The sequence below is a fragment of the Pleurodeles waltl genome, chromosome 4_2, assembly GCF_031143425.1.
Source record: "Pleurodeles waltl isolate 20211129_DDA chromosome 4_2, aPleWal1.hap1.20221129, whole genome shotgun sequence".
Taxonomy (NCBI): Eukaryota; Metazoa; Chordata; class Amphibia; order Caudata; family Salamandridae; genus Pleurodeles; species Pleurodeles waltl.
In genome coordinates, this window is record NC_090443.1 from 407,189,387 (window position 1) to 407,260,702 (window position 71,316).

At 47.2% G+C, this 71,316-nt stretch overlaps 5 non-coding genes and 1 pseudogene across 5 annotated transcripts; all 6 read right to left on the reverse strand.

The window, feature by feature from the left end:
* Nucleotides 1-20,531: 20,531 nt before the first annotated feature.
* On the reverse strand, nt 20,532-20,615 carry LOC138294391 (small nucleolar RNA snR60/Z15/Z230/Z193/J17). Its single transcript, XR_011203405.1, has one exon. It is a non-coding gene; the product is annotated as a small nucleolar RNA snR60/Z15/Z230/Z193/J17 (small nucleolar RNA).
* Nucleotides 20,616-21,150: 535 nt separating this feature from the next.
* On the reverse strand, nt 21,151-21,228 carry LOC138294352 (small nucleolar RNA SNORD79). The gene has a single exon (XR_011203368.1). It is a non-coding gene; the product is annotated as a small nucleolar RNA SNORD79 (small nucleolar RNA).
* Nucleotides 21,229-39,213: 17,985 nt separating this feature from the next.
* On the reverse strand, nt 39,214-39,286 carry LOC138294379 (small nucleolar RNA SNORD47). Its single transcript, XR_011203394.1, has one exon. It is a non-coding gene; the product is annotated as a small nucleolar RNA SNORD47 (small nucleolar RNA).
* Nucleotides 39,287-40,000: 714 nt separating this feature from the next.
* LOC138294403 (small nucleolar RNA snR60/Z15/Z230/Z193/J17) lies at nt 40,001-40,076 on the reverse strand (annotated as a pseudogene).
* A 563-nt stretch (nt 40,077-40,639) lies between these two features.
* On the reverse strand, nt 40,640-40,707 carry LOC138294424 (small nucleolar RNA SNORD75). Its single transcript, XR_011203432.1, has one exon. It is a non-coding gene; the product is annotated as a small nucleolar RNA SNORD75 (small nucleolar RNA).
* Nucleotides 40,708-42,003: 1,296 nt separating this feature from the next.
* On the reverse strand, nt 42,004-42,085 carry LOC138294384 (small nucleolar RNA SNORD74). Its single transcript, XR_011203400.1, has one exon. It is a non-coding gene; the product is annotated as a small nucleolar RNA SNORD74 (small nucleolar RNA).
* Between the last annotated feature and the right edge of the window lie 29,231 nt (nt 42,086-71,316).

The following is a 71,316-nucleotide window of genomic DNA, read 5'->3' on the forward strand; positions in this document are numbered from 1 at the left end:
TGATTCTAATTATCACATACAAATCCCATGATAACACAGCATTATGAAGTACAAATGAAGCTATCAAGCTTGGCATTACACTGTACCAATCAATCCCTCTCGAAGCACTGAACAGCCAAGCCATTGGCAGAGCAGGACTGCAGGTGTCTAGTGGCATTGGAAATACCATACCATGTTGCCCGATAAAGTGATTACGTCATTGCATTAGTGTAGGAAGCTGGCTCTGTATGCACTATTTCAAAGTAAGGAATAGTATGCACAGAGTCCAAGGGTTCCCCTTAGAGGTAAGATAGTGGCAAAAAGAGATAATACTAATGCTCTATTTTGTGGTAGTGTGGTCGAGCAGTAGGCTTATCCAAGGAGTAGTGTTAAGCATTTGCTGTACATACACACAGGCAATAAATGAGGAACACACACTCAGACAAACCCAGCCAATAGGTTTTGTTATAGAAAAGGAAAATGTCACTTACCCAGTGTACATCTGTTCGTGGCATTAGTCGCTGCAGATTCACATGTTGTGCATAGTCCGCAGTATGGTGTTGGGTCGGAGTGTTACAAGTGGTTTTTCTTCGAAGAAGTCTTTGAGTCACGAGACCGAGGGACTCCTCCTTTGTTCCATTGCGCATGGGCGTCGACTCCATCTTAGATTGTTTTCCCCGCAGAGGGTGAGGTAGGAGTTGTGTATGTTAGTAATAGTGCCCATGCAATGGATTGAATAAGTATGTACCAAATAAGGTTTAAGTAATATATTTACAAATGTACAAATGTTGAAGATAACTTCCAAACGGCTTCAGGCTCCCGGGGAGGCGGGTGGCACATGTGAATCTTCAACGACTAATGCCACGAACAGATGTACACTGGGTAAGTGACATTTTCAGTTCGATGGCATCTGTCGCTGTAGATACACATGTTGTGCATAGACTAGTAAGCAGTTATCTCCCCAAAAGCGGTGGCTCAGCCTGTAGGAGTGGAAGTAGTCTGAAATAAAGTTCTTAGTACGGCTTGACCTACTGTGGCTTGTTGTGCGGATAGCACGTCTACACAGTAGTGCTTAGTAAATGTGTGAGGCGTAGACCATGTGGCTGCCTTACATATTTTGTGCATTGGAATATTCCCTAGGAAGGCCATGGTAGCGCCTTTCTTTCTGGTTGAGTGTGCCCTTGGTGTAATGGGCAGTTGTCTTTTTGCTTTAAGGTAGCAGATTTGGATGCACTTAACTATCCATCTGGCTATACCCTGTTTCAATATTGGGTTTCCTGCGTGAGGGTTTTGAAATGCAATACACAGTTTGGTTTTTCTGATGTTTTTAGCTCTGTCGATGTAGTACATTAGTACTCTTTTGACGTCTAAGGTATGTAGTGCCCTTTCAGCTATGGAATCTGGCTGTGGGAAGAACACTGGTAGTTCTACCGTTTGATTTAAGTGGAACGGTGAAATAACTTTTGGTAAAAATTTAGGATTGGTCCTTAGGACTACTTTATTTTTGTGTAGTTGGATAAAATGTTCTTGTATTGTAAACGCCTGAATTTCACTTACTCTTCTTAGAGATGTGATGGCAATGAGAAATGCAACCTTCCACGTTAAGAATTGTATTTCGCAAGAGTGCATGGGTTCAAAAGGTGGACCCATGAGTTGTTAAGACGATGTTGAGGTTCCATGAAGGAACGGGTGGTGTCCTTGGTGGTATAATTCTTTTGAGGCCTTCCATAAATGCTTTAATGACAGGTATCCTAAATAGTGAAGTTGAATGGGTAATCTGCAGGTATGCAGATATTGCTGCTAGGTGTATCTTAAATGGAAGAGAAGGCCAGGTTCGATTTTTGTAAGTGTAGTAAGTAACCCACTACATCTTTTGGAGATGCGTGTAATGGTTGAATTTGATTATGATGGCAATAGCAAACAAATCTTTTCCATTTGCTTGCATAGCAGTGTCTAGTGGATGGTCTTCTGGCTTGCTTTATGACTTCCATACATTCTTGTGTGAGGTCTAAGTGTCTGAATTCTAGGATTTCAGGAGCCAGATTGCTAGATTCAGCGATGCTGGGTTTGGATGCCTGATTTGTTGATTGTGTTGCGTTAACAAATCTGGCCTGTTGGGCAACTTGACGTGGGGTACTACTGATAGGTCTAGCAGTGTTGTGTACCATGGTTGTCTTGCCCACGTTGGTGCTATCAGTATGAGTTTGAGTTTGTTTTGACTCAATTTGTTTACTAGATATGGAAGGAGAGGGAGAGGGGGAAAAGCGTACGCAAATATCCCTGACCAGTTCATCCATAGGGCATTGCCTTGAGACTGCATGTGTGGGTATCTGGATGCGAAGTTGTGGCATTTTGCGTTCTCCTTCGTTGCAAATAAGTCTATTTGAGGTGTTCCCCAACGTTTGAAGTAAGTGTTTAGAATGTGGGGGTGAATTTCCCACTCGTGGACCTGTTGGTGATCGAGAGAGATTGTCTGCAAGTTGATTCTGGATCCCTGGAATAAACTGTGCTATTAGGCGAATGTGGTTGTGCATTGCCCATTGCCATATTTTTTGTGCCAGCAGGCACAGCTGTGTCGAGTGTGTCCCTCCCTGTTTGTTTAGATAATACATTGTTGTCTGTTTTGACAAGAATGTATTTGTGAGTTATGATTGGTTGAAATGCTTTTAATGCTTGGAAAACTGCTAGTAGTTCGAGGTGATTTATATGCAGCTTTCTTTGATGTACGTCCCATTGTCCTTGTATGCTGTGGTGATTGAGGTGTGCTCCCCACCCTGTCATGGAAGCATCTGTTATTACGTATTGTGGCACTGGGTCTTGGAAAGGCCGCCCTTTGTTTAAATTTATGTTGTTCCACCATAGAAGCGAGAGGTATGTTAGGCGGTCTATCAACACCAGATCTAGAAGCTGACCATGTGCTTGAGACCATTGTGATGCTAGGCACTGTTGTAAGGGCCGCATGTGCAACCTTGCGTGTGGGACAATGGCTATGCATGAGGACATCATGCCTAGTAGTTGTAATATCATCTTCGCCTGTATTTTTTGTGTTGGATACATGCGTTGTATAATCTTTTGGAAATTTTGAACCCTTTGTGGACTTGGAGTGGCTATTCCCTTTGTTGTATCTATTGTGGCTCCTAGGTATTGTTGTACCTTGCACGGCAGAATGTGTGATTTTGCATAGTTGATGGTGAAACCAAGTTTGTAGAGGGTTTGCATGACCTGATCTGTGTGGTGCTTGCACTTTGTCAGTGAGTCGGTCTTGATTAGCCAGTCGTCTAGATACGGGAATACGTGTATTTGCTGCCGTCTACTGCTAGGCACTTTGTGAAGACTTGGTGCAGTTGTTAAACCGAAGGGCAATACCTTGAATTGGTAATGTATACCTTTGAATACGAACCTTAGGTATTTCCTGTGCGACGGATGTATTGGTATGTGGAAATACGCGTCTTTGAGATCTAAGGTGGTCATGTAGTCCTGTTGCTTTAGCAATGGTAACACTTCTTGTAGCGTGACCATGTGAAAGTGTTCTGATTTGATGTAGGTGTTTAGTGTTCTGAGGTCTAGGATTGGTCTCAGTGTTTTGTCCTTTTTTGGTATTAGGAAGTACAGTGAATAAACTCCTGTGTTTATTTGTGTCTTTGGTACTAGTTCTATTGCGTTCTTTTGCAATAATGCTTGAACTTCTATTTCCAGAAGGTCTGAATGTTGTTTTGATAAATTCTGTGCTTTTGGTGGTATGTTTGGAGGGATTTGTAGAAATTCTATGCAATAACCATGTTGGATAATTGCTAAGACCCAAGTGTCTGTAGTTATTTCCTCCCATGCTTGGTAATACGGACCTATTCTTCCCCCCACTGGTGTTGTGTGGAGGGGATGAGTGACATGTGAGTCACTGCTTGGTTGTAGGGGTTTTGGGGCTTTGAAATTTTCCCCTATTCCTAGGGAATTGTCCTCTGTATTGGCCCCGAAAGCCTCCCCTTTGGTACTGTCCCTGGTAGCTGGACGGTGTTGCCTGTGAGGTGCTGGCTTGTGTGGCTTGACCCCGAAACCCCCCTCTAAAAGTTGTTTTGCGGAAGGTGCTGTAAGTGCCTCTGCTCTGCGGGGAGTAGAGTGCGCCCATGGCTTTAGCAGTGTCAGTGTCTTTTTTGAGTTTCTTAATCGCCGTGTCCACTTCTGGTCCGAAAAGTTGTTTCTCATTGAATGGCATATTGAGCACTGCCTGCTGTATCTCTGGTTTAAAACCAGACGTTCTTAGCCATGCGTGCCTTCTTATAGTGACAGATGTGTTAATTGTCCTTGCAGCTGTGTCCGCTGCATCCATAGAGGAGCGTATCCGATTATTAGATATGTTCTGTCCTTCCTCAACCACCTGTTTCGCCCTTTTTTGTAGCTCTTTGGGTAGATGCTCAATGAGGTGTTGCATCTCGTCCCAATGGGCTCTGTCATAGCGCGCAAGTAGTGCTTGAGAGTTAGCGATGCGCCACTGGTTTGCAGCTTGTACTGCGACTCTTTCCGGCTGCATCGAACTTGCGGCTTTCTTTATCTGGGGGCGGTGCATCCCCAGATGTGTGGGAGTTGGCTCTCTTGCGAGCTGCTCCTACTACGACAGAATCTGGTGGCAGCTGTGAGGTGATGAAAACAGGATCTGTGGAGGTGCTTTATACTTCTTTTCCACTCTTGGTGTTATAGCTCTACTCTTGACCGGCTCCTTGAAGATTTCCTTTGCGTGCCGAAGCATTCCTGGGAGCATAGGCAGGCTTTGGTAGGAGCTATGGGTGGAGGAGAGGGTGTTGAATAAGAAGTCATCCTCGACTGGTTCAGAGTGTAGGGACACGTTGTGCAACTCTGCTGCTCTAGCCACCACTTGTGAGTATGCTGTGCTGTCTTCTGGTGGTGAGGGCTTTGTAGGATACGCCTCTGGACTGTTGTTCGACACTGGGGCGTCGTATAAGTCCCAAGCGTCTTGGTCCTGATCACCTTGGCTCATGGTGGTGTGAGCCGGGGAATGTGATGGAGTCTGTGCCGGTGAAACGTTAGTTACAGGTGGAGGAGAGGGTGGCGGAGTTACCTTCTGAGAGGGTGGCGGAGTTACCTTCTGAGAGGGTGGCGGAGTTACCTTCTGAGAGGGTGGCGGAGTTACCTTCTGAGAGGGTGGCGGAGTTACCTTCTGAGAGGGTGGCGGAGTTACCTTCTGAGAGGGTGGCGGAGTTACCTTCTGAGAGGGTGGCGGAGTTACCTTCTGAGAGGGTGGCGGAGTTACCTTCTGAGAGGGTGGCGGAGTTACCTTCTGAGAGGGTGGCGGAGTTACCTTCTGAGAGGGTGGCGGAGTTACCTTCTGAGAGGGTGGCGGAGTTACCTTCTGAGAGGGTGGCGGAGTTACCTTCTGAGAGGGTGGCGGAGTTACCTTCTGAGAGGGTGGCGGAGTTACCTTCTGAGAGGGTGGCGGAGTTACCTTCTGAGAGGGTGGCGGAGTTACCTTTTTCACCATTTTTGTTTTTGGTGCTTGGTCTGATTGAAACTCCAGTCTCCTCTTTCTCCTAATAGGGGGAAGGGTGCTTATTTTCCCTGTTCCTTCCTGTATAAAAATATGTTTGAGTGTGGTCCACTTCGGTGGATTGCAACTCTTCCTCAAATCTATGCTTTCGCATCTGAGAGGACAGTGATTGCTCCTCTGAATAGGAGCCGGTAGTTGGGTCGGTTGCGGGTTGTTTCGGCACCGAAACCCTGTGTACTCTTTTTCGGCTCCGAGGTGACCTTCCTCTTTTTCGGAGTCGAACCCTCTCGACGTTGATCTTCCTTGGTGCCGCTGTCTCTGCATCGAGCAGTTTCGGCTCCGCTATCTCGGCGTCAATGTTTTTCGGCAGCACTTTCTCGGTCCAGAGAAGGCTGCGTGCCGGTGTCTCGACCGGAGTCGGACGATCTCGGCACCATTTCGGCCTTTTTCGGTGCCGACGGTCGGTCACCGAATTTATGGGTCGAGCCATGCCCTGGTGGCAGTGGCGTCCCCTGGGCCTTGTCACTTTTCTTGTGTGCTGGCTTCGACGTCTTACTCACAGTTTGTTGATCGTCGAATTCCTCGGAGTCCGAATCATTGATCGAGAAGGGTTCTTCCTCGTGTTCCTCGAACTCTGTGAGCTGTCGGCATGGACGCCATCTGCAGTCTTCTGGCTCGACGGTCACGGAGTGTTTTTCAGGACCGGAACGCACGACAGGCCTCGCAAGTCTCTTCACTGTGCTCAGGCGACAGGCACAGGTTACGGACCAAATGTTGGTCTGTATACGGGTATTTGTTGTGGCATTTAGGACAGAAACGGAACGGGGTCCATTCCATCAGCGTTGTTTTACACGCAGTCGGGCCGACCAGGCCCCGAAGGGGGATCGAAAACTACCCCGAAGGGTACCAGAGCTCTTCACTCTCCGATTCGGTGTCGATTCTAACTAGCCGATCCCGAACGCAACAATACCGACGTAATTTTCCCCATATTTAGCTAACTTTCCGTTCCGAAACCCGGAGCGAAAGGAACACGTCCGAACCCGATGACGGAAAGAAAACAATCGAAGATGGAGTCGACGCCCATGCGCAATGATGGAGACAGAGGAGGAGTCCCTCGGTCCCGTGACTCGAAAGACTTCTTCGAAGAAAAACAACTTGTAACACTCCGACCCAACACCAGATGGCGGGCTATGCACAACATGTGTATCTACAGCGACAGATGCCATCGAACTGTCACTTACCCAGTGTACATCTGTTCGTGGCATTAGTCGCTGCAGATTCACATGCTGTGCATAGTCCACCGTCTGGTGTTGGGTCGGAGTGTTACAAGTTGTTTTTCTTCGAAGAAGTCTTTTCGAGTCACGAGACCGAGGGACTCCTCCTACTTTGGTTCCATTGCGCATGGGCGTCGACTCCATCTTAGATTGTTTTCCCCGCAGAGGGTGAGGTAGGAGCTGTGTATGCTAATAATAGTGCCCATGCAATGGAACAAATACGTTCGTACAAAATTAAGGTTTAATGTAATATATTTACAAATGTAAAGAAATGGCTCCCTGTTGCAGTTACCCCCCACTTTTTGCCTGATACTGATGCTGACTTGACTGAGAAGTGTGCTGGGACCCTGCTAACCAGGCCCCAGCACCAGTGTTCTTTCACCTAAAATGTACCATTGTTTCCACAATTGGCACAACCCTGGCACCTAGGTAAGTCCCTTGTAACTGGTACCCCTGGTACCAAGGGCCCTGATGCCAGGGAAGGTCTCTAAGGGCTGCAGCATGTCTTATGCCACCCTAGGGACCCCTCACTCAGCACAGACACTGCTTGCCAGCTTGTGTGTGCTGATGGGGAGAAAATGACTAAGTCGACATGGCACTCCCCTCAGGGTGCCATGCCAACCTCCCACCGCCTGTGGCATAGGTAAGTCACCCCTCTAGTAGGCCTTACAGCCCTAAGGCAGGGTGCACTATACCACAGGTGAGGGCATATGTGCATGAGCACTATGCCCCTACAGTGTCTAAGCAAAACCTTAGACATTGTAAGTGCAGGGTAGCCATAAGAGTATATGGGCTGGGAGTCTGTCAAAAACGAACTCCACAGCTCCATAATGGCTACACTGAATACTGGGAAGTTTAGTATCAAACTTCTCAGAATAATAAACCCACACTGATGCCAGTGTTGGATTTATTAAAAAATGCACACAGAGGGCATCTTAGAGATACCCCCTGTATTTTACCCAATTGTTCAGTGCAGGACTGACTGGTCTGTGCCAGCCTGCTGCTGAGAGACGAGTGTCTGACCTCATGCGGGGAGAGCCTTTGTGCTCTGAGGACAGAAACAAAGCCTGCTCTGGGTGGAGGTGCTTCACACCTCCCCCCTGCAGGAACTGTAACACCTAGCAGTGAGCTTCAAAGGCTCAAGCTTCGTGTTACAATGCCCCAGGGCACTCCAGCTAGTGGAGTTGCCCGCCTCCTGGACCCAGCCCCCACTTTTGGCGGCAAGTCCAGGAGAGATAATGAGAAAAACAAGGAGGAGTCACTGGCCAGTCAGGACAGCCCCTAAGGTGTCCTGAGCTGAGGTGAGGTGACTGACTTTTAGAAATCCTCCATCTTGCAGATGGAGGATTCCCCCAATAGGATTAGGGATGTGACCCCCTCCCCTTGGGAGGAGGCACAAAGAGGGTGTACCCACCCTCAGGGCTAGTAGCCATTGGCTACTAGCCCCCCAGACCTAAACACGCCCTTAAATTTAGTATTTAAGGGCTACCCTGAACCCTAGAAAATTAGATTCCTGCAACAAGAAGAAGGACTGCCCAGCTGCAAACCCCTGCAGAGGAAGACCAGAAGACAACAACTGCCTTGGCTCCAGAAACTCACCGGCCTGTCTCCTGCCTTCCAAAGAACTCTGCTCCAGCGACGCCTTCCAAAGGGACCAGCGACCTCTGAATCCTCTGAGGACTGCCCTGCTTCGACGACGACAAGAAACTCCCGAGGACAGCGGACCTGCTCCAAAAAGACTGCAACTTTGTTTCCAGAAGCAGCTTTAAAGAACCCTGCAACTCCCCGCAAGAAGCGTGAGACTTGCAACACTGCACCCGGCAACCCCGACTCGGCTGGTGGAGAACCAACACCTCAGGGAGGACCCCCGGACTACTCTAAGACTGAGTACCAAAACCTGTCCCCCCTGAGCCCCCACAGCGCCGCCTGCAGAGGGAATCCCGAGGCTTCCCCTGACCGCGACTCTCTGAAACCTAAGTCCCGACGCCTGGAAAAGACCCTGCACCCGCAGCCCCCAGGACCCGAAGGACCGGACTTTCACTGCAGAAGTGACCCCCAGGAGTCCCTCTCCCTTGCCCAAGTGGAGGTTTCCCCGAGGAAGCCCCCCCTTGCCTGCAGCGCTAAAGAGATCCCTTGATCTCTCAGACTAACATTGAAAACCCGACGCTTGTTTCTACACTGCACCCGGCCGCCCCCGCGCCGCTGAGGGTGAAATTTCTGTGTGGGCTTGTGTCCCCCCCGGTGCCCTACAAAACCCCCCTGGTCTGCCCTCCGAAGACGCGGGTACTTACCTGCAAGCAGACCAGAACCGGGGCACCCCCTTCTCTCCATTATAGCCTATGCGTTTTGGGCACCACTTTGAACTCTGCACCTGACCGGCCCGGAGCTGCTGGTGTGGTAACTTTGGGGTTGCTCTGAACCCCCAACGGTGGGCTACCTTGGACCAAGAACTGAACCCTGTAAGTGTCTTACTTACCTGGTAAAACTAACAAAAACTTACCTCCCCCAGGAACTGTGAAAATTGCACTAAGTGTCCACTTTTGAAACAGCTATTTGTGAATAACTTGAAAAGTATACATGCAATTGAAATGATTCAAAGTTCCTAATGTACTTACCTGCAATACCTTTCAAACAAGATATTACATGTTAAATTTGAACCTGTGGTTCTTAAAATAAACTAAGAAAAGATATTTTTCTATAACAACCTTTTGGCTGGATTTGTCTGAGTGTGTGTACCTCATTTATTGTCTATGTGTATGTACAACAAATGCTTAACACTACTCCTTGGATAAGCCTACTGCTCGACCACACTACCACAAAATAGAGCATTAGTATTATCTCTTTTTACCACTATTTTACCTCTAAGGGGAACCCTTGGACTCTGTGCCTGCTATTCCTTACTTTGAAATAGCACATACAGAGCCAACTTCCTACAACAAATGTTCAAGATCTACTTCTAAACGGCTACAGGCTCCCGGGGAGGAGGGTGGGCACATGTGAATCTGCAGCGACTAATGCCACGAACAGATGTACACTGGGTAAGTGACATTTTCAGTTCGGTGGCATGTGTGCTGCAGATACACATGCTGTGCATAGACTAGTAAGCAGTTATCTCCCCAAAAGCGGTGGTTCAGCCTGTAGGAGTGGAAGTAGTTTGAAATAAAGTTCTTAGTACAGCTTGACCTACTGTGGCTTGTTGTGCAGATAGCACGTCTACACAGTAGTGCTTAGTAAATGTGTGAGGCGTAGACCATGTTGCTGCCTTACATATTTCGTTCATTGGAATATTTCCTAGAAAGGCAATGGTAGCACCTTTCTTTCTGGTTGAGTGTGCCTTTGGTGTAATAGGCAGCTGTCTCTTTGCTTTAAGATAGCAGGTTTGGATGCACCTAACTATCCATCTAGCTATACCTTGTTTTGATATTGGATTTCCTGTATGAGGTTTTTGAAATGCAATAAATAGTTGTTTTGTTTTGTCAATGTAGTACATTAGTGCTCTTTTGATGTCTAATGTATGTAGTGCTCTTTTAGCTATTGAGTCTGGCTGTGGAAAGAACACTGGCAATTCTACTGTTTGATTTAAGTGGAACGGTGAGATGACCTTTGGTAAGAATTTTGGGTTGGTTCTTAGAACTACCTTATTTTTGTGTATTTGAATAAATGGTTCTTGTATAGTAAATGCCTGAATTTCACTTACTCTTCTTAGAGATGTAATGGCAATGAGAAATGCAACTTTCCACGTTAGATATTGCATTTCGCAAGAATGCATGGGTTCGAAAGGCGGACCCATGAGTCTTGTTAAGACAATATTGAGGTTCCATGAAGGAACAGGTGGTGTCCTTGGTGGTATAATTCTTTTTAGGCCTTCCATAAATGCTTTAATGACAGGTATTCTAAATAGGGACGTTGAATGAGTAATTTGCAGGTATGCAGATATTGCTGCGAGATGTATCTTTATGGAAGAGAAAGCTAGATTTGACTTTTGCAAATCTAGTAAATACCCTACAACATCTTTTGGAGATGCATGCAATGGTTGAACTTGATTATTATGGCAGTAGCAAACAAATCTTTTCCATTTACTTGCATAGCAGTGTCTAGTGGATGGTCTTCTAGCTTGTCTTATGACCTCCATACATTCCCGTGAGGTTTAATTGTCCAAATTCTAGGATTTCAGGAGCCAAATTGCTAGATTCAGCGATGCTGGGTTTGGATGCCTGATTTGTTGCTTGTGTTGTGTTAACAGATCTGGCCTGTTGGGTAGTTTGACATGAGGTACTACTGACAGGTCTAGTAGTGTTGTATACCAAGGTTGTCTTGCCCATGTTGGTGCTATTCAAATGAGTTTGTTTTGACTCAATCTGTTTACTAGATATGGAAGGAGAGGGAGAGGGGGAAAAGCGTATGCAAATATCCCTGACCAATTCATCCATAGAGCATTGCCTTGAGATTGCTGGTGTGGGTACCTGGATGCGAAGTTTTGGCATTTTGCGTTTTCTTTTGTTGCAAATAGATCTATTTGAGGTGTTCCCCACATTTGGAAGTAAGTGTTCAGGATTTGGGGGTGAATTTCCCATTCGTGGACCGGTTGGTGATCCCGAGAGAGATTGTCTGCTAGCTGGTTCTGGATCCCTGGAATAAACTGTGCTATTAGGCGAACGTGGTTGTGAATTGCCCAATGCCATATTTTTTGTGTGAGGAGACAACTGTGTCGAGTGTGTTCCCCCGTTTGTTTAAATAATACATTGTCGTCATGTTGTCTGTTTTGACAAGAATGTATTTGTGGGTTATCATTGGTTGGAATGCTTTCAACGCTAGAAATACTGCTAACAATTCTAGGTGATTTATATGAAACTTTCTTTGATGTACGTCCCATTGTCCTTGGATGCTGTGTTGATTGAGGTGTGCTCCCCACCCTGTCATGGAAGCATCTGTTGTTATCACGTATTGTGGCACTGGGTCTTGGAAAGGCCGCCCTTTGTTTAAATTTGTACTGTTCCACCATAGAAGCGATATGTATGTTTGGCGGTCTATCAACACCAGATCTAGAAGGTGACCCTGTGCATGTGACCATTGTGATGCTAGGCACTGTTGTAAGGGCCGCATGTGCAATCTTGCGTTTGGGACAATGGCTATGCATGAGGACATCATGCCCAGGAGTTTTAAGACCATCTTTGCGTGTATCTTTTGTGTTGGATACATAGCTTGTATCACCTTGTGAAAATTTTGAACCCTTTGTGGACTTGGAGTGGCTATCCCTTTTGTTGTGTTGATTGTCGCTCCTAAGTATTGCTGTGTTTGACACGGCAAAAGGTGTGACTTTGCATAGTTGATGGACAAACCCAGTTTGTAAAGGGTTTGTATAACATAATCTGTGTGGTGTAAACACTTTGTTAGCGAGTTGGTTTTGATTAACCAATCGTCTAGGTACGGGAACACGTGTATTTGCTGCCTCCTGATATGTGCAGCTACTACTGCTAGACATTTGGTAAAGACTCTTGGTGGTGTCGTTATTCCGAATGGCAACACTTTGAATTGGTAATGTATTCCTTCGAATACGAACCGTAGGTATTTCCTGTGCGAGGGATGTATCGGTATATGGAAATATGCGTCTTTTAGATCTAACGTTGTCATGTAGTCTTGCTGTTTCAGTAGTGGTATTACGTCTTGTAACGTGACCATGTGAAAGTGGTCTGATTTGATGTAGGTGTTTAGTGTCCTGAGATCCAATATTGGTCTCGGACTTTTGTCCTTTTTCGGTATTAGAAAGTACAGTGAGTAAACTCCTGTGTTCTTTTGTGTTTTCGGTACTAATTCTATTGCGTCTTTTTGCAGTAATGCTTGAACTTCTAGTCCTAGAAGGTCTATATGCTGTTTGGACATCTTGTGTGTTTTCGGTGGGACGTTTGGAGGGAGTTGGAGAAATTGTATGCAATAACCATGTTGGATAATTGCTAAGACCCAAGTGTCTGTTGTTATCTCCTCCCAAGAATTGTAGAACTGGCTTAGTCTTCCCCCCCACTGGTGTTGTGTGAAGGGGTTGAGTGACTTGTGAGTCACTGCTTGTTTTGAGGGGTTTTGGGCCCTTGAAATTTTCCCCGGTTTCTTGGGAATTGGCCCCCTCTGTATTGGCCCCGAAAGCCTCCCCTTTGATACTGTCCCTGGTAGGTAGACGGTGTTTGTGAGGTGGTGGCTTGTGTGGCTTGACCTCGAAACCCTCCTCTGAAAGTAGTTTTGCAAAATGTGCCAAATGTGCCTCTGCCCTGCGGGGAATAGAGTGCGCCCATGGCTTTAGCTGCGTCAGTGTCTTTCTTCAATTTTTCAATTGCAGTGTCCACTTCTGGTCCAAACCATTGTTGTTCATTGAACGGCATATTGAGCACTGCCTGTTGTATCTCAGGTTTGAAGCCGGATGTGCGCAGCCATGCGTGCCTCCTTATCGTTACAGCAGTAGTTATAGTTCTTCCCGCTGTATCTGCTGCATCCATAGAACGGATTTGGTTGTTGGATATGTTTTGTCCCTCTTCAAACACTTGTTTTGCCCGTTGTTGGAATTCAGTGGGGAGGTGCTCGATGAGATGCTGCATCTCGTCCCAATGGGCTCTGTTATATCGCGCTATGAGTGCCTGCGAGTTGACGATGCGCCCCTGATTTGCAGCTTGTACTGCAACCCTTTTCGCGGCTGCATCAAACTTTCGGCTCTCCTTGTCAGGAGGTGGTGCGTCGCCTGATGTGTGCGAGTTGCCTCTTTTACGAGCTGCTCCTACGACAACTGAATCTGGTGTCAGTTGTGATGTAATAAAAGCAGGGTCTGTGGGTGGTGCCTTGTATTTCTTCTCCACCCTTGGGGTTATTGCTCTGCTTTTAACTGGCTCCTTAAAGATTTGTTTAGCATGCCTGTAAGGAAATGCCTCCTTGGCATGGTTGCCCCCTTACTTTTTGCCTTTGCTGATGCTATGTTTACAATTGAAAGTGTGCTGAGGCCTGCTAACCAGGCCCCAGCACCAGTGTTCTTTCCCTAACCTGTACTTTTGTATCCACAATTGGCAGACCCTGGCATCCAGATAAGTCCCTTGTAACTGGTACTTCTAGTACCAAGGGCCCTGATGCCAAGGAAGGTCTCTAAGGGCTGCAGCATGTCTTATGCCACCCTGGAGACCTCTCACTCAGCACAGACACACTGCTTGCCAGCTTGTGTGTGCTAGTGAGGACAAAACGAGTAAGTCGACATGGCACTCCCCTCAGGGTGCCATGCCAGCCTCTCACTGCCTATGCAGTATAGGTAAGACACCCCTCTAGCAGGCCTTACAGCCCTAAGGCAGGGTGCACTATACCATAGGTGAGGGTACCAGTGCATGAGCACTGTACCCCTACAGTGTCTAAGCAAAACCTTAGACATTGTAAGTGCAGGGTAGCCATAAGAGTATATGGTCTGGGAGTCTGTCAAACACGAACTCCACAGCACCATAATGGCTACACTGAAAACTGGGAAGTTTGGTATCAAACTTCTCAGCACAATAAATGCACACTGATGCCAGTGTACATTTTATTGCAAAATACACCCCAGAGGGCACCTAAGAGGTGCCCCCTGAAACTTAACCGACTGTCTGTGTAGGCTGACTAGTTCCAGCAGCCTGCCACACTAAAGACATGTTGCTGGCCCCATGGGGAGAGTGCCTTTGTCACTCTGAGGCCAGTAACAAAGCCTGCACTGGGTGGAGATGCTAACACCTCCCCCAGGCAGGAGCGGTGACACCTGGCGGTGAGCCTCAAAGGCTCACCCCTTTGTCACAGCCCAGCAGGGCACTCCAGCTTGCTGGAGTTGCCCGCCCCCTCCGGCCACGGCCCCCACTTTTGGCGGCAAGGCTGGAGGGAACAAAGAAAGCAACAGGACAGCCCCTAAGGTGTCCTGAGTTGAGGTGACTAACTTTTAGAAATCCTCCATCTTGCAGATGGAGGATTCCCCCAATAGGGTTAGGATTGTGAACCCCTCCCCTTGGGAGGAGGCACAAAGAGGGTGTACCCACCCTCAGGGCTAGTAGCCATTGGCTACTAACCCCCCAGACCTAAACACGCCCTTAAATTTAGTATTTAAGGGCTACCCTGAACCCTAGAAAATTAGATTCCTGCAACTACAAGAAGAAGGACTGCCTAGCTGAAAACCCCTGCAGAGGAAGACCAGAAGACAACAACTGCCTTGGCTCCAGAAACTCACCGGCCTGTCTCCTGCCTTCCAAAGAACTCTGCTCCAGCGACGCCTTCCAAAGGGACCAGCGACCTCTGAATCCTCTGAGGACTGCCCTGCTTCGACGACGACAAGAAACTCCCGAGGACAGCGGACCTGCTCCAAAAAGACTGCAACTTTGTTTCCAGAAGCAGCTTTAAAGAACCCTGCAACTCCCCGCAAGAAGCGTGAGACTTGCAACACTGCACCCGGCAACCCCGACTCGGCTGGTGGAGAACCAACACCTCAGGGAGGACCCCCGGACTACTCTACGACTGAGTACCAAAACCTGTCCCCCCTGAGCCCTCACAGCGCCGCCTGCAGAGGGAATCCCGAGGCTTCCCCTGACCGCGACTCTCTGAAACCTAAGTCCCGACGCCTGGAAAAGACCCTGCACCCGCAGCCCCCAGGACCCGAAGGACCGGACTTTCACTGCAGAAGTGACCCCCAGGAGTCCCTCTCCCTTGCCCAAGTGGAGGTTTCCCCGAGGAAGCCCCCCCTTGCCTGCCTGCAGCGCTAAAGAGATCCCTTGATCTCTCATAGACTAACATTGAAAACCCGACGCTTGTTTCTACACTGCACCCGGCCGCCCCCGCGCCGCTGAGGGTGAAATTTCTGTGTGGGCTTGTGTCCCCCCCGGTGCCCTACAAAACCCCCCTGGTCTGCCCTCCGAAGACGCGGGTACTTACCTGCAAGCAGACCGGAACCGGGGCACCCCCTTCTCTCCATTATAGCCTATGCGTTTTGGGCACCACTTTGAACTCTGCACCTGACCGGCCCTGAGCTGCTGGTGTGGTAACTTTGGGGTTGCTCTGAACCCCCAACGGTGGGCTACCTTGGACCAGGAACTGAACCCTGTAAGTGTCTTACTTACCTGGTAAAACTAACAAAAACGTACCTCCCCCAGGAACTGTGAAAATTGCACTGTGTCCACTTTTGAAACAGCTATTTGTGAATAACTTGAAAAGTATACATGCAATTGAAATGATTCAAAGTTCCTAATGTACTTACCTGTAATACCTTTCAAACAAGATATTACATGTTAAATTTGAACCTGTGGTTCTTAAAATAAACTAAGAAAAGATATTTTTCTATAACAAAACCTATTGGCTGGATTTGTCTCTGAGTGTGTGTACCTCATTTATTGTCTGTGTATGTACAACAAATGCTTAACACTACTCCTTGGATAAGCCTACTGCTCGACCACACTACCACAAAATAGAGCATTAGTATTATCTCTTTTTACCACTATTTTACCTCTAAGGGGAACCCTTGGACTCTGCATGCTATTCCTTACTTTGAAATAGCACATACAGAGCCAACTTCCTACAATGCCTTAGCATTCCCGGGAGCATAGGAAGGCTTTGATAATTGCTGTGGGTGGAGGACAGGGTGTTAAAAAGGAAGTCATCCTCGATAGGCTCTGAATGTAGCGATACGCTATGAAACTCTGCTGCCCTAGCTACCACCTGAGCATACGCTGTACTGTCCTCAGGTGGTGAGGGCTTAGTGGGGTACGACTCAGGGCTATTGTCCGATACTGGGGCGTCAGAGATCCCATGCGTCCTGGTCATCTTGGCTCATGGTGGTATGAGCTGGTGATTGTGACGGAGTCTGTGCCGGTGATATATGAGTTGCCGGTGGTGGAGAGGGTGGTGGAGTTACCTTCTTCACCACTTTTGCTTGTGGTGTTTTTTCTTGTTGTTGGAAATCTAGTTTCCTTTTTCTTCTGATTGGGGGAAGGGTGCGGATCTTCCCTGTACCACTTTGTATAAAGATCCGCTTTTGCGTGTGATCTACAGCTGTTGTTTGTAATTCCTCCTCAAATCTGTGTTTTTGAAGTTGGGAGGACAGTGATTGTTCCTCGGAGTAGGAACTGGCTTTCGGTTGCTGGGCGTTTTGGCACCGAAACCGTGTCTTTTGATGTTTTCGGCTCCGAGATTTTCCTCTTTTTCGGTGTCGAACCTTCTTGGCGTCGACCATCTTCAGTGCCGCTATCTCTGTGCCGAGCAGCTTCGGTGCCGCTGCCTCGGTGTCGACCCTTTTCTGCGGAAGATTCTCGGTCCCGAGATTGCTGCGTGCCTGTGTCTCGACCTGAGTCGGACGATCTCGGCACCAGCTCGCCCTTTTTCGGTGCCGACGGACCGTCACCTACTTTATGGGTTGAGCCATGGCCTGTCGGCAGTGGCGTCCCCTGGGCCTGGTCTGTTTTTCTGTGTGATGCTTGTTTCGACGTCTTACTCGCGGTTTCTTCGACGTCTAATTCTTCGGAATCCGATTCGTGGATGGAGAATGTTTCTTCTTCTCCCTCTTCCTCGAACCGTTGTTGTCCTGTCGGCGTGGACGCCATCTGTAACCTTCTGGCTCTTTGGTCTCGGAGCGTTTTTCTTGACAGAAACGCTCGACAGGCCTCACACGTTTCTTCTTTGTGCTCGGGTGACAGGCACAAGTTACAGACCAAATGTTGGTCTGTATAGGGATATTTACTGTGGCATTTAGGACAGAATCGGAACGGGGTCCGTTCCATCAGTCTCGATCTTGCACGCGGTCGGGCCGACCAGGCCCCGACGGGGGATCGAAAGTATCCCGAGGGGCTACCGGAGCTCTTCAAGATTCGGTGTTGATTCTAATCTAACCCGATACCGAACGAAACAATACCGACGAATTTTCCGTTGATTCTGACTAACTTTCCGACCCAAAACACGGAGCGAAAAGGAACACGTCCGAACCCGATGGCAAAAAAAAAAAAACAATCTAAGATGGAGTCATGCCACCGAACCATATGGTTACACTGCATTACTTTGACAATTTTTGTTCAAGTGGCTAGGCTCTCGAGGGGCTAACTATATGGTAATATGACCAGGTTTCTTAAAAAACGCTATTGTCATTGTGGTGTCTTCTAGGTACTGGTCTGTGCATTACACAGTAGAATGCCAAACATGTATTTGTGATAGAGGTTTTTACTGGGGTTATATGATAATAGTATATGTTTTATTAATCTCTCCTTGTAATTATGACCATGATTCAGGCCAATTTAAAATTCTTATTACACTATGGACGGATTCAACACTCTTAGATGTTTGGTTGACCCTTCTAGTTTATTTCTCTTGTTACTCCTCCGTGGCTGTCTTGTTTTGAAAACTGTTAGCCAGTAACTGATGGTGGGCTGATGAAAGTAGTTATTCTATTGGAATTAGCTTGACAGATTTAAATTAGGATGCTAAATGACAACATTTTAATTTTTGGCTGCAGATGGAGGAAGAAGGTAAATGCAAGTGATTTAGTTATATGCGGGACCACTGGATTTATGTGGCAGGAAAGGTTCAAAGTATGAGGCAGGGTTGACCAATTTATGTGGCAAGAATAGTCTACTTATGAATTTACAACATCGCTAGCTCCAACTCACGCAAATACGAGGCACACTGCAAATGCTTGTTTAAATTGTCAGATCGTTGTCAATTTTTGTCCTTCCTGTGACAGTCTCTTTATCTGCCAATATAGGAGGTTGTTGAGACAATGAAGGTTTGAACCAAGCCAGATGTCGGTCACTGTAAAGTTTTGAGTCCAACCATCAAAACAAGCCCTGGTGTGGCTTCTGTCTGCCACAAACTATTTAACTCCATGTGCCAAGAACTAAATACAAAGCATTAGCTTTCTACTAAAGGGAGGGAAAGAATCTAGTGACTGTATTCCACAATGTGAAACCAAAGACCAGATATTAATCGCAGCTTCACCACTTGACCAAGTTAAGGGATCCTAGTAAATTGCTTTATTTCACCTTACCTCCTATTTCTATGAGGGAACCAATAAAAAAACATGTGTGCTGCACAAACAATTGAATTAGACGACCATATTGCTGTTACAGGAATAAAAAAAATAAAAAGACCACACAACTATTCTACTTTTACATGTTTGTCTACAATGTCGGCAACATGAAGCTGTTCCTCAGAGCTAAGTAATACAGGACACCTTCTCGATTCTTTTCCTTTATTTCTGTAAGCATGTAACTAGCGCTTTTAACATTTCCGCAAGTTTGTGCTCAGTCAGGCTACCAGCAGCCCACTCCTGATGTTGATCAGGGGCCCGCATGTAAATGTCATGTAGGCACGCAAGAGGACCCTGAGGAATACATTGAGTATTCCAAAGTTAGATCCTTTAACCCACCGCTACATCAAAAGGGACCCTCAAGGCCTTTTGCTAACACTCCCTTTGTACAATTGTTCATGAGGCGACAGATATCCAGTGCTGCGGAGTATGCTATCCATGCAGCAAAACACCCTTTTTCTTATACCCAATGGTGACAAATACAAAAAGCAAGCTGCAAGTGCCAGACATGCTCACATTGAAGACATGTCATAAGCAATTGTTACATCATTATACAGTTAATTCAAGAGCACCTCTAGGTGTATCAGTCTGCTCGTTATCCACATGGGTTTTCAGCTCAGACATTTGCCAACATCACTTAAACCATGAAGTGCTCAATTTACTTCATCAGGATTCAAAGAAGTAGAAACTGACCGTTAATGATGGCTGTGGTGTCTTAAATCTGGAAAAAAGAAAAAAAAGCATTCTTTGAGTGGATAAAAAACGTGAATACTCAGGGGAGGGATTTACAAAGCTGTATCAAAGAAATAATACAGACTTCCACAAGCACGTCAAGTCTGATGGCCTCATCACTCAAGGCAAAGCAAGAAGTGCCAGCAACCACCAGAAGTTGGCATGTAACATTCATCTACTCACTGTACTACACAAACTAATAAAGAGCATTACTGTTGACTTCTCTAAATAGGATGACATATCACTGTTACTTACCTCTGGTTTTCTAGTACTCCCAGCTCCTCTACAGATTACACTTACCTAGGAGGGGGGGTCCTGTGTTTGCAGTCCATTTCTTTAGTTAATGGTTTGTGCTCCCTAAAGGGTTGCTATTGGTAACTGCCATTTGCACGGTTTTCTAAACTTTTCTCTGCCTATTTCTGATTACTAGTGTATATATTTAGTGTATTATTTACCTCCTATTGGAGGGCTGCACTTCAAGTGATTTGTGGTATTGTTTTCCAAAATAAAGTACCTCTATTTTTGTTCAACCGAGTTTTCTTTCATGTGTGTAAATGCTGTGTGACTACAGTGGTAATGCATTAAGTTTGCACGTCTCCTAGATAAGCCTTGGCTGCTCATCCATAGCTACCTCTGGAGAGCCTGGCTTCTAGACACTGCCTACACTTCACTAAGAGGGGATACCTGGACCTAGTATAAGGCATAAGTACCATAGGTACCCACCAAACACCAGGCCAGTTTTGTACATTGTCTTATAACAAGCCAAATTCAAATTTCAGATCATGAGCACCTTGACCTGCGAGACGAGTCAAATAAAGCAGAATAGGAATGACAATAGGAAAATCTAACTGACTACAAGTACTAAACTAGAAAGAACAGAAAAAAAAAAAAAAAGACAACCTTACCTTCAATCATCCATCGCTTGAGGCTTAAAAGAAAAATAGGATCTGCATTAGCTTCCCTTCATACATTACATACCAACTGCTGATGTGGCCATAAACGATCAATACATCAGATAGGAGCGAAAGACAAAAGCTCTTATTCACCACTGTTCATCTGCTGAACTATGTGCTCATCATTGTATCAATCTTGGCGCAGACTTGCTGTGTATTGCATTAGTGCAGCGCTGTAAAACTATTACATGCAATTTACCCCTTAATCCCCAAAGAATCAGTTGAAGCAGCTGCTTAACTTGGGCAAAAAAAAAAAAAAAATGTGCACGCAGCACATACGTCTAGAGCATTTTTATAAACTTTGGAACATTTACTTTCCAATACGAGAGAGAATCCGTATAACTCAAACAGCTAAAGTAAATTAGAAAACCTTTCATCAACAAACGTAGCCAAATCAAACCCTTGAACAAAACAAATTAACCCAAGGCATAGTACTAACACCCCAACACACAGAATTACCAGTTTCATCCCAAAGCGTCCCATTTCTCCGGCACCACACCCAGGGCAGTCTGGCAGGCCGCTAGTATTTGAACCAACTCGCTCTGTCGCCTCCTTTCTGGTGCACCGTTCACCAAGTGTGGTCCTGCAAATTTGTAAGTGGCAAAATTAAGAGGCATTTGAAGTCTGTACGTTATTCCCACAAGCACATTTCCACACAATTCAGCCCCGTGCAATTTCAGGTACAAGTGCATCCCTCATTCTTTTTCAGAGAGATTCCCATTTGTTTAATAGTCATCATAAACAGCACATGGAGCCAGACTGGCCTGTAGATTGCAAGAATTATATGCCTCTGCTAGCTACACTATACGTCCATGCCCCCAAGGGTGCAAAAGCTTCAGCGTTCATGCTAAAGTGCTAAGGTGCAATCTGAACTTACCTCACACCATCGAAAATCATGGAAAACTGAGTGTAAACAATAAATGTCAGCATTCCACACGTACATATGAATATTATGGGCATCCAACAATGGTCCCCCCCACGCATCCAGTTGGGCCGTAACAGACGAAAGGTTACATTAAACCTGCCTAAATTGTTATTTTTATCCATCAGTGCACAGAAGTTAATGGGAATGTCAAAACATTGTGATGGAAGGAGGACATCGGCATGAAATAAAGCACTACTACACCTGTCTACGTCACATTCCAAAGTTGCACCAGTACTTCGCGCTAAGCTCAATTTATAACTTTAAAAAAAGCAATGTGTGACTAGTTAAATGCAAACACTGAAACCAGCCTTTGCAAGGACCATTATCCTTTGCCTAATTTCTACACTTGATCATCGTGGAGGTTAACACTCTAAAACATCATTCAAAATATTTTCGGAAAAAAACTTCGTACTTTAAGTAAACATCCAAATACAGCAATTAGCAATAGAAAGGTGACCGGTCAAACGCGTTAAGGGCCTTCCACTGTAGAGCAACACATGGTGCGGCGTGTTTAGTTACTTTTCATCCCATTGAGATAGAAACAACATTGTTAAATCTAAAGATTATACATCAGACGATTGTGGCAAATAAATTAGTTGGAACACCACAACTGTAAATCAATAAAACTAGAACACAAACGTATTATATTTGTAGTCACCCAGATCAATCTCGATAAAGACTGCCTCACCATACTTCTAGGTCCTCTCCAGGACTGAAACGTCAAACCCACTACTTCAGCCATAGTCTACAACTTTGAAAGGCATCAAAAAGGTCAAATCTCTGTACAGAGAATACTTTCTGAGAGGACCAGAATTTGAGGGAAAGCTGTGTTTTGGGAGGTCAATCAAATCAGACATACCATTTCATACATTAAACACTGAAAAAAAAAATGAAAAAAAGTTAATGTACTACTTTAATGATATTATATTTACAATTATAGCAGTCTACCTTTGTTAACTCCAACCGACAGGAATCAGACATCCTCGAACATTTACAGGAAGATCGATTTCCTGAAATGGAAAGAGCGGGTTCTTTAATGCTTGAGCTTTCGACCACAATCCTCTCTAGTGAATAGTCTTGGATGAATCAGTTCTTGGAAGTTTCATCAGGCGCTCAGTGAGAGAGTTCAAGTTACTATCATCATACATCCCAATTCTGAAAGTGAACACTACCAACTGACAATTATCTCACCTGACGAAGGATCTGCACAGGCAAGCTTCAGAAATCCTTTGCTCCAGACTACCAAGAGCTGACATTTTCACCTAAAAACGAAGAAACGCATACGTTTTCTATTTTCCAGGCAGTTAAGTATTTTCATTGTTATGGCCACATTACTCCCTGTAGGAAGTTGGCTCTGTATGTGCTATTTCAAAGTAAGGAATAGCATGCACAGAGTCCAAGGGTTCCCCTTAGAGGTAAAATAGTGGTAAAGAGATAATACTAATGCTCTATTTTGTGGTAGTGTGGTCGAGCAGTAGGCTTATCCAAGGAGTAGTGTTAAGCATTTGTTGTACATACACAGACAATAAATGAGGTACACACACTCAGAGACAAATCCAGCCAATAGGTTTTGTTATAGAAAAATATCTTTTCTTAGTTTATTTTAAGAACCACAGGTTCAAATTTAACATGTAATATCTTGTTTGAAAGGTATTGCAGGTACGTACATTAGGAACTTTGAATCATTTCAATTGCATGTATACTTTTCAAGTTATTGACAAATAGCTACTTTAAAAGTGGACACTTAGTGCAATTTTCACAGTTCCTGGGGGAGGTAAGTTTTTGTTAGTTTTACCAGGTAAGTAAGACACTTACAGGGTTCAGTTCTTGGTCCAAGGTAGCCCACCGTTGGGGGTTCAGAGCAACCCCAAAGTCACCACACCAGCAGCTCAGGGCCGGTCAGGTGCAGAGTTCAAAGTGGTGCCCAAAACGCATAGGCTAGAATGGAGAGAAGGGGGTGCCCCGGTTCCGGTCTGCTTGCAGGTAAGTACCCGCGTCTTCGGAGGGCAGACCAGGGGGGTTTTGTAGGGCACCGGGGGGGGACACAAGCCCACACAGAAATTTCACCCTCAGCGGCGCGGGGGCGGCCGGGTGCAGTGTAGAAACAAGCGTCGGGTTTTCAATGTTAGTCTATGAGAGATCAAGGGATCTCTTCAGCGCTGCAGGCAGGCAAGGGGGGGGCTTCCTCGGGGAAACCTCCACTTGGGCAAGGGAGAGGGACTCCTGGGGGTCACTTCTCCAGTGAAATTCCGGTCCTACAGGTCCTGGGGGCTGCGGGTGCAGGGCCTTTTCCAGGCGTCGGGACTTAGGTTTCAGAGAGTTGCGGTCAGGGGAAGCCTCGGGATTCCCTCTGCAGGCGGCGCTGTGGGGGCTCAGGTTTTGGTACTCACAGTTGTAGAGTAGTCCGGGGGTCCTCCCTGAGGTGTTGGTTCTCCACCAGCCGAGTCGGGGTCGCCAGGTGCAGTGTTGCAAGTCTCACGCTTCTTGCGGGGAGTTGCAGGGTTCTTTAAAGCTGCTTCTGGAAACAAAGTTGCAGTCTTTTTGGAGCAGGTCCGCTGTCCTCAGGAGTTTCTTGTTGTCGTCGAAGCAGGGCAGTCCTCAGAGGATTCAGAGGTCGCTGGTCCCTTTGGAAGGCGTCGCTGGAGCAGAGTTCTTTGGAAGGCAGGAGACAGGCCGGTGAGTTTCTGGAGCCAAGGCAGTTGTTGTCTTCTGGTCTTCCTCTGCAGGGGTTTTTCAGCTGGGCAGTCCTTGTTGTTGCAGGAATCTAATTTTCTAGGGTTCAGGGTAGCCCTTAAATACTAAATTTAAGGGCGTGTTTAGGTCTGGGGGGTTAGTAGCCAATGGCTACTAGCCCTGAGGGTGGGTACACCATCTTTGTGCCTCCTCCCAAGGGGAGGGGGGCACAATCCTAACCCTATTGGGGGAATCCTCCATCTGCAAGATGGAGGATTTCTAAAAGTTAGAGTCACTTCAGCTCAGGACACCTTAGGGGCTGTCCTGACTGGCCAGTGACTCCTCCTTGTTGCTTTCTTTGTTCCCTCCAGCCTTGCCGCCAAAAGTGGGGGCCGTGGCCGGAGGGGGCGGGCAACTCCACTAAGCTGGAGTGCCCTGCTGGGCTGTGACAAAGGGGTGAGCCTTTGAGGCTCACCGCCAGGTGTTACAGCTCCTGCCTGGGGGAGGTGTTTGTCACTCTGAGGCCAGTAACAAAGCCTGCACTGGGTGGAGATGCTAAGGCACTCTCCCCATGGGGCCAGCAACATGTCTCTAGTGTGACAGGCTGCTGGAACTAGTCAGCCTACACAGACAGTCGGTTAAGTTTCAGGGGGCACCTCTAAGTTGCCCTCTGGGGTGTATTTTGCAATAAAATGTACACTGGCATCAGTGTGCATTTATTGTGCTGAGAAGTTTGATACCAAACTTCCCAGTTTTCAGTGTAGCCATTATGGTGCTGTGGAGTTCGTGTTTGACAAACTCCCAGACCATATATTCTTATGGCTACCCTGCACTTACAATGTCTGAGGTTTTGTTTAGACACTGTAGGGGTACCATGCTCATGCACTGGTACCCTCACCTATGGTATAGTGCACCCTGCCTTAGGGCTGTAAGGCCTGCTAGAGGGGTGGCTGACCTATACTTGCATAGGCAGTGAGAGGCTGGCATGGCACCCTGAGGGGAGTGCCATGTCGACTTACTCGTTTTGTTCTCACTAGCACACACAAGCTGGCAAGCAGTGTGTCTGTGCTGAGTGAGAGGTCTCCAGGGTGGCATAAGACATGCTGCAGCCCTTAGAGACCTTCCTTGGCATCAGGGCCCTTGGTACTAGAAGTACCAGTTACAAGGGACTTATCTGGATGCCAGGGTCTGCCAATTGTGGATACAAAAGTACAGGTTAGGGAAAGAACACTGGTGCTGGGGCCTGGTTAGCAGGCCTCAGCACACTTTCAATTGTAAACATAGCATCAGCAAAGGCAAAAAGTCAGGGGGCAACCATGCCAAGGAGGCATTTCCTTACACAACCCCCCCCCCAAACGAAAGAGGATGAGACTAACCTTTCCCAAGAGAGTCTTCATTGTCTAAGTGGAAGAACCTGGAAAGGCCATCTGCATTGGCATGGGCAGTCCCAGGTCTGTGTTCCACTATAAAGTCCATTCCCTGTAGGGAGATGGACCACCTCAACAGTTTTGGATTTTCACCTTTCATTTGCATCAGACATTTGAGAGGTCTGTGGTCAGTTTGAACTAGGAAGTGAGTCCCAAAGAGGTATGGTCTCAGCTTCTTCAGGGACCAAACCACAGCAAAGGCCTCCCTCTCAATGGCACTCCAACGCTGCTCCCTGGGGAGTAACCTCCTGCTAATGAAAGCAACAGGCTGGTCAAGGCCATCATCATTTGTTTGGGACAAAACTGCCCCTATCCCATGTTCAGAGGCATCTGTCTGCACAATGATCTGCTTAGAATAATCTGGAGCTTTTAGAACTGGTGCTGAGCACATTGCTTGTTTCAGGGTGTCAAAGGCCTGTTGGCATTCCACAGTCCAGTTCACTTTCTTGGGCATTTTCTTGGAGGTGAGTTCAGTGAGGGCTGTCACAATGGATCCATATCCCTTCACAAACCTCCTGTAATACCCAGTCAAGCCAAGGAATGCCCTGACTTGAGTCTGGGTTTTTGGAGCTACCCAGTCCAAAATAGTCTGGATCTTGGGTTGGAGTGGCTGAACTTGGCCTCCACCTACAAGGTGGCCCAAGTAAACCACAGTTCCCTGCCCTATCTGGCATTTGGATGCCTTGATAGAGAGGCCTGCAGATTGCAGAGCCTTCAAAACCTTCAGGTGGACCAGGTGATCCTGCCAGGTGGAGCTAAAGACAGCAATATCATCAAGATAAGCTGTGCTAAAGGACTCCAAGCCGGCAAGGACTTGATTCACCAACCTTTGGAAGGTGGCAGGGGCATTCTTTAAACCAAAGGGCATAACAGTAAACTGATAATGCCCATCAGGTGTGGAGAATGCTGTCTTTTCTTTTGCTCCAGGGGCCATTTTTATTTGCCAGTACCCTGCTGTCAAGTCAAAGGTACTTAAGAATTTGGCAGCACCTAATTTATCTATGAGCTCATCAGCTCTAGGAATTGGATGAGCATCTGTCTTGGTGACAGAATTGAGCCCTCTGTAGTCCACACAAAACCTCATCTCTTTCTTTCCATCTTTGGTGTGAGGTTTGGGGACTAAGACCACTGGGCTAGCCCAGGGGCTGTCAGAGCGCTCAATTACTCCCAATTCCAGCATCTTGTGGACTTCCACCTTAATGCTTTCCTTAACATGGTCAGACTGTCTGAAATGAAAATGTCACTTACCCAGTGTACATCTGTTCGTGGCATCAGTCGCAGTAGATTCGCATGTTCTGCAATAGCTCGCCATCTGGTGTTGGGCCGGAGTGTTACAAGTTGTTTTTCTTCGAAGAAGTCTTTCGAGTCACGGGACCGAGTGACTCCTCCTTTTGTCTCCATTGCGCATGGGCGTCGACTCCATCCTCGATTGTTTTTCCCCGCAGAGGGTGAGGTAGGAGTTGAATTGTAGTAATAGTGCCCATGCAATGGAGTGACTAAGTATGCACCTATTTAAGGTTGAGATGATACATATATAAATAATTGAAGGTAACTTCCAAACTGCTACAGGCTCCCGGGGAGGCGGGTGGGCACATGCGAATCTACTGCGACTGATGCCACGAACAGATGTACACTGGGTAAGTGACATTTTCTGTTCGATGGCATCTGTCGCTGTAGATACGCATGTTCTGCATAGACTAGTAAGCAGTTATTTCCCCAAAAGCGGTGGATAAGCCTGTAGGAGTGGAAGTAGTTTGAAATAATGTCCTTAATACGGCTTGACCTACTGTGGCTTGTTGTGCGGATAACACGTCTACACAGTAGTGCTTGGTGAATGTGTGAGGCGTAGACCATGTGGCTGCCTTACATATTTCTTGCATTGGGATGTTTCCTAGAAAGGCCATGGTAGCACCTTTCTTTCTGGTTGAGTGTGCCCTTGGTGTAATGGGCAGCTGTCGTTTAGCTTTAAGGTAGCAGATTTGGATGCATTTAACTATCCATCTGGCTATACCTTGTTTTGAAATTGGGTTTCCTGCATGAGGTTTTTGAAATGCAATAAAGAGTTGTTTAGTCTTTCTGATGTTCTTTGTTCTGTCAATGTAATACATCAATGCTCTTTTGACATCTAATGTATGTAGTGCCCTTTCAGCTGCGGTATCTGGCTGTGGAAAGAACACTGGAAGTTCCACTGTTTGATTTAGATGGAACGGTGAAATAACCTTTGGCAAAAATTTAGGATTGGTCCTTAGGACGACTTTATTTTTGTGTAGTTGTATAAAAGGTTCCTGTATAGTGAACGCCTGAATCTCGCTTACTCTTCTCAGGGAAGTAATGGCGATGAGAAATGCCACCTTCCAGGTTAGGAACTGTATGTCGCAGGAGTGCATGGGTTCAAAAGGTGGACCCATAAGTCTAGTTAGGACAACATTTAGGTTCCATGAAGGAACAGGTAGTGTTCTTGGTGGTATAATTCTCCTAAGGCCCTCCATGAATGCTTTAATGACTGGTATTCTATATAGGGAAGTTGAATAGGTAGTCTGCAGGTATGCAGATATTGCTGCAAGGTGAATCTTAATGGAAGAGAAAGCTAGGTTAGATTTTTGTAAGTGAAGCAAGTAACCCACTACATGTTCTGGAGTTGTGTGTAATGGTTGTATTTGATTAGTATGGCAGTAGCAAACAAACCTCTTCCATTTACTTGCATAGCAGTGCCTGGTGGATGGCCTTCTTGCTTGTTTTATGACTTCCATACATTCTTGGGTAAGTTGTAAGTGCCCGAATTCTAGGATTTCAGGAGCCAGATTGCTAGATTCAGCGATGCTGGATCTGGGTGTCTGATCTTTTGGTTGTGCTGTGTCAACAGATCTGGCCTGTTGGGCAATTTGATGCAGGGTACCACTGAGAGGTCTAGCAGCGTTGTGTACCAGGGTTGCCTTGCCCAAGTTGGTGCTATCAATATGAGTTTGAGTTTGCTTGGACTGAGTTTGTTTACCAGGTAAGGAAGGAGAGGGAGAGGAGGAAAAGCGTAAGCAAATATCCCTGACCAGTTCATCCATAGGGCATTGCCTTGGGATTGTTTGTGTGGGTACCTGGATGCGAAGTTTTGGCATTTTGCGTTCTCCCTTGTCGCAAACAAGTCTATCTGAGGTGTTCCCCAGAGTTTGAAATAAGTGTTCAGAATTTGGGGGTGAATTTCCCATTCGTGGACCTGTTGGTGATCTCGAGAGAGATTGTCTGCGAGTTGATTTTGTATCCCTGGTATAAACTGTGCAATTAGGCGAATTTGGTTGTGAATTGCCCAATGCCAAATTTTTTGTGCTAGCAGGCTTAACTGCGTGGAGTGCGTCCCTCCCTGCTTGTTTAGATAATACATTGTTGTCATGTTGTCTGTTTTGACGAGAATGTATTTGTGAACTATTATTGGTTGGAAAGCTTTTAGTGCTTGAAAAACTGCAAGAAGTTCTAGGTGATTGATATGCAGTTTTGTTTGATGTACGTTCCATTGTCCTTGTATGCTGTGTTGATCGAGGTGTGCTCCCCACCCTGTCATGGAAGCATCTGTTATTACGTATTGTGGCACTGGGTCTTGGAAAGGCCGCCCCTTGTTTAAATTTATGTTGTTCCACCACAGAAGCGAGAGGTAAGTTTGGCGGTCTATTAACACCAGATCTAGAAGGTGACCCTGTGCTTGAGACCACTGTGATGCTAGGCATTGTTGTAAGGGCCTCATGTGCAGTCTTGCGTTTGGGACAATGGCTATGCATGATGACATCATGCCTAGGAGTTGTAATACCATCTTTGCCTGTATCTTTTGTGTTGGATACATGCGTTGTATGATGGTGTTGAAATTTTGAATTCTTTGTGGACTTGGAGTGGCTACTCCCTTTGATGTGTCTATTATGGCTCCCAGGTATTGTTGTACCTTGCGTGGCAGAATTTTGGATTTTGTGAAATTGACGGTGAACCCGAGTTTGAAGAGGGTTTGTATGATCTGATTTGTGTGATTTGAGCACTGTATGAACGAATGGGCCTTGATTAGCCAGTCGTCCAAATATGGGAACACATGTATTTGCTGCCTTCTTATGTGTGCAGCGACTACCGCTAGACATTTGGTAAAGACTCTTGGTGCGGTTGTTAATCCGAAAGGCAGTACATTGAATTGGTAATGTATTCCTTTGAATACAAACCTTAGGTATTTCCTGTGCGATGGGTGTATTGGTATATGGAAATAAGCATCCTTGAGGTCTAAAGTTGCCATGTAGTCGTGTAGTTTTAGCAATGGCAATACTTCTTGTAGTGTGACCACGTGGAAGTGGTCTGATTTGATGAAAGTGTTCACTACTCTGAGGTCTAGGATTGGTCTCAGCGTTTTGTCCTTCTTTGGTATCAGAAAGTACAGTGAGTAAACTCCTGTGTTTATTTGTGTGTTTGGCACTAATTCGATTGCATTCTTTTGCAATAGTGCCTGCACTTCTATCTCCAGGAGATTGGAATGGTGTGTTGTTAAATTTTGTGCTTTTGGTGGTATGTTTGGAGGGAATTGTAGAAATTCTATGCAATAACCATGTTGGATAATTGCTAGAACCCAAGTGTCTGTAGTGATTTCCTCCCATGCTTTGTAATAATGACCTATTCTTCCCCCCACTGGTGTTGTGTGGAGGGGGTGAGTGACATGTGAGTCATTGTTTAGTAGTAGGGGTTTTGGGGCTTTGAAATCTCCCTCTATTTCTAGGGAATTGCCCTCCTCTATATTGTCCCCGAAAACCTCCTCTATACTGTCCCTGGTAAGTGGACGGTGTTGCTTGTGAGGTGCTGGCTTGTGTGCTTTGACCCCGAAACCCCCCTCGAAAGGGCGTTTTACGGAATGTGCTGTAATTCCCTCTGCTCTGCGGGGAGTAGAGTGCGCCCATGGCTTTGGCAGTGTCCGTATCTTTTTTGAGTTTCTCAATCGCTGTGTCCACTTGTGGACCGAACAGTTCTTTTTCATTAAAAGGCATATTGAGAACTGCTTGTTGAATCTCTGGTTTAAATCCAGACGTTCGGAGCCATGCATGCCGTCTGATAGTTACAGATGTATTAATTGTCCGTGCAGCTGTATCTGCAGCGTCCATGGAGGAACGTATCTGGTTGTTGGAGATGGTCTGTCCCTCCTCAACCACTTGTTTCGCCCTATTTTGGAAGTCCTTGGGCAGATGTTCAATGAGATGTTGCATCTCGTCCCAGTGGGCTCTGTCATAGCGCGCAAGTAGTGCCTGGGAGTTCGCGATGCGCCACTGGTTTGCAGCTTGTGCTGCGACTCTTACCAGCTGCATCGAACTTGCGGCTTTCTTTATCTGGGGGTGGTGCATCTCCAGATGTGTGAGAGTTGGCCCTTTTCCTAGCTGCTCCTACAACAACAGAGTCTGGTGGCAGCTGTGTAGTGATGAAAACCGGGTCCGTAGGAGGCGGCTTATACTTCTTTTCCACCCTTGGTGTGATTGCCCTACTTTTGACCGGCTCCTTAAATATGTCTTTTGCGTGCCGGAGCATACCAGGGAGCATAGGCAGGCTTTGGTAGGAGCTGTGGGTGGAGGAGAGTGTGTTGAACAAGAAATCATCCTCGACTTGTTCTGAGTGGAGGCTTACGTTATGAAATTGTGCTGCTCTAGCCACCACCTGAGAGTACGCGGTGCTGTCTTCTGGTGGAGATGGCTTTGTAGGGTAGGCCTCCGGGCTGTTATCTGACACTGGGGCGTCGTATAGGTCCCATGCGTCCTGATCTTGGTCACCCTGGCTCATGGTGGTGTGAGCTGGGGAGTGTGATGGGGTTTGTGCTGGTGAAACGGTAATCACGGGCGGAGGAGAGGGTGGTGGTGTAACTCTTTTAACCACTTTTGGTTGTGGTGCTTGTTCCGTCTGGAACTCCAACCTTCTCTTTCTCCTAATGGGGGGAAGGGTGCTTATTTTTCCTGTCCCCTGCTGAATGAAGATACGCTTTTGCGTATGGTCCACATCAGTTGCTTGTAGCTCTTCCTCAAACCTATGCTTTTGCATTTGGGAGGTTAGCGAGTGCTCTTCTGTATAAGAGCCTGAAGCTGGGTCGCTTGCAGTTTGTTTCGGCATCGAAACTTTGTCTGCGTGTTTTTTCGGCTCCGAGGTGACTTTTTTCCTTTTCGGGGCCGAAACCTCTCGGCGTCGATCTGTTTCGGTGCCGCTGTCTCGGCGTCGAGCCGTGTCCACACCGGCATCTCGGTGTCGAGGCTTGTCTCCAGCACTTTCTCGGTCCCGAGAAGGCTGCGTGCCGGTGTCTCGACCGGAGTCGGACGATCTCGGCACTGTTTGGGCCTTTTTCGGTGCCGACGGTCGGTCACCGAATTTATGGGTGGAGCCATGGCCTGGTGGCAGTGGCGTCCCCTGGGCCTTGTAAATGTTTCTTTGTGTGGTTTTCGACGTCTTACTCACGGTTTGTGTGTCGTCGAATCCTTCGGAGTCTGAGTCTTGGATCGAGAAGGTACCTTCTTCTTCCTGTTCCTCGAACTCCCGTTGGGCTGTCGGTGCGGACGCCATTTGAAGTCTTCTGGCTCGACGGTCTCGGAGTGTTTTTCGGGACCGGAACGCACGACAGGCCTCGCAGGTGTCTTCGCTGTGCTCAGGTGACAGGCACAGGTTGCAGACCAAGTGTTGGTCTGTGTAAGGGTACTTATTGTGGCATTTGGGGCAGAAACGGAACGGGGTCCGTTCCATCGGCGTTCTTCAGCACGCGGTCGGGCCGACCAGGCCCCGACGGGGGATCGAAAAACTACCCCGAAGGGCACCGGAGCTCTTCGATGCGGTGTGGAATCTAAGTACGCCGATCCCGAACGCAACAATACCGACGAAAATCTTCCGAAATTAGCTAATTTTCCGTTCCGAAACTCGGAGCGACAGGAACACGTCCGAACCCGATGGCGGAAAAAAAACAATCGAGGATGGAGTCGACGCCCATGCGCAATGGAGACAAAAGGAGGAGTCACTCGGTCCCGTGACTCGAAAGACTTCTTCGAAGAAAAACAACTTGTAACACTCCGGCCCAACACCAGATGGCGAGCTATTGCAGAACATGCGTATCTACAGCGACAGATGCCATCGAACATTTTGTTTTTGACAGGCATGCTGTCTCCTGTGTCCACATCATGGGTACACAGGTGTGTCTGACCAGGGGTTAAGGAGAAGAGTTCAGGAAACTGTTGTAGGACTCTCCTACAATCAGCTTGCTGTTGGCCAGAGAGGGTGTCTGAGTAGATCACTCCATCTACTGAGCCATCTTTTGGGTCTGATGACAGAAGATCAGGGAGAGGTTCACTCTCTGCCTCCTGATCCTCATCTGTTACCATAAACAGATTTACATCAGCCCTGTCGTGGAAGAGCTTAAGGCGGTTCACATGGATCACCCTCTTGGGGCTCCTGCTTGTGCCCAGGTCCACCAGGTAGGTGACCTGACTCTTCCTTTCTAGCACTGGGTAAGGGCCACTCCATTTGTCCTGGAGTGCCCTGGGAGCCACAGGCTCCAGAACCCAGACTTTCTGTCCTGGTTGGAACTCAACCAGTGCAGCCTTTTGGTCATACCAAAACTTCTGGAGCTGTTGGCTGGCCTCAAGGTTTTTGGTTGCCTTTTCCATGTACTCTGCCATTCTAGAGCGAAGGCCAAGTACATAGTCCACTATGTCTTGTTTAGGCTCATGAAGAGGTCTCTCCCAGCCTTCTTTAACAAGAGCAAGTGGTCCCCTTACAGGGTGGCCAAACAGAAGTTCAAAGGGTGAGAATCCTACTCCCTTCTGTGGCACCTCTCTGTAAGCAAAAAGCAGACATGGCAAGAGGACATCCCATCTCCTTTTGAGTTTTTCTGGGAGCCCCATGATCATGCCTTTTAATGTCTTGTTGAATCTCTCAACTAAGCCATTAGTTTGTGGATGGTATGGTGTAGTGAATTTGTAAGTCACTCCACACTCATTCCACATGTGTTTTAGGTATGCTGACATGAAGTTGGTACCTCTGTCAGACACCACCTCCTTAGGGAAACCCACTCTGGTAAAGATACCAATGAGGGCCTTGGCTACTGCAGGGGCAGTAGTCGACCTAAGGGGAATAGCTTCAGGATACCTAGTAGCATGATCCACTACTACTAGGATGTACATATTTCCTGAGGCTGTGGGAGGTTCCAGTGGACCAACTATGTCCACACCCACTCTTTCAAAGGGGACCCCCACCACTGGAAGTGGAATGAGGGGGGCCTTTGGGTGCCCACCTGTCTTACCACTGGATTGACAGGTGGGGCAGGAGAGGCAAAACTCCTTAACCTTCTGGGACATATTGGGCCAGTAGAAGTGGTTGACTAACCTCTCCCACGTCTTGGTTTGTCCCAAATGTCCAGCAAGGGGAATGTCATGGGCCAATGTTAGGATGAACTCTCTGAACAGCTGAGGCACTACCACTCTCCTAGTGGCACCAGGTTTGGGGTCTCTGGCCTCAGTGTACAGGAGTCCATCTTCCCAATAGACCCTATGTGTTCCATTTTTCTTGCCCTTGGACTCTTCAGCAGCTTGCTGCCTAAGGCCTTCAAGAGAGGGACAGGTTTCTTGTCCCTTACACAGCTCCTCCCTTGAGGGTCCCCCTGGGCCTAAGAGCTCAACCTGATAAGGTTCAAGCTCCAAAGGCTCAGTTCCCTCAGAGGGAAGAACTTCTTCCTGAGAAGAGAGGTTCTCTTTTTCTGACTGTGTTGCAGTTGGTTTCCCAACTGACTTTCCTTTTCTCTTGGTAGGCTGGGCCATTTTTCCAGACTCCAGCTCTACTTTTTCACCCTGTGCCTTGCATTGTGCTCTTGTTTTTACACACACCAGTTCAGGGATACCCAGCATGGCTGCATGGGTTTTTAGTTCTACCTCAGCCCATGCTGAGGACTCCAGGTCATTTCCAAGCAGACAGTCTACTGGGATGTTTGAGGAGACCATCACCTGTTTCAGGCCATTGACCCCTCCCCATTCTAAAGTTACCATTGCCATGGGATGTGCTTTAGTTTGATTGTCAGCATTGGTGACTGTATAAGTTTTTCCAGTCAGGTATTGGCCAGGGGAAACCAGTTTCTCTGTCACCATGGTGACACTGGCACCTGTATCCCTCAGGCCCTCTACACTTGTCCCATTAATAAAGAGCTGCTGCCTGTATTTTTGCATGTTAGGCGGCCAGGCAGCTAGTGTGGCTAAATCCACCCCACCCTCAGAGACTAGAGTAGCTTCAGTGTGGACCCTGATTTGCTCTGGGCACACTGTTGATCCCACTTGGAGACTAGCCATTCCAGTGTTACCTGGATTGGAGTTTGGAGTGGAACTTTTCTTGGGACAGGCCTTGTCTCCAGTTTGGTGCCCAGACTGACTACAGTTTCGACACCAGGCCTTTTTGGGATCAAAGTTTTTACCCTTGTACCCAGGATTGTTTTGTGAAGAGGCTCTGGGCCCACCCTCCTGTGCAGGTTTTTGGGGGCCTGTAGAAGACTCTTTACTATTTTTATTTTTGGCTGTCTCACCACCTTTCCCCTGGGGAGGTTTTGTGACCCCTTTCTTTTGGTCACCCCCTGTGGAAGTTTTGGACACCCTTGTCTTGACCCAATGGTCCGCCTTCTTTCCCAATTCTTGGGGAGAAATTGGTCCTAGGTCTACCAGATGCTGATGCAGTTTATCATTGAAACAATTACTTAACAGGTGTTCTTTCACAAATAAATTGTACAGCCCATCATAATTACTTACACCACTGCCTTGAATCCAACCATCTAGTGTTTTTACTGAGTAGTCTACAAAGTCAACCCAGGTCTGGCTCGAGGATTTTTGAGCCCCCCTGAATCTAATCCTATACTCCTCAGTGGAGAATCCAAAGCCCTCAATCAGGGTACCCTTCATGAGGTCATAAGATTCTGCATCTTTTCCAGAGAGTGTGAGGAGTCTATCCCTACACTTTCCTGTGAACATTTCCCAAAGGAGAGCACCCCAGTGAGATGTGTTCACTTTTCTGGTTACACAAGCCCTCTCAAAAGCTGTGAACCATTTGGTGAGGTCATCACCATCTTCATATTTAGTTACAATCCCTTTAGGGATTTTCAACATGTCAGGAGAATCTCTGACCCTATTTATGTTGCTGCCACCATTGATGGGTCCTAGGCCCATCTCTTGTCTTTCCCTCTCTATGGCTAGGATCTGTCTTTCCAAAGCCAATCTTTTGGCCATCCTGGCTAACTGGATGTCCTCTTCACTGGGGTTATCCTCAGTGATTTCAGAGTTGCTGGTCCCTCCTGTGAGGGAGCCAGTATCTCTGACTAGTATTTTTGGAGTCAGGGCTTGAGAGGCCCTGTCCTCCCTAGATAGGACTGGTAGGGGGGAATCTTCCTCCAATTCACTATCCTCTTCCTCTGAGTTGCCACCCTCAGAGGGGTTGGCCTTTTCAAACTCTGCCAAAAGCTCCTGGAGCTGTATTTTGGTAGGTTTGGGGCCTATGGTTATTTTCTTTAGTTTACAGAGTGACCTTAGCTCTCTCATCTGTAGATGGAGGTAAGGTGTGGTGTCGAGTTCCATCACAGCCACATCTGTGCTAGACATTTTGCTTCTAAAAGTTGGAATACTTTTAGAGAATCTAAAACTGGTTCTAGAATCTAATTCAAACTTTTACAAACTTTTCAACTCTAAAAGAAATGCTATACAGGATCTAACACAAGGCCCTAGCAGGTCTTTTAAGAATTTAGAAAACTTTTCAAATTGCAAAAATCAGTTTCTAATGACAATTTTGGAATTTGTCGTGTGATCAGGTATTGGCTGAGTAGTCCAGCAAATGCAAAGTCTTGTATCCCACCGCTGCCACCAATGTAGGAAGTTGGCTCTGTATGTGCTATTTCAAAGTAAGGAATAGCATGCACAGAGTCCAAGGGTTCCCCTTAGAGGTAAAATAGTGGTAAAAAGAGATAATACTAATGCTCTATTTTGTGGTAGTGTGGTCGAGCAGTAGGCTTATCCAAGGAGTAGTGTTAAGCATTTGTTGTACATACACAGACAATAAATGAGGTACACACACTCAGAGACAAATCCAGCCAATATGTTTTGTTATAGAAAAATCTATTTTCTTAGTTTATTTTAAGAACCACAGGTTCAAATTTAACATGTAATATCTTGTTTGAAAGGTATTGCAGGTAAGTACATTAGGAACTTTGAATCATTTCAATTGCATGTATACTTTTCAAGTTATTCACAAATAGCTACTTTAAAAGTGGACACAGTGCAATTTTCACAGTTCCTGGGGGAGGTAAGTTTTTGTTAGTTTTACCAGGTAAGTAAGACACTTACAGGGTTCAGTTCTTGGTCCAAGGTAGCCCACCGTTGGGGGTTCAGAGCAACCCCAAAGTCACCACACCAGCAGCTCAGGGCCGGTCAGGTGCAGAGTTCAAAGTGGTGCCCAAAACGCATAGGCTAGAATGGAGAGAAGGGGGTGCCCCGGTTCCGGTCTGCTTGCAGGTAAGTACACGCGTCTTCGGAGGGCAGACCAGGGGGGTTTTGTAGGGCACCGGGGGGGACACAAGCCCACACAGAAATTTCACCCTCAGCAGCGCGGGGGCGGCCGGGTGCAGTGTAGAAACAAGCGTCGGGTTTTCAATGTTAGTCTATGAGAGATCAACGGATCTCTTCAGCGCTGCAGGCAGGCAAGGGGGGGCTTCCTCGGGGAAACCTCCACTTGGGCAAGAGAGAGGGACTCCTGGGGGTCACTTCTCCAGTGAAAGTCCGGTCCTTCAGGTCCTGGGGGCTGCGGGTGCAGGGTCTCTCCCAGGCGTCGGGACTTTAGGTTCAAAGAGTCGCGGTCAGGGGAAGCCTCGGGATTCCCTCTGCAGGCGGCGCTGTGGGGGCTCAGGGGGGACAGGTTTTGGTACTCACAGTATCAGAGTAGTCCTGGGGTCCCTCCTGAGGTGTTGGATCGCCACCAGCCGAGTCGGGGTCGCCGGGTGCAGTGTTGCAAGTCTCACGCTTCTGGCGGGGAGCTTGCAGGGTTCTTTCAAGGCTGCTGGAAACCAAGTTGCAGCCTTTCTTGGAGCAGGTCCGCTGTCCTCGGGAGTTTCTTGTCTTTTCGAAGCAGGGGCAGTCCTCAGAGGATGTCGAGGTCGCTGGTCCCTTTGGAAGGCGTCGCTGGAGCAGGATCTTTGGAAGGCAGGAGACAGGCCGGTGAGTTTCTGGAGCCAAGGCAGTTGTCGTCTTCTGGTCTTCCTCTGCAGGGTTTTTCAGCTAGGCAGTCCTTCTTGTAGTTGCAGGAATCTAATTTTCTAGGGTTCAGGGCAGCCCTTAAATACTAAATTTAAGGGCGTGTTTAGGTCTGGGGGGTTAGTAGCCAATGGCTACTAGCCCTGAGGGTGGGTACACCCTCTTTGTGCCTCCTCCCAAGGGGAGGGGGTCACAATCCTAACCCTATTGGGGGAATCCTCCATCTGCAAGATGGAGGATTTCTAAAAGTCAGAGTCACCTCAGCTCAGGACACCTTAGGGGCTGTCCTGACTGGCCAGTGACTCCTCCTTGTTGCTTTCTTTGTTCCCTCCAGCCTTGCCGCCAAAAGTGGGGGCCGTGGCCGGAGGGGGCGGGCAACTCCACTAAGCTGGAGTGCCCTGCTGGGCTGTGACAAAGGGGTGAGCCTTTGAGGCTCACCGCCAGGTGTTACAGCTCCTGCCTGGGGGAGGTGTTAGCATCTCCACCCAGTGCAGGCTTTGTTACTGGCCTCAGAGTGACAAAGGCACTCTCCCCATGGGGCCAGCAACATGTCTCTGGTGTGGCAGGCTGCTGGAACTAGTCAGCCTACACAGACAGTCGGTTAAGTTTCAGGGGGCACCTCTAAGGTGCCCTCTGTGGTGTATTTTACAATAAAATGTACACTGGCATCAGTGTGCATTTATTGTGCTGAGAAGTTTGATACCAAACTTCCCAGTTTTCAGTGTAGCCATTATGGTGCTGTGGAGTTCGTGTTTGACACCCTGCACTTACAATGTCTAAGGTTTTGTTTAGACACTGTAGGGGTACCATGCTCATGCACTGGTACCCTCACCTATGGTATAGTGCACCCTGCCTTAGGGCTGTAAGGCCTGCTAGAGGGGTGTCTTACCTATACTGCAGAGGCAGTGAGAGGCTGGCATGGCACCCTGAGGGGAGTGCCATGTCGACTTACTCATTTTTGTTCTCACTAGCACACACAGGCTTGTAAGCAGTGTGTCTGTGCTGAGTGAGGGGTCTCTAGGGTGGCATAAGACATGCTGCAGCCCTTAGAGACCTTCCTTGGCATCAGGGCCCTTGGTACTAGAAGTACCAGTTACAAGGGACTTATCTGAATGCCAGGGTGTGCCAATTGTGGATACAATGGTACATTTTAGGTGAAGGAACACTGGTGCTGGGGCCTGGTTAGCAGGGTCCCAGCACTCTTCTCAGTCAAGTCAGCATCAGTATCAGGCAAAAAGTGGGGGGTAACTGCAACAGGGAGCCATTTCTTTACAACTTTCAATTGTAAACATAGCATCAGCAAAGGCAAAAAGTCAGGGGGCAACCATGCCAAGGAGGCATTTCCTTACACCCCCCCTAAAGATTATTCAGGTGGCTAAAGAAGCATTGGAAAAAGGTCCACAAGTAGGCGCTAGTGTGGAGTTAACTTGTATTTACACCAAGCCAAGGGCTACCCTAGTCAAACAACCTCAGACAAATGGAACGGTAGGAGTATAATCAGCATTACTCGTATGGCAGAATCAGTTTCATCATTGGTTGTTTATTAATTTCCCTTGACCTCTACAATATCCCCACATAAAAAACATCTACCACTTGAGGCTTTGCTTAGGGGGAAGTACTGAATGGATGACTGTTTAACCACGTACCAGTAATATGGACTGGGGGATGCACAGTAGCACTTACAAAGACAAGGAGGGTGAACTTGCAAATGCTAAGCAAGGCTTCTCAGCGTATCCCAATAACCAAGGCAAACTTACCCGCAGGCAACAATCCTAAGAGCTGGCCCCTTTAACACCTGGGAAGAAAAACAGAAATATATAGTTCAGTTGGAGAGGACACTAGTTTTGTAGAAATACTACAGCCAGACTGGCATCTGTATCAGGTTGATGAATGTATCCTCATATGGATCAGAGACCTGATTCTAATCATCACATACAAATCCCATGGTAACACAGCATTATGAAGTACAAATGAAGCTATCAAGCTTGGCATTACACTGTACCAATCAATCCCTCTCAAAGTACTGAACAGCCAAGCCATTGGCAGAGCAGGACAGCAGGTGTCTATTGGCATTGGAAATACCATACCATGTTGCCCGATAAAGTGATTACGTCATTGCATTAGTAGTGCCCTACCCAATAAGTAGAAGCGTGTAAAAGCAAATTATCAACCATTCGACTGGCTATAAGCAACAGCCTGAACAGTTAAGATTGTCCTTAGATAGGGAAAATGGGTCAGCACCCTTTTACTTGAGGATGCATCAGCTAGGAGCGAAAGACTGTTCTTCATAGAGAATCAGCTGAACTATGTGCTCATCATACACACCCTGGACTGAGCGCTACAAGGAGAACGTCTGAGCAGAAATATTTCTGAACTCACCTTGTCCTGCAGAGTACACATCTGAGAAGGGATTCTACTTGGAGGCAGATGGACTCTACAGTTCTATAAGTGAAGATTAAGGGGGAGAAAAAAAATCATTAAGTAAAACCTTACTGTAAGACAAAAGCCCACACCAGGACATCAGCGTGCTCTCAGTGTACAAAGTGTGATTATTGATCTCATCATACTCTTAGTCAAGAGTAGCAAATAAACAGTCATCATAGCAGCACGCTCCAGCCGCCCGCCCACCCACCTTAAGACGTCTCTTCAAACTAATTCTTAGTTGCAATCTGACGTATATGCCTCCCATCTTCATCCTATAGGCCGGCTAAGCCATTTACACCACAACATTAACATTTCCATACTGACAAATGACAAAAACAAAATTCGACAGCAGTCGATATTTACCATTCTAGGTGCAGCCTGGAGCTCAAATCTACAAGACAAAATAAAGTGACATGTCAAGCAGAGTTCAGCACAAGTGTTGTCTACTGCTCCAGAACTAGTCCTCAAGCTTCAGTATTTGAGTTTTCAGAAATCTTTTCTGTCCACTACTCTTATAATATTGACATCAAGGGCTTTGGATTAGAGGAGCAAAATATAGAGAAAAAAAAAAAAAAAACAGTCAATCACCACATGCAAGTAAGCGTTCCAAACGTTTGAGCCAAATGCTTTGAAACTGGCAACACCAAACAGAACCGAAACCACTGTGCCAGGAAATGCACCATAATTCAGTTCTTACAAGACAAAAAAACAACAAATAATAAGATTGTGTTTGTGTCTTGAGAAAGAAGAGAAGCATACTAGAGGCACTGCATGTCTTCTCTTCAATAACTCGATTCTGAAACGTACAACTCATGCAGAATATCTCCCTTAAATAGCATTTTTAACACCAAACACTTAATGTTTTAAAGATGTATCCCAATCTTTATTGTTTATATGGAAGGTTCTCAAATAATCTAATTTAAGATTGGTGTGACGTGTAGAGACAGACCGAGAGAGAGAACATGACAGTCTGACATGTTTTGGTCAAGTCCTGGGAATGTTTATCAGCGCATGGGATATTAAACATTTTTAACATAACATTTTCAAAAAGGGTTGCTCAATGCAGTATAATCCCAAGTGTTTGACATGGTCAAATCAAAATACAATGTGTGCGACTGGCAATTTCCACCATGCTGAATCTTTCAGTGGTTAGCCTCCCAGCGCTTGCTCGAAGCTATACCACATCCAGCTCTGAGTTGGTTGGCTTGCCCTCATATGCGTACACACAACAATAACCAGCCTAGTACTTCTGTTCAGCCCTGCAAATGTTAATGTAGTTGATAGTCCAAATGCACTCACTTAAAGCCTGGTTAAGCAGGACATACAAATGGGATGCAGGAACTAAACTAAACCCTACTTTGCAAGTGGACCTCGCTAATCAAACCCGTTGCCGCAAACACTTCTTTCCTATAAGATACAGCCCCTTTGTTTGACCAATAATCCCTGCTTCATGCCACACCTGGAACAAGATAGCAACCCCACTCAATCCATACTTTTGATTTCCTTTCACGGTTACATGTGCCAGTGGTTGTATACTTCGAGTGCTACATAGGCCCCAAGGGCTGCCATTAAACAGCACAGGGACCCACATCCGCACCCATGAGTCGGTTCGAATTACATTGCAATTTAGTCCTCCTTACCCACATGGCATAATACTATACTGGGATAGAAATTTACCTGCCAATTTCAAGCAAGAGGAACTCCAAGCACTCTTGAATCCAGTGGAGCTGAAACTGAGGGAAGAAAACGTTTTCCATTAAAAACTATGTTCAGTGATGGTGGGGGTTGAAGTAAGCACTATACACACAAGAGCGACCGCATAAACCAGCATGCAATCCGCTCAGAGATGTTGGTAATCTTCATACTAATCAGATGTCCCTACCAACATATTTATCATCATCTGCAGATTTTGCTGTGGCTGTACCAGCTTGCACTTCCAGAATTGTAGTTATCATCCTCACCCAGACCGCTTCACAGATTAAACAATCATAGGCAAAGTAAGAGCAAACCGTGGCACCAATGTCAAACCCACGATAAACCAGTGGTGTTAAAGGTCATGAAAAAATGCCATTTACTCTAAAGGCCAAAGCGCAGCAGTGCAGGCAGAGACAGGACTCCTGCAATACACAGGCAGTTACATCATTAGCAACTGCAATAATGCTCACTAGTTTTAATATCTATGCCATAAAAAGTAACATCATAACAATAGAACAATAAGAAGTAGAATCGGCAAGATTCATACGGCAAAATGGATTTTATCCTTGGTTACACAGCAGTTTAAGAAGAGTGCCCATTACAAAGCATAGCTATGCGACCAAAGATTTGCTTTCTACACTAACACTAGTTGAACCAACTGCAGTCAGTGGTTTGTCTACAAAAAAAAAAAAAAACTAACCAAAGCATCACAGGCTCTACAGCCAGAAAACTAGAACAAGCATTCACAAAGCCAACATGTCTGGCTTTATTACACCTATACAGGCTTACAAAAGGGCAGCTAACATGGATAAAATCTGGAACAATTCCAGACCCATTCGAAATGGGAATGCTGGGGAAACATAGCAAAATGAGAGCAAACTAAAAACTGGAAATAAGCAAAAGAGAACAGAACCCAAACCTGATTTTCATGTGCAGAAGAGGACGCCCAATGCCAGCACACTCGCTAAAATGTGAACTACGGAGAAAGTTATCTGGGACTAAGCAAATATTGAAGTGGTCCAAATATACTGGGAGGCACGCAAACATGTATAACCGAAAAATGAAGACTAAGATTCTGATCTAGAGTTTGGAAGATGGGTACTTCAACAGATATCCCACATGCTTTATGACAAGTGCATTAGGACAGAAAGCACTTGTAATAGGGCAGACTGGATAATGTCTCAGGAGTATGTCTGCAAAACTTACACCCTAATATAGCTAACTGATAAAGGGAAGTATGTTTAAAGGTCCCTGGCTACAAATATTATGTGCTCACATCTGCATAGATATGACACGTGATCTGTGTAGAACCAGGAGGAGAGGTCCAGGGAGGCAGCATTTAAAATTTAGTTTATTCATTAGACAAATATCCTTAAGATAATTTTGAAAGGCATGGACCTGCTCCGGGGTGTAGGTATTCCTGGTTAGGTCTAGCGCACAGGGATTTTGACCTGTTGTAAATATTGTGTGCTTTTAATCGTGCCGTCTCTCCACCCCCACCCCACTCTTTAGTGGGCTTGCCTTTTAAAAATCCCTAGATGTCATTGGTAATTGCTTTACGTTTGTCCCGCCTTGACGCAATTAACGCATTGCAGACTCACCCGGTTACATGGATAATGACACGATTTGGGATATACTACAGCATGGGTAAACTTATTTTTTTCGTTTCTCTCTCCCCTTCGTTTTCACACTCCACAGCTTTCCCAAAAAACACTTCTAGAAATCCTTAACAGCTGCTCTCTAGCACAGTGGTAGAGTCAACACTACAATACACTGCACTTCGAAACGTCGCCCCATAATGCTTTGCAAGCATCCTTTTTCAAAACATTTTTGCCTATAACTCAGCCTGTGGTGGTCCTATGACAATACATTCACCACTACCTGATCAAGTCTGGGTTCCCACACTAAGTTAGTGGGAACCCCAAAATAAAAAACGCCCCTTCATTCAGTGTCTTTTTAAACTCTCTCATGGCTGGAACTTTTGTTTTACAGCTGAGAGTAAGTTGTCTTAAGGCTCTTATTTGTATTGTCAATGCAGCCCTGAAAATGTATAATGCACTTCTGTCTCTAGGAGCTAAATTGAAAATGTCACTTACCCAGTGTACATCTGTTCGTGGCATCAGTCGCTGTAGATTCGCATGTTTTGCATAGCTCGCCATCTGGTGTTGGGCCGGAGTGTTACAAGTTGTTTTTCTTCGAAGAAGTCTTTCGAGTCACGGGACCGAGTGACTCCTCCTTTTGTCTCCATTGCGCATGGGCGTCGACTCCATCTTCGATTGTTTTTCCCCCGCAGAGGGTGAGGTAGGAGTTGAATTGTAGAAATAGTGCCCATGCAATGGAGTGACTAAGTATGTACTTATTTAAGGTTGAAATGATATCTATACAAATAGTTGAAGGTAACTTCCGAACTGCTACAGGCTCCCGGGGAGGCGGGTGGGCACATGCGAATCTACAGCGACTGATGCCACGAACAGATGTACACTGGGTAAGTGACATTTTCAGTTCGATGGCATCAGTCGCTGTAGATACGCATGTTTTGCATAGACTAGTAAGCAGTTATCTCCCCAAAAGCGGTGGCTCAGCCTGTAGGAGTGGAAGTAGTCTGAAACAATGTTCTTAATACGGCTTGACCTACTGTGGCTGGTTGTGCGGATAACACGTCTACACAGTAGTGCTTGGTGAATGTGTGAGGCGTAGACCATGTGGCTGCCTTACATATTTCTTGCATTGGGATGTTTCCTAGAAAGGCCATGGTAGCACCTTTCTTTCTGGTTGAGTGTGCCCTTGGTGTAATGGGCAGCTGTCGTTTAGCTTTAAGGTAGCAGATTTGGATGCATTTAACTATCCATCTGGCTATACCTTTCTTTGATATTGGGTTTCCTGCATGAGGTTTTTGAAATGCAATAAATAGTTGTTTAGTCTTTCTGATGTTCTTTGTTCTGTCAATGTAATACATTAATGCTCTTTTGACATCTAATGTATGTAGTGCCCTCTCAGCTACGGTATCTGGCTGTGGAAAGAACACTGGAAGTTCCACTGTTTGATTTAGATGGAACGGTGAAATAACCTTTGGTAAAAATTTAGGATTAGTCCATAGGACGACCTTATTCTTGTGTAGTTGTATAAAAGGTTCTTGTATTGTAAACGCCTGAATCTCGCTTACTCTTCTTAGGGAAGTAATGGCGATGAGAAATGCAACCTTCCAGGTTAGGAACTGTATTTCGCAGGAGTGCATGGGTTCAAAAGGTGGACCCATAAGTCTAGTTAGGACAACATTTAGGTTCCATGAAGGAACAGGTGGTGTTCTTGGTGGTATAATTCTCTTAAGGCCCTCCATGAATGCTTTAATGACTGGTATCCTATATAGGGAAGTTGAATAGGTAGTCTGAAGGTATGCAGATATTGCTGCAAGGTGTATTTTAATGGAAGAGAAAGCCAGGTTAGATTTTTGTAAGTGAAGCAAGTAACCCACTACATGTTTTGGAGTCGTGTGTAATGGTTGGATTTGATTAATATGGCAGTCGCAAACAAACCTCTTCCATTTACTTGCATAGCAGTGCCTGGTGGATGGCCTTCTGGCTTGCTTTATGACTTCCATACATTCTTGGGTAAGTTGTAAGTGCCCGAATTCTAGGATTTCAGGAGCCAAATTGCTAGATTCAGCGATGCTGGATCTGGGTGTCTGATCTTTTGGTTGTGTTGTGTCAATAGATTTGGCCTGTTGGGCAATTTGATGTGGGGTACTACTGATAGGTCTAGCAGCGTTGTGTACCAGGGTTGCCTTGCCCAAGTTGGTGCTATTAATATGAGTTTGAGTTTGTTTCGACTGAGTTTGTTTACCAGATAAGGAAGGAGAGGGAGAGGAGGAAAAGCTTAAGCAAATATCCCTGACCAGTTCATCCATAGGGCATTGCCTTGGGACTGCTTGTGTGGGTATCTGGATGCGAAGTTTTGGCATTTTGCGTTCTCCTTCGTCGCAAACAAGTCTATTTGAGGTGTTCCCCAGAGTTTGAAATAGGTGTTCAGAATTTGGGGGTGAATTTCCCATTCGTGGACCTGTTGGTGATCTCGAGAGAGATTGTCTGCGAGTGGATTCTGAATCCCTGGTATAAATTGTGCTATTAGGCGAATTTGGTTGTGAATTGCCCAACGCCAAATTTTTTGTGCTAGCAGGCTTAACTGCGTGGAGTGTGTCCCCCCTTGTTTGTTTAGATAATACATTGTTGTCATGTTGTCTGTTTTGACGAGAATGTATTTGTGAACTATTATTGGTTGGAAAGCTTTTAGTGCTTGAAAAACTGCTAGAAGTTCTAGGTGATTTATATGCAGTTTTGTTTGATGTACGTTCCATTGTCCTTGTATGCTGTGTTGATCGAGGTGTGCTCCCCACCCTGTCATGGAAGCATCTGTTATTACGTATTGTGGCACTGGGTCTTGGAAAGGCCGCCCTTTGTTTAAATTTATGTTGTTCCACCATAGAAGCGAGAGGTAAGTTTGGCGGTCTTAACACCAGATCTAGAAGATGACCCTGTGCTTGTGACCACTGTGATGCTAGGCACTGTTGTAAGGGCCTCATGTGCAGTCTTGCGTTTGGGACAATGGCTATGCATGAAGACATCATGCCTAGGAGTTGTAATATCATCTTTGCTTGTATCTTTTGTGTTGGATACATGCGTTGTATGATGTTGTTGAAATTTTGAATTCTTTGGGGACTTGGAGTGGCTACTCCTATTGTTGAGTTTATTATGGCTCCTAGGTATTGTTGTCCCTTGCACGGCAGAATGTTGGATTTCGTGAAGTTGACGGTGAACCCTAGTTTGAAGAGGGTTTGTATGATCTGATTTGAGTGGTTTGAGCACTCTATTAACGAATGGGCCTTGATTAGCCAGTCGTCTAGATATGGGAACACATGTATTTGCTGCCTTCTGATGTGTGCAGCGACTACTGCTAGACCTTTGGTAAAGACTCTTGGTGCGGTTGTTAATCCGAAAGGCAATACCTTGAATTGGTAATGTATTCCTTTGAATACAAACCTTAGGTATTTCCTGTGCGATGGGTGTATTGGTATATGGAAATACGCGTCTTTGAGGTCTAAAGTTGTCATGTAGTCGTGTAGTTTTAGCAATGGTAACACTTCTTGTAGTGTGACCATGTGAAAGTGGTCTGATTTGATGAATGTGTTTACTATTCTGAGGTCTAGGATTGGGCTCAGCGTTTCGTCCTTCTTTGGTATCAGAAAGTACAGTGGAGTAAACTCCTGTGTTTATTTGTGTGTTTGGCACTAATTCGATTGCATTCTTCTGCAATAGTGCCTGCACTTCTATCTCCAGGAGATTGGAATGATGTTTTGTCAAATTTTGTGCTTTTGGTGGTATGTTTGGAGGGAATTGTAGAAATTCTATGCAATAACCATGTTGGATAATTGCTAGAACCCAAGTGTCTGTAGTGATTTCCTCCCATGCTTTGTAATAATGACCTATATTTCCCCCCACTGGTGTTGTGCGGAGGGGGTGAGTGACATGTGAGTCACTGCTTAGTAGTAGGGGTTTTGGGGCTTTGAAATTTTCCCCTATTCCTAGGGAATTGCCCTCCTCTATATAATCCCCGAAAACCTCCTCTGTACTGTCCCTGGTAACTGGACGGTGTTGCCTGTGAGGTGCTGGCTTGTGTGCCCTGACCCCGAAACCCCCCTCTAAAGGGTGTTTTACGGAATGTGCTGTAATTCCCTCTGCTCTGCGGGGAGTAGTGCGCCCATGGCTTTAGCAGAGTCCGTGTCCTTTTTGAGTTTCTCAATCGCTGTGTCCACTTCTGGACCGAACAGTTCTTTTTCGTTAAAAGGCATATTGAGAACTGCTTGCTGAATCTCTGGTTTAAATCCAGACGTTCGTAGCCATGCATGCCTTCTGATAGTTACAGATGTATTAATTGTCCGTGCAGCTGTATCTGCAGCGTCCATGGAGGAGCGTATTTGGTTGTTTGAAATGTTCTGTCCCTCCTCAACCACTTGTTTTGCCCTCTTTTGTAGGTCCTTGGGCAGATGTTCAATGAGATGTTGCATCATCCCAATGGGCTCTGTCATAGCGCGCAAGTAGTGCCTGAGAGTTAGCGATGCGCCACTGGTTTGCAGCTTGTGCTGCGACTCTTACCAGCTGCATCGAACTTGCGGCTTTCTTTATCTGGGGGTGGTGCATCTCCAGATGTGTGGGAGTTGGCCCTTTTCCTAGCTGCTCCTACAACGACAGTCTGGTGGCAGCTGTGTAGTGATGAAAACCGGGTCTGTAGGAGGCGCCTTATACTTTTTTTCCACTCTTGGAGTGATTGCCCTACTTTTGACCGGCTCCTTAAAGATTTCTTTTGCGTGCCGGAGCATACCAGGGAGCATAGGCAGGCTTTGGTAGGAGCTGTGGGTGGAGGAGAGGGTGTTGAATAGAAAGTCATCCTCGACCTGTTCTGAGTGGAGGCTTACATTGTGAAATTGTGCTGCTCTAGCCACCACTTGAGAATACGCAGTGCTGTCCTCTGGTGGAGATGGCTTTGTAGGGTATGCCTCCGGGCTGTTATCTGACACTGGGGCGTCGTATAAGTCCCATGCGTCCTGATCTTGGTCACCCTGGCTCATGGTGGTGTGAGCTGGGGAATGTGATGGAGTTTGTGCTGGTGAGACGTTAATTACAGGTGGAGGAGAGGGTGGTGGAGTAACCTTTTTCACCACCTTTGTTTGTGGTGTTTGTTCAGTTTGGAACTCCAATCTTCTCTTTCTTCTAATAGGGGGAAGGGTGCTTATTTTTCCTGTCCCCTCCTGTATGAAAATACGCTTTTGCGTATGGTCTACATCAGTTGATTGTAGCTCTTCCTCAAACCTATGCTTTCGCATTTGGGAGGTTAGCGATAGCTTTTCTGTATAAGAGCCTGAAACTGGGTCGGTTGCAGTTTGTTTTGGCACCGAAACCCTGTCTGCATTTTTTTCGGCTCCGAGGGGACTTTTTTCTTTTTCGGGGCCGAAACCTCTCGGCGTCGATCTTTGTCGGTGCCGCTGTCTCGGCGTCGAGCCGTGTCTACACCGGTATCTCGGCGCCGATGCTGGTCTCCAGCACTTTCTCGGTCCCGAGAAGGCTGCGTGCCGGTGTCTCGACCGGAGTCGGACGATCTCGGCACTGTTTGGGCCTTTTTCGGTGCCGACGGTCGGTCACCAAATTTATGGGTCGAGCCATGGTCTGGTGGGCAGTGGCGTCCCCTGGGCCTTGTAAATCTTCTGAGTGGTTTTCGACGTCTTACTCACGGTTTGTGTATTGTCGAATCTTTCAGAGTCCGATTCGTGGATCGAAAAGGTTCCTTCCTCTTCTTGTTCCTCGAACTCTCGGTGGGCTGTCGGCGCGGACGCCATCTGAAGTCTTCTGGCTCGACGGTCTCGGAGTGTTTTTCGGGACCGGAACGCACGACAGGCCTCGCAGGTGTCTTCACTGTGCTCAGGTGACAGGCACAGGTTACAGACCAAGTGTTGGTCTGTATAGGGGTATTTATTGTGGCATTTGGGACAGAAGCGGAACGGGGTCCGTTCCATCGGTGTTCTTCTGCACGCGGTCGGGCCGACCAGGCCCCGACGGGGGATCGAAAAACTACCCCGAAGGGCACCGGAGCTCTTCGATCTTTCGACGCGGTGTTGAATCTAACTACGCCGATCCCGAACGCAACAATACCGACGAAAATCTTCCGAAATTAGCTATCTTTCCGTTCCGAAACTCGGAGCGACAGGAACACGTCCGAACCCGATGGCGGAAAAAAAACAAATCGAAGATGGAGTCGACGCCCATGCGCAATGGAGACAAAAGGAGGAGTCACTCGGTCCCGTGACTCGAAAGACTTCTTCGAAGAAAAACAACTTGTAACACTCCGGCCCAACACCAGATGGCGAGCTATGCAAAACATGCGTATCTACAGCGACAGATGCCATCGAACATATGGTTACACTGCAATACTTTGTCAATTTCTCATCATGTGGGTTGGCCTTCGAGGGGCTAACTATAGGGAAACATGACCATGTTTCTTACAAATACTATTGTCATTGTGGTGTCTTCTAGGGGCTGGTCTGAGCATTTCACTGTCAAATGTCAAACATGCATTTCTGATAAAGGTTTTTATTGGGTTTATATGATAATTGTATATGTTTTATGAATCTCTCCTTATTGCAATTATGACAATGACTCAGGCCAACTAATATCCTTATTACACTACAGACTGTTTCAACACTTAGATGTTTCGCTGACCCTTCTAGTTGGTTTATCTTGTTACTCCTCTGTGGCTGTCTTATTTTGGAAACTGTTAGCCAGACAGCAACTCTGATGGTGGGGTTGTGAAAGTGGTATTCTATTGGAAGTAGCATGGCAGATTTAAAATAGGATGCCGTAAGGAAAGGCCTCCTTAGCATGCTTACCCACTGACCTTTTGCCTTTGCTGATGCCAAGTTATGATTTGAAAGTGTGCTGGGACCCTGCTAACCAGGCCCCAGCACCAGTGTTCTTTCCCTAAACTGTACCTTTGTCTCCACAACTGGCACAACCGTGGCACTCAGTTAAGTCCCTTGTAACTGGTACCAAGGGCCCTGAAGCCAGGGAAGGTCTCGAAGGGCTGCAGCATGTCTTATGCCACTCTAGGGACCCCTCACTCAGCACATTCACACTGCTTGCCAGCTTGTGTGTGCTGGTGGGGCAAAAATGACTAAGTCGACATGGCACTCCCCTCAGAGTGCCATGAAAACATCACACTCCCTGTGGCATAGGTAAGTCACCCCTCTAGTAGGCCTTACAGCCCTAAGGCAGGGTGCACTATACCACAGGTGAGGGCATAAGCGAATAAGCACTAAGCCCCTACAGTATCTAAGCAAAACCTTAGATATTGTAAGTGCAGGGTAGCCATATGAGTATATTGTCTGGGAGTCTGTCAAACATGAAATCCACAGCACCATAATGGCTACACTGAACACTGGGAAGTTTGGTATCAAACTTCTCAGCACAATAAATGCACACTGGTGCCAGTGTGCACTTTATTGTTAAATACACCCAGAGGGCATCTTAGAGATGCCCCCTGAAAACATACCAGACTTCCAGAGTGGGCTGACTAGTTTTTGCCAGCCTGCCACACACCAGACATGTTGCTGGCCACATGGGGAGAGCATTTGTCACTGTGGCCAGGAACAAAGCCTGTACTGGGTGGAGGTGCTTCTCAGCTCCCCCTGCAGGAACTATAACACCTGGCGGTGAGCCTCAAAGGCTCACCCCCTTTGTTACAGCGCCACAGGGCATCCCAGCTAGTGGAGATGGCCGTCCCTCCGGCCACTGCCCCCACATTTTGGCGGCAAGGCTGGACGAGAAAATGAGGAAAACAAGGAGGAGTCACTCCCCAGCCCCTAAGGTGTCCTGAGCAGAGGTGACTGACTTTTAGAAAAGGATTAGGGATGTGCCCCCTCCCCACAGGGAGGAGGCACAAAGAGGGTGTAGCCACCCTCAGGGTCAGTGGCCATTGGCTACTGCCCTCCCAGACCTAACCACACCCCTAAATTCAGTATTTAGGGGCTAGCAGAACCGAGGAAGATTGAACTTAAAGAAGGACTGCTGACCTGAAGCTCTGCAGTGAAGACTGAGACGACAACTGATCTGGCCCCAGCCCCACTGGCCTGTCTCCCTACTTCAAAGAAACCTGCAACATCGGCACATCCAACAGGGTCCAGCGAGCGCTGAAGCCTCAGAGGACTAACCTGCATCTAAAGGACCAAGAAGCTCCCGAGAACAGCGGTCCTATTCAAGAAACAGCAACTCTTTGCAACAAAGAAGCAACTTTTAAAGACCACACGTTTCCCACCTGAAGCGTGAGACTTTCCACTCTGCACCCAACGCCACCGGCTCAACCTGCGGAAAACTAACACTACAGGGAGGACTCCCTGGAGACTGCGAGCCCCTGAGCCCCCACAGCGACGCCTGCAGAGGAAATCCAGAGGCTCCCCATGGCCACAACTGCCTGCTTCAAGGAACCAGACGCCTGCAACCAGCACTGCACCCGCAGCCCCTAGGACCTGAAGGAACCTAACTCCAGTGCAGGAGCGACCCCCTGGTCTGCCCTCCGAAGACGCTGGTACTTACCTGCTGGCAGACTGGAACCGGGGCACCCCCGTTTCCATTGAAGCCTATGGGCCTGATTCTAACTTTGGAGGACGGTGTTAAACCGTCCCAAAAGTGGCGGATATACCACCTACCGTATTACGAGTCCATTATATCCTATGGAACTCGTAATACGGTAGGTGGTATATCCGCCACTTTTGGGACGGTTTAACACCGTCCTCCAAAGTTAGAATCAGGCCCTATGTGTTTTGGGCACCACTTTGACCTCTGCACCTGACCGGCCCGGAGCTGCTGGTGTGGTAACTTTGGGGGTGCCTTGTTGAACCCCCAACGGTGGGCTACCTTGGACCCAACTTTGAACCCTGTAAGTCTTTTACTTACCTGTGAACATAATGAAAATGTCACTTACCCAGTGTACATCTGTTCGTGGCATTAGTCGCTGCAGATTCACATGTTGTGCATAGTCCGCCGTCTGGTGTTGGGTCGGAGTGTTACAAGTTGTTTTTCATCGAAGAAGTCTTTTCGAGTCACGAGACCGAGGGACTCCTCCTCCTTTGTTCCATTGCGCATGGGCGTCGACTCCATCTTAGATTGTTTTCCCCGCAGAGGGTGAGGTAGATGTTAGTAATAGTGCCCATGCAATGGATTGAATAAGTATGTACCAAATAAGGTTTAAGTAATATATTTACAAATGTTGAAGATAACTTCCAAACGGCTACAGGCTCCCGGGGAGGCGGGTGGGCACATGTGAATCTGCAGCGACTAATGCCACGAACAGATGTACACTGGGTAAGTGACATTTTCAGTTCAATGGCATGTGTAGCTGCAGATACACATGTTGTGCATAGACTAGTAAGCAGTTATCTCCCCAAAAGCGGTGGCTCAGCCTGTAGGAGTGGAAGTAGTCTGAAATAAAGTTCTTAGTACGGCTTGACCTACTGTGGCTTGTTGTGCGGAGTAATTGTGTGAGGCGTAGACCATGTGGCTGCCTTACATATCTCGTTCATTGGAATGTTTCCTAGGAAGGCCATGGTAGCGCCTTTCTTTCTGGTTGAATGTGCCCTTGGTGTAATGGGCATCTCTCTCTTTTCTTTGAGGTAGCAGGTTTGGATGCACTTAACTATCCATCTGGCTATACCCTGTTTCGATATTGGGTTTCCTGCGTGAGGTTTTTGAAATGCAATAAACAGTTGTTTTGTTTTCCTAATTTCTTTTGTTCTGTCAATGTAGTACATTAATGCTCTTCTGATGTCTAATGTATGTAGTGCCCTTTCAGCTACTGAGTCTGGCTGTGGGAAGAACACTGGTAGTTCTACCGTTTGATTTAAGTGGAACAGTGTAAGGAAATGCCTCCTTGGCATGGTTGCCCCCTGACTTTTTGCCTTTGCTGATGCTATGTTTACAATTGAAAGTGTGCTGAGGCCTGCTAACCAGGCCCCAGCACCAGTGTTCTTTCCCTAACCTGTACTTTTGTATCCACAATTGGCAGACCCTGGCATCCAGATAAGTCCCTTGTAACTGGTACTTCTAGTACCAAGGGCCCTGATGCCAAGGAAGGTCTCTAAGGGCTGCAGCATGTCTTATGCCACCCTGGAGACCTCTCACTCAGCACAGACACACTGCTTGCCAGCTTGTGTGTGCTAGTGAGGACAAAACGAGTAAGTCGACATGGCACTCCCCTCAGGGTGCCATGCCAGCCTCTCACTGCCTATGCAGTATAGGTAAGACACCCCTCTAGCAGGCCTTACAGCCCTAAGGCAGGGTGCACTATACCATAGGTGAGGGTACCAGTGCATGAGCATGGTACCCCTACAGTGTCTAAACAAAACCTTAGACATTGTAAGTGCAGGGTAGCCATAAGAGTATATGGTCTGGGAGTCTGTCAAACACGAACTCCACAGCACCATAATGGCTACACTGAAAACTGGGAAGTTTGGTATCAAACTTCTCAGCACAATAAATGCACACTGATGCCAGTGTACATTTTATTGTAAAATACACCACAGAGGGCACCTTAGGGGTGCCCCCTGAAACTTAACCGACTGTCTGTGTAGGCTGACTAGTTCCAGCAGCCTGCCACACCAGAGACATGTTGCTGGCCCCATGGGGAGAGTGCCTTTGTCACTCTGAGGCCAGTAACAAAGCCTGCACTGGGTGGAGATGCTAACACCTCCCCCAGGCAGGAGCTGTAACACCTGGCGGTGAGCCTCAAAGGCTCACCCCTTTGTCACAGCCCAGCAGGGCACTCCAGCTTAGTGGAGTTGCCCGCCCCCTCCGGCCACGGCCCCCACTTTTGGCGGCAAGGCTGGAGGGAACAAAGAAAGCAACAAGGAGGAGTCACTGGCCAGTCAGGACAGCCCCTAAGGTGTCCTGAGCTGAGGTGACTAACTTTTAGAAATCCTCCATCTTGCAGATGGAGGATTCCCCCAATAGGGTTAGGATTGTGACCCCCTCCCCTTGGGAGGAGGCACAAAGAGGGTGTACCCACCCTCAGGGCTAGTAGCCATTGGCTACTAACCCCCCAGACCTAAACACGCCCTTAAATTTAGTATTTAAGGGCTACCCTGAACCCTAGAAATGAAAATGTCACTTACCCAGTGTACATCTGTTCGTGGCATCAGTCGCAGTAGATTCGCATGTTCTGCAATAGCTCGCCATCTGGTGTTGGGCCGGAGTGTTACAAGTTGTTTTTCTTCGAAGAAGTCTTTCGAGTCACGGGACCGAGTGACTCCTCCTTTTGTCTCCATTGCGCATGGGCGTCGACTCCATCCTCGATTGTTTTTCCCCGCAGAGGGTGAGGTAGGAGTTGAATTGTAGTAATAGTGCCCATGCAATGGAGTGACTAAGTATGCACTTATTTAAGGTTGAGATGATACATATATAAATAATTGAAGGTAACTTCCAAACTGCTACAGGCTCCCGGGGAGGCGGGTGGGCACATGCGAATCTACTGCGACTGATGCCACGAACAGATGTACACTGGGTAAGTGACATTTTCAGTTCGATGGCATCTGTCGCTGTAGATACGCATGTTCTGCAATAGACTAGTAAGCAGTTATTTCCCCAAAAGCGGTGGATCAGCCTGTAGGAGTGGAAGTAGTCTGAAATAATGTCCTTAATACAGCTTGACCTACTGTGGCTTGTTGTGCGGATAGCACGTCTACACAGTAGTGCTTGGTGAATGTGTGAGGCGTAGACCATGTGGCTGCCTTACATATTTCTTGCATTGGGATGTTTCCTAGAAAGGCCATGGTAGCACCTTTCTTTCTGGTTGAGTGTGCCCTTGGTGTAATGGGCAGCTGTCGTTTAGCTTTAAGGTAGCAGATTTGGATGCATTTAACTATCCATCTGGCTATACCTTGTTTTGAAATTGGGTTTCCTGCATGAGGTTTTTGAAATGCAATAAAGAGTTGTTTAGTCTTTCTGATGTTCTTTGTTCTGTCAATGTAATACATTAATGCTCTTTTGACATCTAATGTATGTAGTGCCCTTTCAGCTACGGTATCTGGCTGTGGAAAGAACACCGGAAGTTCCACTGTTTGATTTAGATGGAACGGTGAAATAACCTTTGGCAAAAATTTAGGATTGGTCCTTAGGACGACTTTATTTTTGTGTAGTTGTATAAAAGGTTCCTGTATGGTAAACGCCTGAATTTCGCTTACTCTTCTCAGGGAAGTAATGGCGATGAGAAATGCCACCTTCCAGGTTAGGAACTGTATGTCGCAGGAGTGCATGGGTTCAAAAGGTGGACCCATAAGTCTAGTTAGGACAACATTTAGGTTCCATGAAGGAACAGGTAGTGTTCTTGGTGGTATAATTCTCCTAAGGCCCTCCATGAATGCTTTAATGACTGGTATTTTATATAGGGAAGTTGAATAGGTAGTCTGCAGGTATGCAGATATTGCTGCAAGGTGAATCTTAATGGAAGAGAAAGCTAGGTTAGATTTTTGTAAGTGAAGCAAGTAACCCACTACATGTTCTGGAGTTGTGTGTAATGGTTGTATTTGATTAATATGGCAGTAGCAAACAAACCTCTTCCATTTACTTGCATAGCAGTGCCTGGTGGATGGCCTTCTTGCTTGTTTTATGACTTCCATACATTCTTGGGTAAGTTGTAAGTGCCCGAATTCTAGGATTTCAGGAGCCAGATTGCTAGATTCAGCGATGCTGGATCTGGGTGTCTGATCTTTTGGTTGTGCTGTGTCAACAGATCTGGCCTGTTGGGCAATTTGATGCAGGGTACCACTGATAGGTCTAGCAGCGTTGTGTACCAGGGTTGCCTTGCCCAAGTTGGTGCTATCAATATGAGTTTGAGTTTGCTTTGACTGAGTTTGTTTACCAGGTAAGGAAGGAGAGGGAGAGGAGGAAAAGCGTAAGCAAATATCCCTGACCAGTTCATCCATAGGGCATTGCCTTGGGATTGTTTGTGTGGGTATCTGGATGCGAAGTTTTGGCATTTTGCGTTCTCCCTTGTCGCAAACAAGTCTATCTGAGGTGTTCCCCAGAGTTTGAAATAAGTGTTCAGTATTTGGGGGTGAATTTCCCATTCGTGGACCTGTTGGTGATCTCGAGAGAGATTGTCTGCGAGTTGATTTTGTATCCCTGGTATAAACTGTGCAATTAGGCGAATTTGGTTGTGAATTGCCCAATGCCAAATTTTTTGTGCTAACATGCTTAACTGCGTGGAGTGCGTCCCTCCCTGCTTGTTTAGATAATACATTGTTGTCATGTTGTCTGTTTTGACGAGAATGTATTTGTGAACTATTATTGGTTGGAAAGCTTTTAGTGCTTGAAAAACTGCAAGAAGTTCTAGGTGATTGATATGCAGTTTTGTTTGATGTACGTTCCATTGTCCTTGTATGCTGTGTTGATCGAGGTGTGCTCCCCACCCTGTCATGGAAGCATCTGTTGTTATTACGTATTGTGGCACTGGGTCTTGGAAAGGCCGCCCCTTGTTTAAATTTATGTTGTTCCACCACAGAAGCGAGAGGTAAGTTTGGCGGTCTATTAACACCAGATCTAGAAGGTGACCCTGTGCTTGAGACCACTGTGATGCTAGGCATTGTTGTAAGGGCCTCATGTGCAGTCTTGCGTTTGGTACAATGGCTATGCATGATGACATCATGCCTAGGAGTTGTAATACCATCTTTGCTTGTATGTTTTGTGTTGGATACATGCGTTGTATGATGGTGTTGAAATTTTGAATTCTTTGTGGACTTGGAGTGGCTACTCCTTTTGATGTGTCTATTATGGCTCCCAGGTATTGTTGTACCTTGCGTGGCCGAATTTTGGATTTTGTGAAATTGACGGTGAACCCTAGTTTGAAGAGGGTTTGTATGATATGATTTGTGTGATTTGAGCACTCTATTAACGAATGGGCCTTGATTAGCCAGTCGTCTAGATATGGGAACACATGTATTTGCTGCCTTCTGATGTGTGCAGCGACTACCGCTAGACATTTGGTAAAGACTCTTGGTGCGGTTGTTAATCCGAAAGGCAGTACCTTGAATTGGTAATGTATTCCTTTGAATACAAACCTTAGGTATTTCCTGTGCGATGGGTGAATTGGTATATGGAAATAAGCATCCTTGAGGTCTAAAGTTGCCATGTAGTCGTGCAGCTTTAGCAATGGCAATACTTCTTGTAGTGTGACCATGTGGAAGTGGTCTGATTTGATGAAAGTGTTGACTACTCTGAGGTCTAGGATTGGTCTCAGTGTTTTGTCCTTCTTTGGTATCAGAAAGTACAGTGAGTAAACTCCTGTGTTTATTTGTGTGTTTGGCACTAATTCGATTGCATTCTTTTGCAATAGTGCCTGCACTTCTATCTCTAGGAGATTGGAATGGTGTGTTGTTAAATTTTGTGCTTTTGGTGGTATGTTTGGAGGGAACTGTAGAAATTCTATGCAGTAACCATGTTGGATAATTGCTAGAACCCAAGTGTCTGTAGTGATTTTCTCCCATGCTCTGTAATAATGACCTATTCGTCCCCCCACTGGTGTTGTGTGGAGGGGGTGAGTGACATGTGAGTCACTGTTTAGTAGTAGGGGTTTTGGGGCTTTGGAATCTTCCTCTATTTCTAGGGAATTGCCCTCCTCTATATTGTCCCCGAAAACCTCCTCTATACTGTCCTTGGTAACTGGACGGTGTGGCTTGTGAGGTGCTGGCTTGTGTGCTTTGACCCCGAAACCCCCCTCGAAAGGGCGTTTTACGGAATGAGCTGTAATTCCCTCTGCTCTGCGGGGAGTAGAGTGCGCCCATGGCTTTAGCAGTGTCCGTATCTTTTTTGAGTTTCTCAATCGCTGTGTCCACTTCTGGACCGAACAGTTCTTTTTCATTAAAAGGCATATTGAGAACTGCTTGTTGAATCTCTGGTTTAAATCCAGACGTTCGGAGCCATGCATGCCTTCTGATAGTTACAGATGTATTAATTGTCCGTGCAGCTGTATCTGCAGCGTCCATGGAGGAGCGGATCTGGTTGTTGGAGATGGCCTGTCCCTCCTCAACCACTTGTTTTGCCCTATTTTGGAAGTCTTTGGGCAGATGTTCAATGAGATGTTGCATCTCGTCCCAGTGGGCTCTGTCATAGCGCGCAAGTAGTGCCTGGGAGTTCGCGATGCGCCACTGGTTTGCAGCTTGTGCTGCGACTCTTTTACCAGCTGCATCAAACTTGCGGCTTTCTTTATCTGGGGGTGGTGCATCTCCAGATGTGTGAGAGTTGGCCCTTTTCCTAGCTGCTCCTACAACAACAGAGTCTGGTGGCAGCTGTGTTGTGATGAAAGCCGGGTCTGTAGGAGGCGGCTTATACTTTTTTTCCACCCTTGGTGTGATTGCCCTACTTTTGACCGGGTCCTTAAATATGTCTTTTGCGTGCCGGAGCATACCAGGGAGCATAGGCAGGCTTTGGTAGGAGCTGTGGGTGGAGGAGAGTGTGTTGAACAAGAAATCATCCTCGACCTGTTCTGAGTGGAGGCTTACGTTGTGAAATTGTGCTGCTCTAGCCACCACCTGAGAGTACGCGGTGCTGTCTTCTGGTGGAGATGGTTTTGTAGGGTATGCCTCTGGGCTGTTATCTGACACTGGGGCGTCGTATAGGTCCCATGCGTCCTGGTCTTGGTCACCCTGGCTCATGGTGGTGTGAGCTGGGGAGTGTGATGGCGTTTGTGCTGGTGAAACGTTAATCACGTGCGGAGGAGAGGGTGGTGGTGTAACTCTTTTCACCACTTTTGGTTGTGGTGCTTGTTCCGTCTGGAACTCCAACCTTCTCTTTCTCCTAATGGGGGGAAGGGTGCTTATTTTTCCTGTCCCCTGCTGAATGAAGATACGCTTTTGCGTATGGTCCGCATCAGTTGCTTGTAGCTCTTCCTCAAACCTATGCTTCTGCATTTGGGAGGTTAGCGAGTGCTCTTCTGTATAAGAGCCTGAAGCTGGGTCGCTTGCAGTTTGTTTCGGCGTCGAAACTTTGTCTGCGTGTTTTTTCGGCTCCGAGGTGACTTTTTTCCTTTTCGGGGCCGAAACCTCTCGGCGTCGATCTGTTTCGGTGCCGCTGTCTCGGCGTCGAGCCGTGTCCACACCGGCATCTCGGTGTCGAGGCTTGTCTCCAGCACTTTCTCGGTCCCGAGAAGGCTGCGTGCCGGTGTCTCGACCGGAGTCGGACGATCTCGGCACTGTTTGGGCCTTTTTCGGTGCCGACGGTCGGTCACCGATTTTATGGGTTGAGCCATGGCCTGGTGGCAGTGGCGTCCCCTGGGCCTTGTAAATGTTTCTTTGTGTGGTTTTCGACGTCTTACTCACGGTTTGTGTATCGTCGAATCCTTCGGAGTCTGAGTCTTGGATCGAGAAGGTACCTTCCTCTTCCTGTTCCTCGAACTCCCGTCGGGCTGTCGGTGCGGACGCCATTTGAAGTCTTCTGGCTCGACGGTCTCGGAGTGTTTTTCGGGACCGGAACGCACGACAGGCCTCGCAGGTGTCTTCGCTGTGCTCAGGTGACAGGCACAGGTTGCAGACCAAGTGTTGGTCTGTGTAGGGGTATTTATTGTGGCATTTGGGGCAGAAACGGAACGGGGTCCGTTCCATCGGCGTTCTTCAGCACGCGGTCGGGCCGACCAGGCCCCGACGGAGGATCGAAAAATTACCCCGAAGGGCACCGGAGCTCTTCGATCTTCGATGCGGTGTTGAATGTAAGTATGCCGATCCCGAACGCAACAATACCGACGAAAATCTTCCGAAATTAACTATTTTTTCTGTTCCGAAACTCGGAGCGACAGGAACACGTCCGAACCCGATGGCGGAAAAAAAACAATCGAGGATGGAGTCGACGCCCATGCGCAATGGAGACAAAAGGAGGAGTCACTCGGTCCCGTGACTCGAAAGACTTCTTCGAAGAAAAACAACTTGTAACACTCCGGCCCAACACCAGATGGCGAGCTATTGCAGAACATGTGTATCTACAGCGACAGATGCCATCGAACATTAGATTCCTGCAACTACAAGAAGAAGGACTGCCTAGCTGAAAAACCCCTGCAGAGGAAGACCAGAAGACGACAACTGCCTTGGCTCCAGAAACTCACCGGCCTGTCTCCTGCCTTCCAAAGATCCTGCTCCAGCGACGCCTTCCAAAGGGACCAGCGACCTCGACATCCTCTGAGGACTGCCCCTGCTTCGAAAAGACAAGAAACTCCCGAGGACAGCGGACCTGCTCCAAAGAAAAGCTGCAACTTTGTTTCCAGCAGCTTTAAAGAACCCTGCAAGCTCCCCGCAAAAGGCGTGAGACTTGCAACACTGCACCCGGCGACCCCGACTCGGTTGGTGGCGATCCAACACCTCAGGAGGGACCCCAGGACTACTCTAAGACTGTGAGTACAAAAACCTGTCCCCCCTGAGCCCCCACAGCGCCGCCTGCAGAGGGAATCCCGAGGCTTCCCCTGACCGCGACTCTTTGAAACCAAAGTCCCGACACCTGGGAGAGACCCTGCACCCGCAGCCCCCAGGACCTGAAGGACCGGACTTTCACTGGAGGAGTGACCCCCAGGAGTCCCTCTCCCTTGCCCAAGTGGAGGTTTCCCCGAGGAACCCCCCCCTTGCCTGCCTGCAGCGCTGAAGAGATCCCTAGATCTCCCATTGACTTCCATTACAAACCCGACGCTTGTTTCTACACTGCACCCGGCCGCCCCCGCGCTGCTGAGGGTGAAATTTCTGTGTGGGCTTGTGTCCCCCCCGGTGCCCTACAAAACCCCCCTGGTCTGCCCTCCGAAGACGCGGGTACTTACCTGCAAGCAGACCGGAACCGGGGCACCCCCTTCTCTCCATTCTAGCCTATGTGTTTTGGGCACCACTTTGAACTCTGCACCTGACCGGCCCTGAGCTGCTGGTGTGGTGACTTTGGGGTTGCTCTGAACCCCCAACGGTGGGCTACCTTGGACCAAGAACTGAACCCTGTAAGTGTCTTACTTACCTGGTAAAACTAACAAATACTTACCTCCCCTAGGAACTGTGAAAATTGCACTAAGTGTCCACTTTTAAAACAGCTATTTGTGAATAACTTGAAAAGTATACATGCAATTTTGATGATTTGAAGTTCCTAAAGTACTTACCTGCAATACCTTTCGAATGAGATATTACATGTAGAATTTGAACCTGTGGTTCTTAAAATAAACTAAGAAAAGATATTTTTCTATATAAAAACCTATTGGCTGGATTTGTCTCTGAGTGTGTGTACCTCATTTATTGTCTATGTGTATGTACAACAAATGCTTAACACTACTCCTTGGATAAGCCTACTGCTCGACCACACTACCACAAAATAGAGCATTAGTATTATCTATTTTTACCACTATTTTACCTCTAAGGGGAACCCTTGGACTCTGTGCATGCTATTCCTTACTTTGAAATAGCACATACAGAGCCAACTTCCTACATTGGTGGATCAGCGGTGGGGTACAAGACTTTGCATTTGCTGGACTACTCAGCCAATACCTGATCACACGACAAATTCCAAAATTGTCATTAGAAATTGATTTTTGCAATTTGAAAAGTTTTCTAAATTCTTAAAAGACCTGCTAGGGCCTTGTGTTAGATCCTGTTTAGCATTTCTTTTAGAGTTTAAAAGTTTGGTAAAAGTTTGAATTAGATTCTAGAACCAGTTTTAGTTTCTTAAAAAGTATTCCAACTTTTAGAAGCATAATGTCTAGCACAGATGTGAATGTGGTGGAACTCGACACCACACCTTACCTCCATCTACAGATGAGAGAGCTAAGGTCACTCTGTAAACTAAAGAAAATAGCAATGGGCCCCAAACCTACCAAAGTACAGCTCCAGGAGCTTTTGGCAGAGTTTGAAAAGGCCAACCCCTCTGAGGATGGCAACTCAGAGGATGAAGATAGTGACTTGGAGGGAAATTCCCCCCCTCCAGTCCTACTTAGGGAGAGCAGGGCTTCTCAAGCCCTGACTCCACAAATAATAGTCAGAGATGCTGGCTCCCTCACAGGAGGGACCAACAACTCTGAAATCACTGAGGATAACCCCAGTGAAGAGGACATCCAGTTAGCCAGGATGGCCAAAAGATTGGCTTTGGAAAGACAGATCCTAGCCATAGAGAGGGAAAGACAAGAGATGGGCCTAGGACCCATCAATGGTGGCAGCAACATAAATAGGGTCAGAGATTCTCCTGACATGTTGAAAATCCCCAAAGGGATTGTAACTAAATATGAAGATGGTGATGACATCACCAAATGGTTCACAGCTTTTGAGAGGGCTTGTGTAACCAGAAAAGTGAACAGATCTCACTGGGGTGCTCTCCTTTGGGAAATGTTCACTGGAAAGTGTAGGGATAGACTCCTCACACTCTCTGGAAAAGATGCAGAATCTTATGACCTCATGAAGGGTACCCTGATTGAGGGCTTTGGATTCTCCACTGAGGAGTACAGGATTAGGTTCAGGGGGGCTCAAAAATCCTCGAGCCAGACCTGGGTTGACTTTGTTGACTACTCAGTGAAAACACTAGATGGTTGGATTCAAGGCAGTGGTGTAAATAATTATGATGGGCTGTACAATTTATTTGTGAAAGAACACCTGTTAAGTAATTGTTTCAATGATAAACTGCATCAGCATCTGGTAGACCTAGGACCAATTTCTCCCCAAGAATTGGGAAAGAAGGCGGACCATTGGGTCAAGACAAGGGTGTCCAAGACTTCAACAGGGGGTGACCAAAAGAAAGGGGTCACAAAGACTCCCCAGGGGAAGGGTGATGAGACAACCAAAACTAAAAATAGTAAAGAGTCTTCTACAGGCCCCCAAAAACCTGCACAGGAGGGTGGGCCCAGAGCCTCTTCACAAAACAATGGGTACAAGGGTAAAAACTTTGATCCCAAAAAGGCCTGGTGTCATAGCTGTAAACAGCATGGACACCAAACTGGAGACAAGGCCTGTCCCAAGAAAAGTTCCACTCCAAACTCCAATCCAGGTAACACTGGAATGGCTAGTCTCCAAGTGGGATCAACAGTGTGCCCAGAGCAAATCAGGGTCCACACTGAAGCTACTCTAGTCTCTGAGGGTGGGGTGGATTTAGCCACACTAGCTGCCTGGCCGCCTAACATGCAAAAATACAGGCAGCAGCTCTTTATTAATGGGACAAGTGTAGAGGGCCTGAGGGATACAGGTGCCAGTGTCACCATGGTGACAGAGAAACTGGTTTCCCCTGGCCAATACCTGACTGGAAAAACTTACACAGTCACCAACGCTGACAATCAGAGAAAAGTACATCCCATGGCAATGGTTACTTTAGAATGGGGAGGGGTCAATGGCCTGAAGCAGGTGGTGGTCTCCTCAAATATCCCAGTGGACTGTCTGCTTGGAAATGACCTGGAGTCCTCAGCATGGGCTGAGGTAGAGCTAAAAACCCATGCAGCAATGCTGGGTATCCCTGAACTGGTGTGTGTGAAAACAAGAGCACAGTGCAAGGCACAGGGTGAAAAAGTAGAGCTGGAGTCTGGAAAAATGGCCCAGCCTACCAAGAGAACAGGAAAGTCAGTTGGGAAACCAACTGCAACACAGCAAAAGAAAGGGAACCTCTCTTCTCAGGAAGAAGTTCTGCCCTCTGAGGGAACTGAGCCTTTGGAGCTTGAACCTTATCAGGTTGAGCTCTTAGGCCCAGGGGGACCCTCAAGGGAGGAGCTGTGTAAGGGACAAGAAACCTGTCCCTCTCTTGAAGGCCTTAGGCAGCAAGCTGCTGAAGAGTCCAAAGGCAAGAAAAATGGAACACATAGGGTCTATTGGGAAGATGGGCTCCTGTACACTGAGGCCAGAGACCCCAAACCTGGTGCCACTAGGAGAGTGGTAGTGCCTCAGCTGTTCAGAGAGTTCATCCTAACATTGGCCCATGACATTCCCCTTGCTGGACATTTGGGACAAACCAAGACGTGGGAGAGGTTAGTCAACCACTTCTACTGGCCCAATATGTCCAACATGGTTAAGGAGTTTTGCCTCTCCTGCCCCACCTGTCAAGCCAGTGGTAAGACAGGTGGGCATCCAAAGGCCCCCCTCATTCCACTTCCAGTGGTGGGGGTGCCCTTTGAAAGAGTGGGTGTGGACATAGTTGGTCCACTAGAACCTCCCACAGCCTCAGGAAATATGTATATCCTGGTAGTAGTGGATCATGCTACCAGGTATCCTGAAGCTATTCCCCTTAGGTCGACTACTGCCCCTGCAGTAGCCAAGGCCCTCATTGGTATCTTTACCAGAGTGGGTTTCCCTAAGGAGGTGGTGTCTGACAGAGGTACCAACTTCATGTCAGCATACCTAAAGCACATGTGGAATGAGTGTGGAGTGACTTATAAATTCACTACACCTTACCATCCACAAACTAATGGCTTAGTTGAGAGATTCAACAAGACATTAAAGGGCATGATCATGGGGCTCCCAGAAAAACTCAAAAGGAGATGGGATGTCCTCCTGCCATGTCTGCTTTTCGCTTACAGGGAGGTACCACAGAAGGGAGTAGGGTTCTCACCCTTTGAACTTCTGTTTGGTCATCCTGTAAGGGGACCACTTGCCCTTGTTAAAGAAGGCTGGGAGAGACCTCTCCATGAGCCTAAACAGGACATAGTGGACTATGTACTTGGCCTTCGCTCTAGAATGGCAGAGTACATGGAAAAGGCAACCAAAAACCTTGAGGCCAGCCAACAACTCCAGAAGTTTTGGTATGACCAAAAGGCTGCACTGGTTGAGTTCCAACCAGGGCAGAAAGTCTGGGTTCTGGAGCCTGTGGCTCCCAGGGCACTCCAGGACAAATGGAGTGGCCCTTACCCAGTGCTAGAGAGGAAGAGTCAGGTCACCTACCTGGTGGACCTGGGCACAAGCAGGAGCCCCAAGAGGGTGATCCATGTGAACCGCCTTAAGCTCTTCCATGACAGGGCTGATGTGAATCTGTTAATGGTAACAGATGAGGATCAGGAGGCAGAGAGTGAACCTCTCCCTGATCTTCTGTCATCAGACCCAAAAGATGGCACAGTAGATGGAGTGATCTACTCAGACACCCTCTCTGGCCAACAGCAGGCTGATTGTAGGAGAGTCCTACAACAGTTTCCTGAACTTTTCTCCCTAACCCCTGGTCAGACACACCTGTGTACCCATGATGTGGACACAGGAGACAGCATGCCTGTCAAGAACAAAATCTTCAGACAGTCTGACCATGTTAAGGAAAGCATCAAGATGGAAGTCCACAAGATGCTGGAATTGGGAGTAATTGAGCGCTCTGACAGCCCCTGGGCTAGCCCAGTGGTCTTAGTCCCCAAACCTCACACCACAGATGGAAAGAAAGAGATGAGGTTTTGTGTGGACTACAGAGGGCTCAATTCTGTCACCAAGACAGATGCTCATCCAATTCCAAGAGCTGATGAGCTCATTGATAAATTAGGTGCTGCCAAATTTCTAAGTACCTCTGACTTGACAGCAGGGTACTGGCAAATAAAAATGGCACCTGGAGCAAAAGAAAAGACAGCATTCTCCACACCTGATGGGCATTATCAGTTTACTGTTATGCCCTTTGGTTTAAAGAATGCCCCTGCCACCTTCCAAAGGTTGGTGAATCAAGTCCTTGCTGGCTTGGAGTCCTTTAGCACAGCTTATCTTGATGATATTGCTGTCTTTAGCTCCACCTGGCAGGATCACCTGGTCCACCTGAAGAAGGTTTTGAAGGCTCTGCAATCTGCAGGCCTCTCTATCAAGGCATCCAAATGCCAGATAGGGCAGGGAACTGTGGTTTACTTGGGACACCTTGTAGGTGGAGGCCAAGTTCAGCCACTCCAACCCAAGATCCAGACTATTCTGGACTGGGTAGCTCCAAAAACCCAGACTCAAGTCAGGGCATTCCTTGGCTTGACTGGGTATTACAGGAGGTTTGTGAAGGGATATGGATCCATTGTGACAGCCCTCACTGAACTCACCTCCAAGAAAATGCCCAAGAAAGTAAACTGGACTGTGGACTGCCAACAGGCCTTTGACACCCTGAAACAGGCAATGTGCTCAGCACCAGTTCTCAAAGCTCCAGATTATTCTAAGCAGTTCATTGTGCAGACTGATGCCTCTGAACATGGGATAGGGGCAGTTTTGTCCCAAACAAATGATGATGGCCTTGACCAGCCTGTTGCTTTCATTAGCAGGAGGTTACTCCCCAGGGAGCAGCGTTGGAGTGCCATTGAGAGGGAGGCCTTTGCTGTGGTTTGGTCCCTGAAGAAGCTGAGACCATACCTCTTTGGGACTCACTTCCTAGTTCAAACTGACCACAGACCTCTCAAATGGCTGATGCAAATGAAAGGTGAAAATCCTAAACTGTTGAGGTGGTCCATCTCCCTACAGGGAATGGACTTTATAGTGGAACACAGACCTGGGACTGCCCATGCCAATGCAGATGGCCTTTCCAGGTTCTTCCACTTAGAAAATGAAGACTCTCTTGGGAAAGGTTAGTCTCATCCTCTTTCGTTTGGGGGGGGGTTGTGTAAGGAAATGCCTCCTTGGCATGGTTGCCCCCTGACTTTTTGCCTTTGCTGATGCTATGTTTACAATTGAAAGTGTGCTGAGGCCTGCTAACCAGGCCCCAGCACCAGTGTTCTTTCCCTAACCTGTACTTTTGTATCCACAATTGGCAGACCCTGGCATCCAGATAAGTCCCTTGTAACTGGTACTTCTAGTACCAAGGGCCCTGATGCCAAGGAAGGTCTCTAAGGGCTGCAGCATGTCTTATGCCACCCTGGAGACCTCTCACTCAGCACAGACACACTGCTTGCCAGCTTGTGTGTGCTAGTGAGGACAAAACGAGTAAGTCGACATGGCACTCCCCTCAGGGTGCCATGCCAGCCTCTCACTGCCTATGCAGTATAGGTAAGACACCCCTCTAGCAGGCCTTACAGCCCTAAGGCAGGGTGCACTATACCATAGGTGAGGGTACCAGTGCATGAGCATGGTACCCCTACAGTGTCTAAACAAAACCTTAGACATTGTAAGTGCAGGGTAGCCATAAGAGTATATGGTCTGGGAGTCTGTCAAACACGAACTCCACAGCACCATAATGGCTACACTGAAAACTGGGAAGTTTGGTATCAAACTTCTCAGCACAATAAATGCACACTGATGCCAGTGTACATTTTATTGTAAAATACACCACAGAGGGCACCTTAGAGGTGCCCCCTGAAACTTAACCGACTGTCTGTGTAGGCTGACTAGTTCCAGCAGCCTGCCACACCAGAGACATGTTGCTGGCCCCATGGGGAGAGTGCCTTTGTCACTCTGAGGCCAGTAACAAAGCCTGCACTGGGTGGAGATGCTAACACCTCCCCCAGGCAGGAGCTGTAACACCTGGCGGTGAGCCTCAAAGGCTCACCCCTTTGTCACAGCCCAGCAGGGCACTCCAGCTTAGTGGAGTTGCCCGCCCCCTCCGGCCACGGCCCCCACTTTTGGCGGCAAGGCTGGAGGGAACAAAGAAAGCAACAAGGAGGAGTCACTGGCCAGTCAGGACAGCCCCTAAGGTGTCCTGAGCTGAGGTGACTCTAACTTTTAGAAATCCTCCATCTTGCAGATGGAGGATTCCCCCAATAGGGTTAGGATTGTGACCCCCTCCCCTTGGGAGGAGGCACAAAGAGGGTGTACCCACCCTCAGGGCTAGTAGCCATTGGCTACTAACCCCCCAGACCTAAACACGCCCTTAAATTTAGTATTTAAGGGCTACCCTGAACCCTAGAAAATTAGATTCCTGCAACTACAAGAAGAAGGACTGCCTAGCTGAAAAACCCCTGCAGAGGAAGACCAGAAGACGACAACTGCCTTGGCTCCAGAAACTCACCGGCCTGTCTCCTGCCTTCCAAAGATCCTGCTCCAGCGACGCCTTCCAAAGGGACCAGCGACCTCGACATCCTCTGAGGACTGCCCCTGCTTCGAAAAGACAAGAAACTCCCGAGGACAGCGGACCTGCTCCAAAGAAAAGCTGCAACTTTGTTTCCAGCAGCTTTAAAGAACCCTGCAAGCTCCCCGCAAAAGGCGTGAGACTTGCAACACTGCACCCGGCGACCCCGACTCGGTTGGTGGCGATCCAACACCTCAGGAGGGACCCCAGGACTACTCTAAGACTGTGAGTACAAAAACCTGTCCCCCCTGAGCCCCCACAGCGCCGCCTGCAGAGGGAATCCCGAGGCTTCCCCTGACCGCGACTCTTTGAAACCAAAGTCCCGACACCTGGGAGAGACCCTGCACCCGCAGCCCCCAGGACCTGAAGGACCGGACTTTCACTGGAGGAGTGACCCCCAGGAGTCCCTCTCCCTTGCCCAAGTGGAGGTTTCCCCGAGGAACCCCCCCCTTGCCTGCCTGCAGCGCTGAAGAGATCCCTAGATCTCCCATTGACTTCCATTACAAACCCGACGCTTGTTTCTACACTGCACCCGGCCGCCCCCGCGCTGCTGAGGGTGAAATTTCTGTGTGGGCTTGTGTCCCCCCCGGTGCCCTACAAAACCCCCCTGGTCTGCCCTCCGAAGACGCGGGTACTTACCTGCAAGCAGACCGGAACCGGGGCACCCCCTTCTCTCCATTCTAGCCTATGTGTTTTGGGCACCACTTTGAACTCTGCACCTGACCGGCCCTGAGCTGCTGGTGTGGTGACTTTGGGGTTGCTCTGAACCCCCAACGGTGGGCTACCTTGGACCAAGAACTGAACCCTGTAAGTGTCTTACTTACCTGGTAAAACTAACAAATACTTACCTCCCCTAGGAACTGTGAAAATTGCACTAAGTGTCCACTTTTAAAACAGCTATTTGTGAATAACTTGAAAAGTATACATGCAATTTTGATGATTTGAAGTTCCTAAAGTACTTACCTGCAATACCTTTCGAATGAGATATTACATGTAGAATTTGAACCTGTGGTTCTTAAAATAAACTAAGAAAAGATATTTTTCTATATAAAAACCTATTGGCTGGATTTGTCTCTGAGTGTGTGTACCTCATTTATTGTCTATGTGTATGTACAACAAATGCTTAACACTACTCCTTGGATAAGCCTACTGCTCGACCACACTACCACAAAATAGAGCATTAGTATTATCTATTTTTACCACTATTTTACCTCTAAGGGGAACCCTTGGACTCTGTGCATGCTATTCCTTACTTTGAAATAGCACATACAGAGCCAACTTCCTACAAACAGTGAAATAACTTTTGGTAAAAATTTAGGATTGGTTCTTAGGACTACCTTATTTTTGTGTATTTGAATAAAAGGTTCTTGTATAGTAAACGCCTGAATTTCACTTACTCTTCTTAGAGATGTGGTGGCAATGAGAAATGCGACCTTCCACGTTAAGAATTGCATTTCGCAAGAGTGCATGGGTTCAAAAGGTGGGCCCATGAGTCTTGTTAAGACGATGTTGAGGTTCCATGAAGGAACAGGTGGTGTTCTTGGTGGTATAATTCTTTTTAGGCCTTCCATAAACGCCTTAATGACAGGTATCCTAAATAGTGAAGTTGAATGGGTAATCTGCAGGTATGCAGATATTGCTGCGAGGTGTATTTTTATGGTAGAGAAGGCTAGATTTGATTTCTGTAAATGTAGTAAGTATCCCACTACATCCTTTGGAGATGCATGTAATGGTTGAACTTGCTTATTATGGCAGTAGCAAACAAATCTTTTCCATTTGCTTGCGTAGCAGTGTCTAGTGGATGGTCGTCTAGCTTGTTTTATGACTTCCATACATTCTTGCGAGGTTTAAATGTCCGAATTCTAGGATTTCAGGAGCCAGATTGCTAGATTCAGCGATGCTGGGTTTGGATGCCTGATCTGTTGTTTGTGTTGAGTTAACAGATCTGGCCTGTTGGGTAACTTGACATGGGGTACTACTGACAGGTCTAGTAGTGTTGTGTACCAAGGTTGTCTTGCCCATGTTGGTGCTACTAGTATGAGTTTGAGTTTGTTTTGACTCAATTTGTTTGATTACTTCTTTCCTAGTCGCTGGAGGGTACTGTGTTACCTCTGTGGTTCTCTAGTACTTCCAGCTCTCCTCAACACATTCCACTTAACTAGGTGGGGGTCCTATGTTCGCATTCCATTTCTTTAGTTTATGGTTTGTGCTCCCCCTAGGGTCACTGTTGGTTATTGCTATTTGCACTGTTTTCTAACCTTTTCTATGCCCGTTTCTGATAGCTAGTGTAAAGAAATGGCTCCCTGTTGCAGTTACCCCCCACTTTTTGCCTGATACTGATGCTGACTTGACTGAGAAGAGTGCTGGGACCCTGCTAACCAGGCCCCAGCACCAGTGTTCCTTCACCTAAAATGTACCATTGTATCCACAATTGGCACACCCTGGCATTCAGATAAGCCCCTTGTAACTGGTACTTCTAGTACCAAGGGCCATGATGCCAAGGAAGGTCTCTAAGGGCTGCAGCATGTCTTATGCCACCCTAGAGACCCCTCACTCAGCACAGACACTGCTTACAAGCCTGTGTGTGCTAGTGAGAACAAAATGAGTAAGTCGACATGGCACTCCCCTCAGGGTGCCATGCCAGCCTCTCACTGCCTATGCAGTATAGGTAAGACACCCCTCTAGCAGGCCTTACAGCCCTAAGGCAGGGTGCACTATACCATAGGTGAGGGTACCAGTGCATGAGCATGGTACCCCTACAGTGTCTAAACAAAACCTTAGACACTGTAAGTGCAGGGTAGCCATAAGAGTATATGGTCTGGGAGTCTGTCAAACACGAACTCCACAGCACCATAATGGCTACACTGAAAACTGGGAAGTTTGGTATCAAACTTCTCAGCACAATAAATGCACACTGATGCCAGTGTACATTTTATTGTAAAATA